At 41.9% G+C, this 72,089-nt stretch overlaps 2 protein-coding genes across 2 annotated transcripts; both read left to right on the top strand.

Moving 5' to 3' along the window:
• Positions 1-10,403: 10,403 nt before the first annotated feature.
• Positions 10,404-14,481, top strand: LOC139651492 (neurogenic differentiation factor 2-like). The gene is made up of 2 exons (XM_071528427.1): positions 10,404-10,528; positions 13,389-14,481. Exons 1-2 carry the CDS (start codon positions 10,404-10,406, stop codon positions 14,479-14,481), a joined length of 1,218 nt encoding a protein of 405 aa, XP_071384528.1.
• A 27,254-nt stretch (positions 14,482-41,735) lies between these two features.
• Positions 41,736-55,260, top strand: LOC139651488 (mediator of RNA polymerase II transcription subunit 1-like). Its single transcript, XM_071528421.1, has 17 exons — positions 41,736-41,835; positions 43,281-43,387; positions 44,868-44,946; positions 45,467-45,521; positions 46,261-46,393; positions 46,943-46,971; positions 47,127-47,198; positions 47,555-47,629; positions 47,824-47,987; positions 48,159-48,270; positions 48,524-48,648; positions 48,882-49,009; positions 49,681-49,882; positions 50,114-50,209; positions 50,415-50,520; positions 50,605-51,328; positions 51,416-55,260. Exons 1-17 carry the CDS (start codon positions 41,739-41,741, stop codon positions 54,527-54,529), a joined length of 5,418 nt encoding a protein of 1,805 aa, XP_071384522.1. The 5' UTR covers positions 41,736-41,738; the 3' UTR covers positions 54,530-55,260.
• The last annotated feature ends 16,829 nt before the right edge of the window (positions 55,261-72,089 follow it).

Genomic DNA, 72,089 nt, shown 5'->3' with positions numbered 1-72,089 from the left:
TACAGCAATGTTCACTCTGGTTCTGGAGCGGGCTTTGTCATTGTGGACTTTGTTGGCCTTTCTAGGCTTCACTGCGGTTCGGTCTTCCATGGTTGTGCACATGAACCTGAAAGAAGTTCTGAAGTACTGAAGGTATTGTAACACCCTCCTGCTTTGGCTCTGTCTGGACAGGGTGTTTGTTTTTTCCAGAAGATCCAACAATCCTTTTAAAATTGTTAAAAAAATGTGTGAAGGAGTATCCCATATAAATTCTGTGTTTCTTTAGACACCAGAGGAGTTCACCTGTGAGACGGGAATTGAGTCCATAGAGAGCAGGTCTTACATGTTGAATGTTCGATCTTCACTGAGTGAATTGCTACGCGTAGGTGGTCCCTGTTTTCTTGTATAAAAAAGATTTCCTTCCTTCCTTCCTTTCATTTGGCACTTGACAAGTGTAGTGGGTGTTGCGTATTGATGGTGTCTGATATCAAACAATTTAGAAATAGTTCAATAGAATTTAAAGAATGGGGCACCAGATAACGGACAAATCAACTAGTCTCATTTGAAGGAATGAATTCCGAGCTTGCTTGAATTTAAACCCAGACAATAAACACAAGAGAGAACTTCATGTGAAATAATATGTTTATTTCTACTAAAGCACACTCAATAAACAGTGAAATCAATAAAGGCATATGAGGTAGATACAAGTGAAATGTGGTGAATGAGTAACATGAATAAATGCGTTTATAATAGTAATGAGGTAATCAACACACAATGGTATAAATTGGACGCTGGAGGATATGACCCAGCTAAGAAGTGGGACCAAAGGCAATAATACCTGAACACTGAACAAGCTGAATAATCAATAACGGAGGTATATCTGATTATGCACAGACTTGCAGAGCGCTGAGTTACGAATCATAGGGAGACACTAAGTGGATGAAGTGGAGTGTCATGTAATGGAATAACTATGTGTAGTGCATGCGTGATGCCCAGCGGACAATGATCATACATACGCCACAACCGGGGACTGGAGGAGGAGGAGGCACGCAGAGTCTGGGAGGCTGTGAAGAATCTCAGCTCAACGGGCCTGGTAGGTGATGAAGATCCAACGAAGATTCTGGGTTGAACTCGGCAGGGTCACAGCGGGGCAGAGCAGGCTGCACACTCGGCGAGTTGGTGGCGTGTGGGTCTCTCAAGGCTGACCCACTCGAGGTTCTGGACGAATGACGTGCTGGTCTCTCAAGGCTCTCGCCGACCAGCGGATCCGATGATTGTCAGATTTGCGTTTTAGCTGAATAGCGATGTCTTAGCAGACGCAGGACACACACGCTTAATAGGCGTTTGTGTGTGTGTTTGTCAGGCAGATGCGGCAGACTCACTTCACCAGTTGGAGGGTGAAGTAGGTTCTTCTTCTTGGCTCGTAGAGCTGACGTTGAGTCGAATCTCGGAGACAAAGTCTCAGAGACAAAGTTTAAGGCAAAGTTGTGTAGATTCACTGTAACGTGTTCATGACCACGTAGGCGTGAAATCCGCGTTGGGCTTGTGTGCATGTGGTTTTGTTGTGATGTGTGAGGGGGCGTGTGTGTGGGTTAGTGTGTGTAGTGTTACAGCGGGAAAAATCTCATTTCATATGCATAAAACTTAGGTTTTGTCTCCCAGCTCTATGCAATATACTTTACCGTCATAACATTAACCTGATTGCATTCAGCACACATTACTGAGTATTTTAATATCAAACATGGCCATCTAAGTCCCATGTAAAGATGCACAACACGAATACCAGGAATAACTATCATATAAAACATCACAGTTACACACAAAATTACAGACATACATTAAAGTCCATCACAATGTGATATCCAAATTTTCATTAGTCTGTATCACAGATTTCTTCTTATTTTGGCAACATTCCAATGGGTGTCATTACAGACTCTCTGGAGCCTAGGGGCTTATCAGAGACAGGCTGTGTTGGTGTTTTATGGTTGTTTACTGAGTCTGTTTCTTGGTACCATCCATGAAGAGTGAAAATGGAGTGATTTACCAAGAGGTCAGTGACCTCCTTTACGATCCAACCACATTCCTGATCTGTTATCAGGGAAGAGATTCACACAGGATGCGAGGCCCTTCCAGATGTGTGATGATGATGATGATGATGAAGGTGCATCCACTACACAAGTCTTGTAATATTTGCTATGATTACAAATTAGATAGATCAATAGACAGATAGATAATAGCACTAATTAATAGTGTTTATTTGCTCTGTTTCCATGAGCTGTGAAGTGAATTTGACTGAACTGTCATTGACTTTGTTTCTAAATCCAGCTCTACCCAAACGGGGGAGTTGAGAGTCAGGATGCGTGCGCATTCATAGGCCTCATGGAATGGATGATGGAGGTTGACGCTGAGCAGAGAGCCACGCCCGACGACGCTCTGGAGCATCCCTTCCTCACCATGAGCCACCTGGAGGACTCCTACGCCACCAGCTCTTAGTAAGTGTGTGTGTCTGTGTGTGTGTCTGTGTGTGTGTCTGTGTGTGTGTAGGTGTTAACGCTGTTAACAGACAAAGCAAATGTTTGGACAGGTGTTTGATTGATGGATAGAGGGAAGGATGATAGGATTGATCGATTGATGTTTTGATTGATGGATTCATTGATTGATTGTCATACTTCTTGCAGTGTCCAAGCCTCCTTCCTGGCCATGAAGGCTTTCTCCCATGGCAGCACATCAGCCACTACTGAATCAGTCACTATTGTCCTGGTTGACAAGACATCCACCACCTCTGTCCCGGTTGATATGACTTCCACGAACATTGACCCGGTTGACAAGGCGTCTCCCTCCTCCGTCCCGGTCGATATGACTTCCACAATCACTGACCCCGTTGACAAGGTGTCTACCTCCTCTGTCCCGGTCGATATGACTTCCACGAACACTAACCCGGTTGACAAGGTGTCTACCTCCTCTGTCCCGGTTGATGTGACTTCCACAATCACTGATCCGGTTGACAAGGCATCTAGTACCTCTGTCCTGGTTCACAAGACTACTACTACGACTACTATGATGACTGCCACTGTCCACTGTGCCACTTCCGCTCCCTCTGACCCAGCTGATGGGGCTTCCACTCCCTCTGACCCGGCTGGCGGGACTTCCACTCTCTCTGACCCAGCTGGCAGGGCTTCCACTCACTCTGACCCGGCTGGCGAGGCTTCCACTCTCTCTGACCCGGCTGACGGGGATTCTACTCTCTCTGACCCGGCTGCTGAGGCTTCGACCGCTATCCCCACTGAGGTCAAGAAAAAAAGTAAGATACAAAGCAAGTCCAAATTTGATCCGTACTGGTGTATTATTTCTGATTCATATTATATTTCCTACTGTTGAGCGAAGGGTGATCATGTTACTAAACTTCACTGCAACAAATACTAACAAGCACACCCACATTTAGGATACATCTATTACAAAACAGAAGTGGTGTTAAAAATACTATTCTTTTGATCAAACAGATTTGATCAAACTCTCACTTAGGTGAAGGGATGACAACATTGGGAAACACTTTAAAGCAGAAATTGACCTTTACCTATGCTTGCAATGCAAAGTTTTCCTCCCACGTGGCACCTTGAGAAGCCCATCATGTCGAGCCATTTCCAATGTTTTCTAAATTTCCAACCAAACGTAGCCACTGTTTCTCATTATTCCATTATTATTAACATCAAAAAATCAAGGTTCAGGTCCAGGAGGCGCCACCCTGCCAGCCAAGTGACAGCATATTTTCAGCCTGTATAAAGTTCATTAAACCAACATTAAAGTCAGAGACTGATTGAAACTGAGACTGAGAAGGATGATACTGTGAGATGTGATGGAAAAGATCCAGATGCCAAGACAGGTGAGGCTGAGTGAACCACATGAGGAACCAGGTGTGGTAAACTGGTCTTGCTGAAAGGAACTAAGGCAGTCTGAGAGATAGAGATGAGAAACATATCGACTTCATAGATACAACAGAGGAGAGGCCCACTGACCACACAGCAAGCCAGAAGGGAGAAAATATATTCAACCTGAATGGAAAAGACTATCTACTGATATTGGACCAGCATTCAAACTACAGTTCACTATGTTATCAGACATAAGAACAAAGCAGGTGATCAAATTCACTAAACTGATTATCCAGACATGGTATGCATAAGACAGTGATATCTGCTGATGGCATTCAGCTGAGGAGTATCGAGCCTTCTCAGAGAAATATGAGTTCGCACAAATGTAACTTCAAGCCCTGAGTTCCCACAGTCACATGATGCACTGGAAAGAGGGAACAAACAGTAAAAAGCTGCTGAAAGTCCTGGAATATCATGGAATTTAGAGAGGAGTATTCCAGACAGGGCAAGTCAGGGAATTTATTCAATTATCTGGGAAAGTTTTAGTTGTTAACATCACAATTTTAATAATATTTAATCTAATAATGGTTACATACCATTAATGTAATAACCTTTTTCCTGTGAATGTATTAATTATGACATTATTGAGTTTTTACTACATTAACAGGAGGGTTGACATTTTTTGAAAAGTAAGATGTTTACAATAATCACTAAAGATCTCTTCTATACATATCCATCTCTTTTTAGATGTAATACCATAGTTAAAGCACCCGCATATTTAATGCAGTGAATTAATACTCAGCTTGAATATAGAGGTCAAAGCCATTTTGCTCGCTGCTCGGTCCTTTTCCACATGCCACTCTCTTTTGGCTCTGCACATGACTAACAGCATAATGCTGAAATACTTCTAGTACCAAATCAAGACAAGAGACATTATTCCATATCAATGCAATTGACAGGTTGCTAACATCCCAAAATCTCACAAACAAACCCACACAGCCAACAATTAAAGTCCTCAATTTCATCTTCAGTAACATTGGATTATAAATTGAACTATCTCTATATTCAAGATTCACGAGTCAGATTCATGAATAACTGATAAAGAAATCCAGCAGGACTCACAGCATATACTAAATGGTGTAATGCTACTGAAATGTCCCTTTTGTCCATTTGCTTTCAGCCCCATCACAGTTTCTGATAAGGAGCTGAAAGACTGGGTGCATAAACACTGAACTAGCCCTCAGGTTGATATTTGGATATTTGAATGTGTTTTTTATTACCAAGTGTTTCAAAATAAGTGGTCTAATTTAAAGAAAGAAATACCGAGTGTTTCTCAAAGTAGGGCAGGAAATTTTGCAAAAACTTCAAAAGCAGTGATTCCTCTCTCCAATGGCTGCAGATACATACATCATATTTATGGGTATGTAAATATATCAAGAGAATGTTCGGTGGGAAATACATTGCCATGGCAACAGTTACTTTTCACAGTGTTGAGTGTTGGTAACTCAGTAACCATAGTGTGTATATATGTGTCAGTGTGTGTGTGTGTGTGTGTGTGTGTGTGTGTGTGAGTGTGAGAGAGTGCACGTGAGAGTGAGCTGGAGAGAGAAAACAGAGCTGATACCATGTGGGTGTGTATGAGAGTGTGAATTTGTATGCAAATATATGTAACAGAGTGATAGACAGAGAGAGAAGAGAAGAGAAGAGAAGAGAAGAGAAGGGGGAGAGTGAGTATGATCATAAGTAGATAAACACTAGGGTTTGACTGATATTGGCCTTTTATTAAATATCTGATATTGGCTATTCATGCGCTCCACTGCTGATATGATGGAGATTTATTCATTTAATTGTTCAACAGTGTTTTGTTATGAATTAATTTTTCATTTAAAGGCAGTAATCTATCCCAGAGTTTCACTGCAGTTGAATATGTGCAGTGGGTCATCCTGCCTTAAAGAGCTGCAAACCCACCTAAAATAATTTAATTAGTCTGGGTTTCAGTGGAGAGTTTTAGTGTCCCTTGATGGTCTAAATGCTTTTCCACGCTGCCAAGAATAACGCTCAGGTGGGAAGCTCTAAATACTTGTATTTTTTGGCATGAATTTATTTTGTTTTATTAAATATTAAATACTGGCATAAAATATAATCTATCCGCAGCAGCAATACACAAATATCATTATCAGTAGCAGGGGAAACAGGGAAATGGGAGTGGTGTGCGTGTGCATGTGTGTGTGTGTGTGTGTGTGTGTGTGTGTGTGTGTGTGTGTGTGTGACAGCAATATACAACAGAGGAGGAAAGGAGGCAAAGCAGGAAGAGAGACACAAAGACAGATAGACAGTGTATGAAAGGGAGAGAGACAGAGACAGGCAGTCACAGCACAACAGACAGGAGGTGGGAGAGAGAGAGAAAGGGGTTGGAGATAGATAGATAGATAGATAGATAGAGAGAGAGAGAGAGAGAGAGAGAGAGAGAGAGAGAGAGAGAGAGAGAGAGAGAGAGAGAGAGAGAGCGAGCTATGAACAGTTTGCTGCTGTGGGAATAATCCAGTAAAACTCATGGGAGGGGCAAAGTCTCTCTGCTGCATTCCACTGGGACTGTGAGTGTTTCACTAATTATCAGTGACCATTCTGACTGATCATTTTCCTCTCAGATCTCATAGAATTGGATTGGAAAAAGATAAGCAGGGTGACTTTGTGAGCTCAAGGGTCCACCCTGTACTGAAGTGTCCTTGAGCAAGGCAGTGGATCTCTGCTGCTGCTGCTGACGGGATGCAGACAAAAGACCTTCTGATTTGGAAATATAAAGACAGTCCATCTGTGGCTCAGTTCAGTTTTAGTTCCACTAATGCCATTGAAATATGGACATATGGGCTGTTTGTGAGCATTTATAATGTTATAAACTGTGCCTGGCACAAATTGGATATGAAGAATTAGCACCAACTAGTGTTTAAAAAGGAGGAAACATTCCATAGTATTCTGATGACAAAAATATTGTAATTTGTTAGTTATTTATATGAGTATCAGTACTGATACTTTTGCAAAACACAGTAAGTGATTGTTTATTGGATTACTAAATTTGCAGGGTAAAAGTAAAGTTTTGATTGCAAGAATGTAGACAAAATACAGCAATAATAAAACAATATCGTAGATGATTGAGATAATACTATTCAAATTACTAAAACAAGGTAGGTAGATGGTAGGTAGACAGCCCTTATAAAAAACACAGGTAGCTGGTTCCAAAAACTCTTGTGATGATGGACTCAACATTCCAACATCATCATCATCACAAAATCATCTTCAGTGTTAGACCAGCAAGTGTTAAGCAAACTAACAGTTTCATGAGCACAAACCCAAGGACAATATACTGTATGTTAAACATTACACAATAAAAATCTTGTTCCAAATCCTGCTGACAAGAATTACATCAGTGTTTTCAGCCAGTTGTGCACTATCTTTTTATTACCAGTAGATGTCACCCACATATTATTTGAGAAAGCACTGCATTACATGAGAATCCCTGCTCAACCACATTTGCCACTTGAATGATAACCTACACAGAACAGTGTCAAATGTAAAAAGAAATTCTATAGAGAAAAAAATAAATAAAAAATAAAACCCCCACCCAAACTCAAGCAGTATGACAAGAAATTATTTCTTTCACTCTTGTGAGCTGCCTCAAAATTCACTCTGGTTTCTACATCAGACTTTCCTCAAATCACTTCACCTGATGGAATTGAAAGGGGAATATCTTTGCAGACAATTTTTATAAAACATAGCTATTAGCTAACAAGACGTCAAATATTTCTTGACGTCTTGTTACTCTGAAGTGACAGGAAGTTGGGACAGAGCTTACAGTGACAAAGGAAGTATTTACAGTATGTAAACCCTCTGCCACCTATGTGTGTGTGTTTTTAAATTTTGAATCAAACTTTTACTTGATCATCATATAACTTACCATATCAATAAAATAGTATCTTATATACAGTAGCCTATCATGTAAATATATTAGAAGTCACATGATGATGAAATATTACTTTGCTTCAAATAGCACTTGCCACTGTAAATAAAAGGCAGGCTTATTTATTTTATGATTAGGTGCCTTGTTTTACTCTGGCTGCAAAACTTAAAATAATGGTTTACAGAAATGTTCATCTCGCTGCTATAATGGTTCGTCAAAAAGGAGTTGTTAAAAAAAAAATAAGGCTGTTGGGGCTTATTGTTCAGGTGCACCATGCACTCTTATGAGTTTAAATCCACCTTACCACTTCTGTTGCATATGAGACTATAAAAATATGCTTCATACCATGCAAAAGGAGGTTAAATATGCATAAGGGACTACAGTAGGACAAAGACCACAAGATTATCAAATCACTATAGTATCTTCTCACATAAATTTCTGTCCTTTGAGACTTCATACTAAAGCATATTACTGTTTGTTTTCATGAAGTTTCATGAAGAGTTACATATCAATAAAGATCAATAAGTCAGTCTAGGCTCAATTGAACAATACAATAAATCAAACCCTCTGCTTAGGCTGAAAAACATGGAGAACTCAGGGTGGTCAAGATCTGCCCTCACTACATTATAACCAAGGCTCTTTTTTTAAAACCTAAATTGTTAAAGCTCCTTTGTTATCAATTATTGGTAGAAACTGTAAGTAATTGAACATCCACGGTTGCTGGTGGATTCAAAATCTCACCATGTATTTTATATTCTCAACAGCCCATGTATTGTTTTTGGAATAGATCAAAACAATTACCAACCACAGAAAAGAAATTACCAGCATTTACCTGGTCAGTAAGCCTAGTATTCATTTCATATCCTGAGCATGGAGAAAGATTCACCCTGTGTGTTACTAGATTATATCACACTATGCATGGTGGTTCATAATGTAAAACAAAATGATTAAGAAAACCCCACAGGTACAAAACAAACTGATTCAATCATTCTTCTGTTAGCTAATGGGAAACAGAGATGTGTACGGCTTCATTCCTCAAAGTAAATTGTGGAAAAAGTGGATTATTGGTCATTAGAAATGTATGTCAATTTGTTGTGTGTATTTTAGTAATGAAGAATGTTTAGCATTGCTTAGATTAAATATCACATGAAATGGGAAATGGGATCTTATCTTATCCTCTTATTATTCTTATTCTAATCTTATTACAGTACATCTGTGAAACACTAAATACCTGATATATCTACTAAGAGAAATGTCATTATAGCAGCCTGTGGCTCAAAGACTAAAGAGTGAACCTCTGGAAATGTAATCAGAGCTTCTGAATTTGAAAATTGAGTGTGAACTTTTTGATTAAAAGATCAAATTAGTCAGACATTGAATGACCGGTTTGTACCATTTGACCATTGTTTGCATCTGTGTCCCTCAGGATGATAACACAGTTAACCATGTTGTGTTGTGACCCTGTCTATGTCTTTATCAATACAGGACAGGAATGGACAGCCATTACAAGAAATACTGCAATCCTGTCATGCAAGCAAGTCTTTTTATTGTTCAGTGAAAACAGAGAAAGGTGCCCACACACACAGTGAGCAGGGCAGTGGCCAATAGACTGTAGGCTAATCCACCAGCATTATGGTGATGATAAGCTTTCAGTAGCTCTTTTGCAGAATTATCATTCTCTCTCTAACTGTATTTCTCCTTCACTATCTCATTCTTTCAGTTTCTTTCTTTCTCATCCTCTCTCTCCCTCTTTGGCTCTTCTGGTCTTGCCCCATCTTCTCTGTCTTCTGTCCCCTTTCTGCAATCTGTGTCTGTGCCACCTTTGGCACCAGCCCGCCCACTGGCACCTGTGCCAAGCCTGGCAACCCAAACCAGCTCTAGATGCTCTGCTTAGCCCAGTTCAATTGACTCGTTTAGGCAATTGCACCCTGACTCTGATCTTTATGGTAGGCCCTTATTTATCCCAGGCCTTTGTGTCCGTCTGAATATAATAGTTTTAAGATGATAGTTTTCACCTATCTCATGAAACAGGCAAATTCACTGTGATTGGAATCGTATCTGCTATTAACTGTGGACTAACCCTAAATGACTATAGGGGCTTATAGCTAGTGTGTCCGAGCTACTCAAAAGTGAGTTTATAGTGATTGTATTTTATTTTATTTTTTTTGTTTGTTTGTTTTTGGTTTTTTTAATGTCCGGTAGTATCACTATAATATTCCATTAATACCCTATAGGGGCTTACAATGGGTCTTGTGATACTCAATAGTGAGTTCATATTGACCTTATGGTATTTTTTTTTATGTACGATAATCATATAATTATATTGCTACCATAATCACATAATAATAATCCTATTACATTCCTAATATTCCTATAGGTACTTCTAGTTTTGCTGTGATATTTGAATAGAATCCCTCTAAAAATTATTATAGGATTACTATAGTTCTTTATCGTAAGGGGATTGGTGTCTTAAACCTCCTATATGAGATTAACCCCCTTTTTTCCAAGAGACGTAAGAGGAGCGGTTTGCCTCCGATGCGTTTTTTTTTTGTTTTTTTTGCCATTCTCTCCTTATTCCATTTTCTCTCTCAGCTCAGTGACAGATGGCGAGTCCCTCTCCCCCAGGGGAAGCCAGTCTCTGTGAATGCGGCCGCATGTCAATCACCGGCTCTCATGTGATGGCTCTTGCCAATGACGTGCCAGCCATATGGGCCTGGCATCAGAGCTGGTATGTAACCCACCCAGTCCTGCCTCTGAGATGCCACACGGGCTCCCTCCACGCGTTTGGGCTGGGGATAGCAGCGCCCAGAAAGAGCAGGGTGGTAGGATATAGTGCTGTAATAGTAGTGTAGTGCCTCGCCTGCAGACGCATCCGTGCGGGGCTTGTGGATGTGATGCCCACCCGGAGAGAGATGGTGTAAACAAACCCGCTTTGCCCCGTCACTGAGCTCCAGCACGGAGGTAGGTTGCACATTTACAATCAAGGGTATCAATTATGGATCTGGATTCAAACGTTTTTCTTTCTTTCTCATGCCTATTGCATTGCCAGGGAGGGAATAGAATGGCAGTAACCTACACTGATATGTTATTTGTCTCCACTCTCTTAGAATAAGGGGTTCTTCTTCCTCCGCTCTCTTATCTTTTCTCTGCGTCGCATCTGATCAGATAGGCTTTTAATCCCCGTTTCCAGCTCTTTATCCCGGGTCTCATTGAGGAGATTGATCCATCTACCTAGGCCTATTTAATTTGACAGATTAACTTTCAATAAATTATCAAATCGTGATTGATTTCAAAGATTTATTGTGCATTTTTCTATTCATAATATGCATTTATTTAACGAATCATTTGGCGTTGTTTATTTGTTTATTTCAGAGATGGGCATGGGAGGTAAGGTCAAACTGTAGAATTATTTTTCTTTTTTTTTTTTTTTAGAATAGAATACCTGTGTGTGTGTGTGTGTGTGTGTGTGTGTGTGTGTGTGAGTGTGTGTGTGTGTTTGTGTGTGTGTGTGTTTGTGTGTGTGTGTGTGTGTGTGTGTGTGTGTGTTTGAGCGCGCGCCTCAGAGCACTGTGGGGGTAGAATTCTCCATAGAGTTACATAGGCTAATTGACAAGGTATTGGTTGGCATTAATTACATTGTGCTTACAAGATTAGAAAAAATACGCCCTTGGACTCCACACGCACAGCTGAGCTACTACAACCAAAATCTATCAAGCTTTTTTTTGGAGAGGGGGTTATAGCTTTTTGTATTTTTTATATATTATTCTATTACATAACTTGTCTATCTAGACCAAGTTGGTTGATGTATTGTCAATAGCATGAATAGCATAAAAAAACAAAACAAAACAAAACAAAACAGATAGGCTTATATTTTCAATAAATAGGCTACTTCACAGTATTGATTCTGGCCACAAACAAATAAACCTGAATCCCACTTAAAATTAACCGCTCAAACAAATTATGTTTTTCAAATATTTCCTTGTCTATTCTAGCCTGGCCTAATGTCCGTTTGAATATGGAGAGCCGTAAAGCCACACGCAGTATTTGAGGAACCCACCAAATCTCCGAAATATAAAATTTTGAAAACAAAGAACAGACTAAAACAGACGTTACTAAAGAAAAAATCTATTTAATCTATTTTATTTTGGCCATGCACTAAAGGGATGCCAACATATGCCACGGACTGAACCGTAAAATTCTAGTTAGGAATAGGCCGGTGACAGATGACGGGTTTTGGGGTGGAGATGATCTGACGGAGAGGTTCCTAAAATGTGGCTCTGGGACCTGGCAGGGGTCCTTCAGGGGGCTCCAGGTGGTCAGCAGCAAAATGGGGTTAAATTTCATCATTATTTCACTTAATTAGTACAATGAGACGCATGCATAAGGATGGCTGTTTTGGATCACTCTCCCCAATGTTATAGACAAATAGCATTTCATTCTGTACTAGCCTACTCTAAAAATCTTCTCAGATGGGGTCCTTTGGATAAAATCGTATCAAATTAGGGTCAAATGCGTATATATTCAGGGGTCTTTGAAATGAAAAAGTTTGGGAACCCCTTGTCCAGGTAAGTGCGGCCTGGCTGTGCTGGAATGCCTCCAGGTTATTAATTTATAGTGGGAGGAGGGAGAGGCGACCCGCAACCTAATGCGCCCCCTGGGACCTGCTGCTGAGGCGGGCCAGCACAGCTCCCTGCACCGGCCTGCTGGAGGGGACAGGCCGGGCCACATGTGGAGGCCGAGGGGTGGCCAAGTCTGTTGCTTTTTGGAATTAAAATGTCTCCTTTTGGCGAAATTATTAGACATTATTCACCCTATACTGTCTTACATGTAGGCTAGTGCGGTAGTAGTAAATAAACAGGTGAGAAAACTACGACCTCCAGCCGGTAATCAATAGGGTATAGGGCAAGGTGATTATAATCTTAACAAAAATCAATTATATTTCAGAAAAGCATTAATTTATGTTTTTAAATGCCCAATCTTCATATTGGCCTATCTTACATCAGCTTGATATTATTATGAATTTAAGTGATGTTGATTCATGTCAGTCTAAAAAACTGAGTTTAGAGTGACAAAATGTTCATTTTTAAACCCTGAATATTTCTTAACACGGCTTGGATCTCGTTTGCTAATAAACGTTATCAACTGGATGAATTTGGCCTATAGGTTTGTGGACCAGCCTTCCTTTAAGATGTTGTCAAACGAGAAGAAATAGATAACATGTATAGGACAACCCTTACGAAAAAGAACTTGTAATTCTATTATATTGTACTATTCTATTCTATTGTCCTTTATAGGCCTACATGCCTATCACTGCAAAACATCCTATAGTGATGCCATAGGGGCTAAAAAACGATTACGTCACTATAAACTCACTAATGAGCACCACGGACACACTAGAAGTTCCTATATGAATATTTTCGGAATAATGTAGTGATTTTTCGTTAGGAACGGGGCATACAGCCTTATAATAACAACTCATATAGCAGGTTCTGTAGCTTTGACAGCGCATCTTTGGGTTCACACAATAGCCTCGTGCACAGAGGGCCACACCAACAGTCCAGCTCAAGTGTTGCCTGTCTCTCTTTCAGGTTGCTTGCCACCATGTTGAGCCGTCTGTTCAGCGAGGTGCTGCCGGACGTCCAGAGGCTCGCGGCTGGTTGGGTGGACGACAGTGAGAGCGAGGACTGTAAGGCCAAGGAGGACGAGCACGAGCCCTGTCACCTTGGGGATGACGACCTGGACGATAATGATGTGCGAGAAGGTAGCAGTCGGGCCGAGTCCGAAATGGCGGGCGACGACGATGAAGATGAGGAGGTCGAGGAAGAGGAATGCGGGGATGAGAACGGTGGAGACAAACCCAAGAAGCGCGGCCCAAAGAAACGCCAGATGACAGCGGCGCGCATGGAGCGCTCCAAGGTGCGCCGGCAGAAGGCCAACGCGCGGGAGCGCACGCGCATGCACGACTTGAACTCTGCGCTCGACAACCTGCGCAAAGTGGTGCCATGCTACTCCAAAACCCAGAAACTCTCCAAGATAGAGACTCTGAGACTTGCCAAGAATTACATCTGGGCCCTTGGAGAGATTTTACGCAACGGGAAACGTCCGGACGTCGTGTCCTACGTGCAGACGTTGTGTAAAGGCCTGTCCCAGCCCACTACCAACCTGGTGGCTGGCTGTCTGCAGCTCAACACCAGGAACTTCCTGACCGAACAGTGTCCGGACGGAGGCCGCTTCCATGTGCCCAGCTCTCCTTTCTCTGTCCATCCTTACTCCTACCAGTGTTCTCGCCTCGCCAGTCCTCACTATCAGCCCGGCTCCGGTGCGCTCAATTTGCGGGGCCACTCCTACGGCTCTGGGTACGAGGCTGTGTACCCGCCAGGCGGGACGTCCCCTGATTACAGCAGCCCGGACTACGAGGGCCAGCACAGCCCGCCCGGCTGCCTCAACGGCGGCCTGTCCGGGAGGCAGCAGGAGTCCTCCGAGACAGACAGGAACTATCATTACTCTATGCATTACTCCGGACTGACCACGTCCCGGCCCTCCCACAGCATACCCTTTGGTCCCTCGGGAGCGCGCAGTGGTGCTGCGCATTCCGAAAACATTCCGCCGTTCCATGACGTGCACTTGCACCATGATAGGGCGCCCCCGTATGAGGATCTCAATGCTTTTTTCCACAACTGAGCCCCTCAAATGGTCAAACGAGGCGTGTAGACCCTATAATGACAATCCTATTGTAATATTACCCTATTGGTTAGGGAAACAAGGAGAGTTTCTGAAGGATGTGAGATGAAGTGGCAGAAAAGTCCTCTGATTACCCTCTGTATTACTGATGTCATCCCTATAATATTGTACATTCTATCAAAGTGTGTCCCAATCCAGTATTTCCCATCAAATCCTGTATGCAGAATATGAGTGCAATTGACATGAACTATGTATAGGCATACATGAAACATGTTATGAAACAAACAACAAAAATAAAAACGTATTTTATAATTGTCTGATATGATCGAGCAAATCATCTTGTGAACATGAGGAGGAACATCCAGTCTCGGGCTATGTGGGTAGGCCTAAAGCATTTCCTCTATCGCTGTCATTAAATGATCGCAGCCTGACGTTGGCGATTCTTTTGTTCAAAATAGATACACAGAAATGGTGATATGAAATATTATCAGCTTATCTTTTTTTTTCTTCTCCCTTGCCTGGGCAATTTTGTCACCTAATTTGTCGCCGCTGTAAGACAGCCTCAATATGGATAGTGTTTTTCTTTGCGACAATTCAAATGTTTTGAGTTATTTTAGCTTTTCTCTTTTCAAAGTGAACATTAGTGCATTTCAGAAGGATATGTCCAATAACAACTTTGCTAATTGGTTACATCAACGTGATAAATCGGATGTAAAATTTCGCTTGTATTAATTATATAGGCTATCTAATTATATATCTAACTTTCACACTGTAAAATTCAGATCCTGTCTATGCATAGAGGCAGCAAGTGATGAGACTTGATTTATCTTGATTTCCGTTTTGCAAATAGATCATTTATACGCTTTGTTAAAATAATAGAAACAAAATATAGAGTAAAATCTAAAAAGACAACAACAAAACAAAACTTGAAGCCTGGCTATTAAAAAGTGTCATCTCCTGCTATGGATGGTTAGGGGCCCATGACACCATGCAGCTAGGCTAACGCTATAGCCTATAAAATGTAGCACATTATTAACATAGATTGTATTTAGGATATAAAGTAGGAGCTCTGGTCTATCACACAAGGTTTTATAAATGAAATTGAGCAATGGGTAATTGGCCCACAGCATCAAGAAAAATGTCTTGTCTCAGTCAGGCCACAATATCACATTATGGTGACAAAAAACAACAACAATTTAAATGGGATATACAGAGAAAAGCAGCTACAGGTCAATTAATACAACTGGCATCGGTGGGTTCTATTAAATGCCTATATTCCCATATAAAGATAAATTTGTGATCAGAGGAGACAGCAGGGAAGAAGGTTAAAAATGGGCATGATAACCTTTTAATTTGATCAAAATAATTTCACAAACCCTATAGTTCATATTGTCAAACAAACAAGCTTTGAAATCTGTTCAGATAATATCACCGTGCAATAGTTTAAAAAAAAAAAAAAATTGTCAGAGGTACCACAGTGCACATCAAAAGTGGTTACAATATTAAAATGTCAAATAGGATAGTATTTTAGTCTGTATTTCCATCCAGTTCCATCCATCTGGCTTATGAGTGCAGTTTCGTGGGACTTTGCAAACTTTAAGTGGCCTTGACTGGGCTCACGAGACATAAGGCCTATACACTGTACAGCCCAATATGTCCTAATTCCTTTGGTGTTTCAATCTTTTCTCTTTTCTTCGAGATCCTGTTGACCCTGTTGTCAAATCTTGAGACACCCATCATTCAGCTAAAGATATTGCTCTGCAAACTGGAAATACTATGGGATTAATTAGACATTCCTCATAGCGGGGATTGGCAATGTTACACTGTTAAAATTAAGTGTTTTGAAATCCCACAGTGGCAGGTGAGCAGCCCCTTAAGGTAGTCTATGTTTATATTGCTTATTTTAATAGAAAACAATCAATGACTGATGTTCTTGAGACCTGGTGCATTGACGCACTAAACAAAACACATGATATCAAAGAAGACCAGCACACTGAATGCTTTCAAACTTTGATTTCAAAACCTTTTGATTTGTGTACCATATCTTAGTCTGCAGACACAGTACATGCCCAGTATAGACACACACATAACATTAGAAGTAATCCAAGGCCAGTTTATTGATTGTTATACAATGGATCAGCTGGAGACTGAACTTACAAGCGTTCACTCTCTCTATGGTTGTAGTATTAGAAGGATTGAATTCAAAGTATTGGTTCAATAGAGCAAACAGACAGAAAAAGCACCAAGTTCTTCTTGTTGGACATACAGCTCATTTAAAGCATTTTGAGATGATATTATTTAGTTTGGTCTTCAGTGGACCTGACAGAGAGCAGCGTGGTTCATATTCAAACCTGAAAGCACATTTCCCAGGTTCCACAGGCTTTTCAGGTGAGTGTATTTGTCCAGCTTCTGGTTAAGTAATATAATTATCCTGTTGTGAAGTTATACCATTTACACATTTCCAAAATATCATAATTAAACTTAATTGCTTTAGATTAAGAAATTTGATTAAATGGACGAATGTTGCTCAGCAAACCTTGTTTGTTTTAGTTCCACCCAAAATGATTTTCCAAACCCTGCTTTGCAAAAACCCAAATTTTGACTCGACCTGCTGGTTTGACAGGTCAGAGAAAATGATTAAAAGGTGTTAAAAATTGCATTTAGAGAAGTAACTATATTTGGGATTTCAAGCAAACAGGTTTTAAAACACAATCCTGGTATTTCAAACCACTCTCATATTTTCTTTGAATGGTTGACAATTTGAGTTTATGTAGGCTAGGTTACTTATTGGTTATTTCCAAAATCAATAGTGGGAGCAGGCACCATGTTTGGACCGCTGCCCTGGGCCCCATATGCTGTTGCGGGCATCCAAGGGAAATCAGCATCGGGCACCGCAGGGTGGAATCTGGCCCAACAAACACTGACCTAGGCAAAAAGGAATATAATAAATGTAAGCATATTCTACAGGGTACGACAACAAGTTACATTGCAAAATACGTTCATTTATAATATTCAGAATTATTTTCACGTTTTGAGTTGATTTAATTTAGCCAATTTAGCCTACAAGGCCCATTTGACTCATTGCATCAAAGAAAGAGCTGGGCAGGTGCAGAAGCAGGTGAATCAATGGACCGTTGGTTTCAAATGAAGAAGCACCAGGATGGCATAATGGTCACACAAGCACACACACAAGCACACACACACACACACACACACACACACACACACACACACACACACACACACACACACACACACACACACACTTCTCACCACAGATTTTTGGATATAGCAGTAAAAACGGATATAGACCACCAACAATAACAACAGAAGGAGGAAATAGGACTATAAATGGCTATTAAGCAGTGATGTATTGGGGAAAAATGCAGATATATTTTCAGAATTTATGCTTTTTTATTTTTCTTAAAATACCATATCCTCATATAACTTACATCAGTTACTTACGTACTACTTGCTGATGTAAAGCCTATGAATTTATGCCAGAAAAATTTAGGTCAGCCTAAAAATGTGGGCAAACAATTCTGCAAAAAAAAAAAAAAAAAGAGTTTAGGTGAGTTTACTCTCCACTCCATCCCTGCTACTAAAACTACAGACATTTATATAACATGGTTAGTTGTGAGTCTGGGGCTTAGAGGTGTGGCTGAGTCAAACACAACCTGCCTGTTGGTCTGAATGAATTTGAGAGAAGCAGAACACAGTCGGGAAGAAACAATAAATGACAGAATATTATAGTAGCCTACTTTCTAAAAAGCTAAATTCAACGAAATTAATCTTTTGGAGACAATAATGAAGACCGGTCAGCTATTTAGCCCACAGTCTACTAAGAAAGGCATTTTCATTGGTCTGGGCCACAGGTAGCACACGACCCCGAGAATGAAACAGATTAACGGAATTTCAGTCTTGAAAAGTTCAATATTGATATCGCTCTTATCTTTAGCTCAACCAAAGCGACTCGTCAGATATATTATTTTATCCATTATCTTCCGAATGAGAAGCCCGGACATCATACAACGAGCAAACCAGGAGTTCAGCACCGTATGACTCTATCGAAACTCTGTTTATGGGAAATAGAGAGAAAAAAAAATGCAGCTTTCCCAAACAAAACATCACTGTAATATTCCTAGAGACACTTGTTTAAATTGTAGGCTACTCAATAGCGAATGTATGGTAAACATAGGAGGCAAGTTTTTTTTATTTTTTATTTCCAATAGCCTATAAGTAGGCTATCACCATAGTAGGGTATTTAGATAACATAGGATATTATCTATAATTTAGTTTAGTTTTGATGAGATATTTCTGTAGCATCCTTCTAAAACATGTAATAGGATTACATGAGCTGTTTTTCGGGAGGGTCAGTACAGGTGAAGGTCGGGCCACGGAGGGCGAAGCGAGAGACAGAGTTGTGCTTTAATTTGCTCCACTCCCCTCTCAGTTATGGTGTAGATGTTTTTTAGGCAGGAGGGGCGGCGGTTGGCATAGGATTTGATGACTGAGACCCGTGCCAAGTCGCTAAATGTCTGAGCACCAGTAAAGCCAGAGACCAGTAAGCCCACCATCACCATCCCGATGCCAGCTGCGACACGTGGCAGCCAGGCGGCCCCTGCCAAAGTGGCCCTTGTGGGAGGGCCCCAGTATTTCTTTCCTAATTCACTCAGCATCTGTTCATTATTCTCCACCGTTAAAGGAGGCTGTCCGCGCGCGGTCCTGAACAAAAAGCGACCTTTTTATGGTCACGCACTTTTGCAGGAACTGCAGAGAGGCCGACGCTTGAAACTAAGCGGACATTTCTGGAAGGTTGAAAAGGTCTTTCTCCCCCCTCAGTTAGTCGCAAGCAGACCATGTGGTTTTACCTGTGGGCCTATCCTCATTTCGTTTCATATAATAAGTAGGATTAATTCAATTTAAGGGCGACTATTATTAGGCTATTATTATTAGGCTATTATTATTATTATTAATGTTATTATTATTATCATTATCATTATTATTAATATTATTATTATTAATATTATGATTAGACCATTATCAACATTTGAAGTGAAATTAGTCCTTATAAGAATCGAATACCTATCGAGTCTTATGAGAAAGCCTTCATTAAAAACCTTTGTGCCGATTCAGTTCGGACATTTGGACATTTCTACTGTTTGAACTGTTTATAGCCCAGCGGGCTTTCTTTGGAAAGTAAGAAAAACATTATCCAGGTCGGGTTCAAGTGCCATTATCTGAGCTGGACTTCGGGATAGCAGAGCTAAAAGTGCGATGATACTATTATCATAATGCATTGGTTATGCTATCCAAATATCTATGACAAATGGACTTAACTCACTTAACTAAAGGCCATAAAATCAATTAATTGGGAACCTATTCAAGCGTAATTGTTAAAATGAATGTTTATAAAATACCATGCAATTACTGTAATTAAATAATCCAGGATAGAGCCCAACTTAGCCTCTTTACTAATCGTCAACTGATCCCCTAAAATGGCAACACCGCATTGAAAATACAACATAAAGTAGGCCTAGGCCTACACGAATGTCCATCTGGAGAGTTTTAGTCCCATTTATCAGATTAGGCAAACATTTATCGGATTCATTATTTTGGAATTAATCTCTCCAATAAAAAAAATCATGGGAATAATCAGTTTCATAATACTAATCATAATATAGATCATTTTGTTGTGCATCAGATCTCGAGTGTCCATGGAAAGTGACAGAGATGGGAAGCGAAACTCTGCTCGTGAAGTGGTAAAATATTAAAAACAGCAATTTAAATATTAAAAGGTGAGTGGCAAAGTCCCACTGTAAGGCCATGATCACTCATCCAAGGTTCCCTGTGGGTGCCGGGCCACACACACGCGCACATACACACACACACACACACACACACAGAGAGAGAGAGAGAGAGAGAGAGAGAGAGAGAGAGAGAGAGAGAGAGAGAGAATGACAGCTAGAGAGCTTAGTTATGTATGTGTAAGTATGTATAAGGATGATGTATGTTGTTGTGTTTGTGTGTGTGTGTGTGTGTGTGTGTGTGTGAGTGAGTGAGTGAGAGAGAGAGACAGAGAGAGAGAGAGAGAGAGAGAGAGAGAGAGAGAGCTCTATTATGTATTGCAGCATTATATTTTTTTGACACTTGCTCGCCTTTCCCACACACCAGTTGAAGAGAGAGCTCAAAAAAACGCAAAACACCACTTAACATGGGTTTGTCTGGCCACACACTGAGCTGAATCCCAGAGTGTTTGGTAGAGAGTCACCTCCACCGCAGTGGGCATCGGGTGCCACTGCCTCGCGCTCACCCATCCCGCACCCTCCCATCATCAGCACCCTGCCAGCCCGAGCGCCACGCCCAGCTCTCTGAAAGGGACGAAGCTGGCATAGAGTGAAATTCCACTGCATCTGTGGAACAATGGTAGTATGTGTGTGTGTGTGTGTGTGTGTGTGTGTGTGTGTGTGAGAGGGAGAGAGAGAGAGAGAGACAGAGACAGAGATTTTCAAACAGTCAAACGGTTACGACGAAAATGGCTAAGAGGTTCTGTGTCTGTGTGTGTGTGTGTGTGTGTGTGTGTGTGGTATGTGTGTGTGTGTGTGTGTATGTGATTCAACTCCCTGAATGCCCATCCATGCTTGTGGCTAAGTGTGTGTGTGTGTGTGTGTGGTACGACAAAAAAAAAAAAAAAAAACCTGCAGGAGGTGTGAGCGTATCGGAGCACATTGTGATATTTTGGTCAAGTCTACGCTCTCACAAAACAACAATAATACACACACACACACACACACACACACACATACACAGAAACCCTCGTCCAACACAAAACCACACCAGCAGCCCTTCCACTTGCTCACTTGCCATTGAGTATAAAACGCATACAGAGAGCCCACATGACTGGAGGATTTGTCATGTTTGATGTGTGTGTTTACCCTAAGTGTGTGTAGTGCACAACGGTCTGCGTTGTGCATGGGAGGGTATAGAGGTTGTTGCCACTCTGCACAGATGGTGGGAGTGTTTTTTTTTTTTTTTGGAAGAGGAGGAGGAGGAGGAGGAGGGAGGGAGGGGGGGGTGCGAGCGAGGAGAGGAGGGGGGGAGAGGAAAGGGAAGGAGAGGAGAGGAGAGGAGAGGAGGAGGAGGAGGGTTGCGCCTCTCTGATGCTGCCATGCCACGGTCACGCGGGCAGCAGTAATTGGCCTCCATATTGAGGGGTTTTGCGGTGCTGTGGGGTGGGCAAACTCCCAGCTGGACCTGTCAGATGGTATTCAATCCAGCTCATTGCCCTCGCTCCTCTGCTCCTTTCTCCTCTCTTCCCTCTTTCTCTCCGTCTCTCTCTCTCCGTCTCTGGCGTGTTTTTCTTGTTCTTGTTGTTCCCGTCCCTTTCTTTCCGTCTTTACTGTTTCTGTCTCATCCCACACATGAACTTCACTCTCTCTCTCTCTCTCTCACACACACACACTCACACGTTCTTATCCAGTATCCTCCATCGAACACACATGACTTTATCACACACGCACCACTTATTTGGTCTATTTTTTTTTCCACACACACACACACACATATACTGTATACACACAGTTCTTTCACCTCCCAGCATATCACTTTCTTTCTCACCATTCTCCTCTCTTTACTTTCTTGTGTCTAGTTTTTCTCTGGCTCTCTCGCTAACACACATGGTCACTTCTATCCAACACGTTCAACTTCTAAAAGTACATCACACCCTCGCCTAGCTCCTCTATCTCTGGTCACCCACATACACACACACTCTCTTTACACACGATCACATACACATGCAAAGACAACGGATAACACACACCTCACCAAATTGGTTCTCCCAACAACTCCCACCCCTGCGATCTTCTCTCCTTCTATATTGTCTGTCATCTTAGAGTAGGCTTTGACTGATCATTCACCAAGACATCCTTCAGTCCAATTTTTTTCTTGCTTTTTTTCACAAATGGTGCAGTTTTTGGCAGAGACCTCTTGCCAGATACTGGTGCAGGTCAAGTTGGAGGTTCTGAAAGACAGCTGGTCAATAAAAGACGCCCCAAAGCTAATTTCCTCTCCCGATCCCCCTTTGCCTCAAGATCGTTCCATTTAGTTATTTAATCTGTAATAAGACGGACTGATACTAAGTGAAAGAACATTATTTCTCCAGAGGGAGGAAGCCAGGGCCGCATTACAGAAGAAAAATCCTAACTGGGTTTCCCGAGGTGTGAGACAATGAGATTTCACAGCAGGGACGTTTCTGTGATGCAGCCATCAACTTACATGCTTTCCCCTCAATGAAACACTGTGTCCTGTCTATAGCACTAATACTGAATATTTGCCATATATTTGGTGGTTTTACAATGTAAAGTTGGGGAGTTCACTGCCAGGTGTGAGCGTGGTATCATGAGATGGATGGTAGTATGGACTGGTCCATTGCCACTCAGCTTTAAGTGAAGCCCAGCAGTGGCAGCTTTGAGATTAGACAAGTGAACTGGTGACCAGCAGGTCGATGGTTCAGATCCCCAACCCAAGTAGGAAAATCTGTGAAAGTGAATGAGTAACATTTCCCCCTCCCTCATCAACTAGCATCAAGGTGCCTTTGAGCAAGGCACATAACTCACACTGTTGTTCGCTGAGCTGCTAAATCTCCAACGGTACAAACCTGTGGCTGTGCCATGTGAGGCTAAGGTGTTGATGTGTGTAACTGTATGAATAAAAAGCAGGGCATTGCTGAAAATGAATATGCATGCTCAGCAAACCCTCCCAAGATTGATAAAGGTAATCAGCTAATCAGCTAATCATCAGAACATGATTGCCACTTGTTTGCTTGTTGCTACTTTACATACCACAGCTAGTATTATCAAGATATGGCTAATTCATCATAATGCAAGTGTTGCTATTACCAGCCATAATATCTCATAATGCCCTGTATCAATACCCAGGCTAAATTATAGCCATGATAGGCAAGGTTGCAATTTGTCTCAAAAAGAGACAGAACATGTTAGGTGCTTCACATAGTTCATACACTTTCACAACACATTGCAATGTAACATAGCTGTGGACCTTAACACTGTAAAACACTGTATATTTTAGTGAAACTTAGTGACCCATATTTGGTTCAAATTACAGTTTTTACAATAACTTGGGCCCAATTTTCACAGCAGAGTTTCAATATGCAAAGCTATTAATGCAAAGAGCCAAAGTGACTTGCCAAAATCTTCCCTTTAGACCCAAAATGCTGTGCTCAGATACAAAGTGCACCACTCTAAATCACAAGCTCTCTTAACCGAATTCACCCTCATGTACAGTCAGCAGAATGTTCCAGTTCTTATTACTGGACATGCAGTTCACTAAAACAATTCAACATGTATTATCAATCATGTCTTGTTTCTTCCAGTGACATTACCTTGGTTAGTAGCACTGCAACACAACTGCTAATTATTTCACAAAGCTGTAGTTTTTTTTTGGTTACTCTTACTAGTTTAATGTATTATGCACACCTCACAGTATTGTGCTGCTAGATAAATTGTCATCTTCAGGGATTACAGTAAATTCCAGTATAGTATTCAAAATATCGAATGTTTTGGTGTCTTTACAGGACATAAACAGTCTTATTTTACATATCTTTCTTGGATCATGATGGACACAGTTGCATTTGCCAATATGTGTCGATGCAAACAAGTTCTCTCTCTCTCTCTCTCTCTCTCTCTCTCTATCTATCTATCTATCTATCTATCTGTCAGTATATATGAACTTTATAAAAAAAAATACATGATCAGAATATCAAAGGGAATGCTCTGTGTACATAATTTCAAAAAGATAACGACAGCTGAGCTTGAAAACCTCTCGTTCATTGCTATTTGGATAGTCAAAATATTAGGAACTGAGCATTGCTTACTCTGTTTTGATGAGAATTATTTTTGTTTGGCAGCATGATTTGAATAATGACCAGTTTATTTTAAGATGCAGCAAGGACTAAAATTCAACCAGGAAAAAATCCAATGTTCTGATGCATGATGTACCACCTCATTTGATACAGTTATTTTTATTTTGCATGCTATATGTGATTTTGAGCCCAAAATTAGGAGTACAGAATTTTGCATGAAGAGTTTTGCACTTTCAAACTCTGTTCTGAAAATTGAGTCAAAGCCATCATAAAAAAAAAAAATCAATCAGCAATTGACCCATCTCCAAAATGACTCACATTATAACACGACGTTTTCGCAGACAGCCCTAGAAAAACAGAGTGATGTTACAGAAAAGTGTGGGATGCCAATGAAAATAGCTTGTATGGGTATTGGATGTACTGTAAAAACAGGCGAATGTGTATAGGCTGCGTTTCAGCCTTCAGCATTTAATCATATTGCTAAATTTGACATCAATGTACATAACATCATTTTGTACAAAACATTTATGCCTCAATAAATAAATAGAAGAATGGTCTAACACCAGATAAAGAACATGAAGCACATTGTGAATTAACATCATGTTCTGACCAGTTCTGATCAAAGACTACATTAATTGAGCAAACAAGTGTAGTATATGCACAAAAAAGCGTAATACACACATGGCCAAACACACACATAGAGGTCAGACTCACACAAAGTCAAAACCAATGGGTGGCTACAAAGTCAGGGCCAGCATCTAAAGAGATGTGAGAGAGAGAGAGACAGTGAGAGAGAGAGAGAGAGAGAGAGAGAGAGAGAGAGAGAGAGAGAGAGAGAGAGAGCTTATTCGCGTATATGCAGTAGTACTGTATTGTATGTTGGTGTATGTGTGTGTGTATGTGTGTGTGTGTGTGTTGTGAGCATCTGCATGTGTGCGAGGGACACTGTGGTTGTGTTTATATGTGTGAGAGAGTGTTTAAATTCAGTGACAGCTGTTCATTAGTCCATTACAACCCCACACTGCTGATTCCTCAAAGCAGCAGACAGCAGCAGAAAGAGAGACTGGCGGTGGCACACACACTGGCAGCGCCGCCTGCTTGGGGAATGGCAGGGATTCTGCAGAAAGGACAAGGGAAATTCAATAGATGGAAAACCACAGTCGATTATTTATGTTACATCAGTCTAATTTAATTCATACCAATGACAATTATGAGCCTATTTATTATCAAGACCAAAGGTTGAATTCTATGCTACATATCTATGTTGGGGAAAATAATGCTGGTCAGTATTTAAAAAATTCAACTGATTATATCCTCTAAATGCTGCTCTTTTGTACGTAAAAGTATTATTTTTTTTTAGCCAAATAACTTCAAGTGATATTCTAAGAGTGCCTTTTTAAATTTTTTATTTTTTTTTACTTTAGTGAAAAGTGATCATTGCTGTGGTGTTTTTGCACTGCACTTAAAAGAGATCACCTGTCAATCAAATAGTGTGGCCAGTGTGACCTCGGATTTTGAGTTTCTGTAGGTATCACTCTTTTCTTTGTCTGTTCAGCCATGGTGGCTATCACTGCTCATGTTAAATACCCAGGTCTTCTTCTATTTATTCCAAACATACTTTTGTTATTGTTGCTGGAAATGTTAAATGCATCACTTCTTGTGTACCGGGTATTTAGAAGAGAAAATGTAAAAGCTTTCATGAGCTATTGAATCACTATTGTGTTATCAATCAAGGATAAAGAGTAGCAAAATTGACATTTATTTATAAGAAAATGTCACAGATTTGTAAGACTTTTAATAATATTCTGTAATACTTTTTACATTTGTGTTGGTAATCGTTTACGAATAGGTGACAATTTTATCGAAGGCTAGATATCTCCTGTCAAGGCCCCACAAATAGTTTCAGTTCTCATACACTATGTAATGTCTACAGTGATAATATGGTCTATTTGCTGTGTATAATGTACATCTGGGGGGCTTTCTGCCATGTGTGAGCGGGGCATTGCAAGAACATATGGACGGTGGCCAGCATGGGTCTATTTCACTAAGCTTTAAATGAAATCCATACACCTGGCAGATACCTGTCCTACCTGCTACAAGACCCGCACAGGAGTTTCTGAGGTACTTGCGCTGGAGTATTTCAATTTTAAGGAATGGTATACTTTCACTACATTAAAACTTTTTTTAAATTTCATTTTGAAGTAAATACCCTGCACCTTTTAGTTGCAGTATGCAGTTAATTTGATGGAAAAGGTTCAGCATAGAAAACATGTCATAAAATAAAAAAAACCTTTAATTTTCAAACCAGCTAACATAAAGTGAAAACAATCAGAGCAAGAGATGATTAGAGTTGATGCAGAAATGAACAACAGAGGAAACAATAGAGAGAGACAGCCATGCGCTCTTGTATCCTTTCTCCATATTTCATCCCTTCAACTTCTCTATTCATTTCCTATGAGGACCAGAGTGAGAAAATTTGCCTGGGAGTCAATGCATAAAGACAGAATACCTGTAAACAAAGTAGTTGCAGTGCAATACATGCTGAAAGTGCATTTTTGAGGTACTTTACTTACATTTTAGGGAACCTAATATTTGACTCTATATTTGAAAAGAACTGAAATTGAATGAAGTTTCAAAAGCTATAACCGCAGCAGTCATTATCAGGTTGTAATGGAGAAACAACCAAAGCGTTGGATTTATTTAGAATTGGAATGGAGCCCTGCAGACAAATGTGTGTTTGCACTGGGATAAGCCTTGCAACTGCTAAATGGCAGAATTAAAGAGAAGTTGCATGATGTGTGAATTATTCATTCCAAAACTCTGTAAAGTAAAAAAAATATCTATCATGCTTTCATAAACGCAATGTTAACTCTTTAGTTAGTGATGAATAATACAAAGTTTATTTTCAATATACAACCAGTAATTTTTAAAATGGTGGAAATCTCATTTTATAATTTTTTATTTTTTTTGGTTTTCGGTTAATCAGAATGCTTCATATGGCTCCTTATGAACATAATCTCAAGTTTCTTATAGCAAAAATCACACTCCAATCATCCTTTCAGTCATTTCCCACGGATCAAATCCCATCCTCTTCCTCTTTCTCTCTCTCTCTCCTCACACACACTTCCTCTCTCTCTGTCGTTCATGCCCCTTCTTCTTCTTGTGTATCTCTCTCTCCCCCTGGTGCTCCTTCTTGCTCTCCCTTCCTCTTCATGTCTGCCTCTCCATCTCCCTCCACCCCTCCTTGGGTGCTGAGAGGAAGTAAACAAAGTGGAGTGTGTGTCCCGATGCCAGGCTTGAGATGAGGTATTGACACAGCAGCCCGCGCCTGCTTTCTCAGATTAAAAGAGATTATCAGAAGGGGAATGAAGAGACGAGCTCTCACTCTGCATCACTGTATGGGGGAATGGAGGGGTCATCCGATGAATTGAGGTGAGACTTGAGGGTCGCACAGAGCGTGATGGCATTGAACACATGCTCATGCATATGCACACATGCACATGTGTGTGTAGACACACAGAAACACACAGAAACACAGACAGCTCTGTTATCACTTCAGTTACCGGTCATGGAAGTAGCACAATTGCTTTAGATCTAACAAAAAAACATAGAACTGAAAGAACGAAGCCTGTAAATTTGTGGAACATGGTTTAATTATGGCATCTAATGGTTTGTGTCATGAAATACGACATGAATGTCACCTCGGGGCAGCTTCTTGGTCAGAGCATGGTCGCCATTTCTTCAGACCAACAACCCATGTTTACCAACAAACAAAACCACTCAGTTCAAACTCTTCAGATGAAAAGAAAAAAGAAAAGATTGAATCACTTGTGGATATTTCAACTCCAAGAACCGAGCTTGAATCCAAGGGTTTACATAAGCCGTGCCAGCTATAGAAACAGAGGTCCAAGGTTTTTCTGAGAGAATTTTAATGGTGATTTTGAAACGGCACTATAATTTTAGTCTTGTCCAGCACCAGAAACAAATATGGACGAGTGTAAAAAGCTTCTTTTGAAAAATAAAGATTTTAAAGGTGCTAATTCTGCTTCTTCAGCAACGTTTTGGATTCTGTTTGTGCAAATCTATCTATCTATCTGATCTATAATCACTTATCTATGGAAGTGGATAAAAAAACATAGGTGCCCTAGTAGCCGTGGACACAGTTCGACGGTGACAGGGAATCAAAAGTCAAAACCAGTCAGCTAATGGGTAGCTGTGACAGTCGAACATCAGAGCGAATGGAGAAGTGCATCAGTTTCCACCAGGATGAATAAATCAACACATTCCCCTGAATTAATCTCTCTCAAGTTGAAATTTTATTACCGATGCGCTCGGACATCTCCATGGTAACAGGAATTCCATTGCCATTCCCATGTGGATTAGCAACCAGCAACTACGGACTGACAGTGTGACATGTATTGACTGTGCACGCTTCCACTGATACGAGCGTGCACCACACACTTACCCACACACACACACACACACACGGAGACACACAGAGACACACACACTCTGCAAATTCCCATCCTCCACCTAAAAATACAGAATATTTTGGTCACATTTGAGAAGAAAATGTCAGATCAGTTCTACACAAAATACAGTTCTAATGACTGACAACACATGTTTTGTACAGCGTAGTGTTTGTGCATTCGCAGGTACACACACACTCACACACTCGCACACACAGACGCACACACAAACAGTCCACTTTGAGTCTGGCTGTTTTCTTGGTCTTTCCAGTTGGCGGCGGCCAGACGCGGCAGAGTTGGCACAGCCAGAGTCGGAGTGCCAGGGGGAATGGAGCGCCACATGGCACGTTCATGGCAGGGCCAGCTGGGGGGGAAGGAGACGGCGAGGGGCTGGGTGGGAGGGGTGGGGGGGGGGGGGAGGGGGGAGCTTTCGCATCTTAAATTCCACAACATCTGTTCAATAGGCAGCACCATATATACCACCGAAGCTGGTGTGTTTACAGGCAGCCACTTTAATTGGGGGGTTGGTGTGTGTGTGTGTGTGCGTTTGTGTGTGCGTCTGTGCATGCATAGGTGTGAAAGACGAGGGGAGGGAAAGGGGGGAGTGATGGGGAGGGGTGTGGCTGCAGGATATTGAGGGTAAGTTTCAATTTTGCTACCCTTGGCTCAGCAGCTTTCAGTGCATGAAATACAGCCTTGGTCAAAAAAGCACAAAATCAAACGAGTGCTATTAAATTCCCTTCACATATGGCCGTTTTGCTCTAGGCTGATTTATGGCGTCTGACATGAACATCACAATTGGTAGTTCGACACAACAACTGGGTTATGAGTAATTTCAGCACTATCTATCTACGTGTAGTCTTTATGCGTTTGAACTGGCTGTGTAGCGGTGCGTGGGGATGCAGCACTCTTTTCTCCACTGCTGAGGAAATGTTAGAGACGCTCACACACACACACACACACACACACACACACAGAGCGAGCAGAAAGGCTTCTCACCTCAGCAAATGAACGAATGAGGTCCGAGTACGGTTCTTCCATGTGCACGTGCACGTACTGTACATGCATGTAAATACAGACACACACGTACACACACACACCTAGTCCCCCTCCTCGTCATGCCTGCTGGCACTATGGGGAAAAGTACCCCCCCACCCCCATTTATCTGCCCCCACTCCAACCCCCCCCCTCCATGGCAGCCGACGTCCCTCGCAGCGTGGCGTACCATCTGTTGCCCCCCCCCCTCCCCCCCGCCTCCCCCTCCACCCCCCCCCCCCCCCCCCACACACACACACACACACACACACACACACACACCACCACCCCTCTCCCCAAACCTCCTCCGCCTTTCTGCGCCATCCTACCCATAAGCCACCTCTCTAGGCCGGCTCTGGGCGCCACCAAACAGGAGGCTTTAGCGCAGATCACTTCACCACCAATACCCCCGCCAGCACAGGGACACACACATGCACACACACACACTCGCACACAGACATGCAGTGTTTATGAAATTATACACACTTAAATATAACACCTCAATGTGTTATCATTCACAAATACAATTCACTATTGTGCATGTGTATTGTACATTAAGTAAGTTCAGGACAGTGACAGGATGGGAACACAATACACACACACCACCGCAGTGTTTGAAACACAGAGATCTGTGGCCCCTTCAGTTTGAATCTGACCGATCGACAACAATACACTACAAACAAAAATGACACTGCAAGCCACAATACAGCAGGACGAATGCATACAGCAGGAGAGAATGCATAGGGTCTGCTGATCGCTCTCATGAATGTTTAATCTGCGAGGCTCTAATAGGGATGAACTCTGTAAAAGCCCCTCCAACACCTTGGGGCTAAAAGTGAAGCCATGCCAAAAGCCTAATTAAATGTTTTTTAAACCTTTCCCCTTGGAGAGGACACAGAGTGGTTCAGTCTAAAGTGTGCCTGAGCCACATTAAGGTGGGTTTATGTGTACCTAACTAACTTTGTAAGGACAGTTTATAGAACCAGGGTGGTATGTCTTGCCTCTTGAAAAAAAAAAAGAATATACCTGTATACTTGTTTTTAACTCCCTCAGTATAGTTTATTTAATGCAAAACACTGTGCATGTTCTTCATCAGGCATACATTCTCTGCAATTTCCATTCCATTTCATTTAGACTATGTGCCTCTAAAATTGCCCTTTGAAACCAACAAAATTAACAAAATGGACATTGGTCCCATGGGCCTGTTAATACCTAGATTGTTTTAGGTAAAGCCTTTGTAAAAGACTGACCAATTATTTTTGTGTTTTTTGGCTATAATTTATTACTTTTTCCTTTAAAAAAGGAAGGAAAAGGTTTTTAATCATTTGTTATATCATACCGTCCTTTATCGATATTCAAACTTAGATAAGAAAAATAACTCTAGTCCAAAATAAAACTGATATAAAGAGCTTAGAAAAGAATTCACCTATGTTTTCTCACCACTGATATTCTCACCACCATGGATTTAGTTATGGATTAATTCCACTAAACTTAAATGACATAAAATTTCAAATCAAGGACAAATTTTAACTTTTACAGTATTTCAGCTATAAATCTACCCCAGTTGTAGTCAACTGTAATAACAGCCTTCAAAACTAACAACTGAAAGGCTTCATCTGAACATTGAGACCTGCCACTTTGTTATAATTTCTAGATTGTCATTTCCTGAACTGCATTTGCCAGAGAGGCTGAGGTCCCCAGAAAGATGCTGGCAACCAGGATTGGGGTCATTCCAGTTGAATTCAACTGATTAAAGCGCTGAATTAAAATTTATACGCTGCATTGACCAAATTAAAAAGTGGACTGACTCCTGACCTTAGTGACCAGCCCTGCCTAATTCTGACACACAGTTGTGAAAAGACATTAGGGGCCAGCATGAAGCAGGTGTAAGGCTGATAGAATGTGTGTGTGTGTTAGGGTCCGATATTGGCCTTTTGTCATCCACCTCCGATAAAGTTTTCACCCTGACCACAGCTACATAAAAACAGTCTATAAAAACAATTAAATCTTATTTTCTTTATCTATTGATTTAAATGTTCAATGATGGGGTTTTTTTTGTAAATTACCTTTTCATTTAAAGGCAGAATGTATCCTAGAGTTTTTTTTTTGTATCCTAGAGTTTCCTCTGCCATTGGATAGGTGGGGTTGGTCATCCTGCCTTCAAGAACTGCCAACACACCTAAAATAATTTCATTAGCATGGATTTCATTGTTAGTGTCCCATGGTGTAAATGGTTTCAGAGTTTTTTTCCACCCTCACAAGAATAAACATCTGGGGGAAACACTGAATACTTGCAATGTTTTGGCATGAAAATAGGTCAAATTTAAAGATATTTAATATCGGCAGGAAATATCGGCTAATGGCAACTTCAGTCTAGATATAATGGTATTGGCTTAAAACCCATATTGTGTGAGTGTGTGTGTATGTGTGTGTGTGTGTGTGTGTGTGTGTGTGTGTGTGGTGATGGAAGGAGGGAGGGAGGGAGACAACTGGACAGTGTGCACCTAAACAGAGGAAGATGGATAGACAGGGAAAGGGCCACTGCTGTTTGTCCATTCATCTCAGGTGCACATGGAAGAGCTCAACAATGACAGCTCATCCATCAGCCACAGGGGGTTCTACTGAGCCTGCTGGAACAGGACCAAAAACCATCTCTATCCATCACGCATCACACTTCTCTTCTCTTCTCTTCTCTTCTCTTCTCTTCTCTTCTCTTCTCTTCTCTTCTCTTCTCTTCTCTTCTCTTCTCTTCTCTTCTTTTCTCCTGTCTTATTTTTTGTGTCCACGTGCTTTGTTTGCCAGTACTGTCTTTTTCTAGATAGTTTTTTTCACTGGTCTTGCTGGTCTTGCTAGTTTGTGTGTGCGTGTGTGTGTGTGTGTGTGTGTGTGTGTGTGGTGCTGACAAGTGGCCAAAGCTCAGGTCTGGCACATGGGAGAAAAAAGAAGGGAGGGAGACAGAGGGGAAATGGAAAGAGGGCAAAAAACTAGAGATGGACATACAGAGATATACACAAAGAACGGCTGCACGCAGAGGAATGAGAAAGACAGTGACTGAAGGAATAGAGTTTAGCGGGTGGAGGACGAAGGAGTGAGAGAAAAAGGAGAATGACAATGAGAGTGCATGGAGAATATGTGCTAGTATGTGTGTGCATGAAAGAGAGAGAGGGAAAGAGAGAGAGAGAGCAAGGTAAGTAGCGACACAGCAGCTGTCGACCTAATTCCTTCCTAACACAGTGCTTGTGCTCTGATTAAGAAAGCGATCTGGCCTTTAATTTCCTCCTGACACCGGCTAATGCTCTGTATCTCAATCGCCTTCCCCAGCTCTTCCTCTCACCACCGCCACATGACACCCCGCACTCAGCCAATCAGAACGGCCGAGGCTGACCTGCCCGGGGCTGGGCCTGACGCTCCTGGGAAGAGTTAAAGAGACACGTCGCCCAAAAAAAAAAAAGAAAAGAAAAAAACACAGATTTGATTATCTCGCACATATTTTCAAAACTTTCTTTGTACAAAAAACTAACAAGGAACAACTGTGTTCGGTTAAACACATATTGACAGCTATTGAGTAAGAAATTATCCTCCAAATGACATCAACTGGTCAATACTGAACTGTAGGCATGGCCTTATGCCTTAGTAACGGATAATGTTGTAGACAATAGAGTTAGAATGAAAACAAATATGGGGGCATAGATTACACATAAGGAAAGGATAAAATAGTATTAGTGTCAATTGTCGATGCAATGCTCCTTTTAGCTTTACAGCATCAGAGTAATAATCACACAGAGGGGGGGTAATCTAGCTATACTTTCTATAAATGGTGGTTTAGGTTATTTGTATTATAAATTAGTTACATCAAGTGTGTGTTTGTTGTAGTATTCCCAACTGGAATAGACAGCCAATCAGATTTCTGTAATAATGTAATGAGGTAATTGAATTTGACGTTGTCCTTACATATTGGGAATGGCAGAATAAACAATCTGCAAGTGTGGCATTGTCTGAGAATTGAATGTATTAGACACTAATATACCAGTGACAATACAGTAAACATAACATGGTAACAGACTAATAGAAAGAAACACTTGGATGGATTGGGATTTCCTTCAATCTGCTGAATGTGTGCTGGAAGTGATGTGCTGGGATCCACTGCGCTCCAAAAATGAAGCTGAAAAGTGCAGCTACCTTTTCTGGATCCAACAGACAGCATGTGGTGTTTACAACACAAAGCAAAGGTGCTGAGGACAAATCATATGAAGTTTGAGGCGTATGTGATGTCTAAAGCTAATCCGATCTTTACTAGGTACAAGTTTCAGGAAATTATGCTGAGTGTAAGTGAACCATTTGAACAGTTCCTGACCAATGTCAAGTTGCTGGTCAAGGACTGTAATTATACACATAGTAATAAAGTGGTGACTGAGCCACTGACGTCTGCCATAGGGCTTTTCACAGGATATGGAGTTAACCGAGTGGAAAATGCAAAGGAACGTCAAATGCAGGTCTATTGAGCTTTAATTCACTGCACATAAACCCAGCCTGCTCCAGGTGTGACCGCCTGCCCGGATTTGGACTCGTATTGAGACTTGTATTACTTGTCAAAGAACAGGATGAAAACACCCACATTATGGAGGAGTTCTCTAATGTTTTTCAATGCATTGACCAGCCAGGAGAATGCAACATACAGTACATCAGGACTTCATGGGCTGCAGTCTGCCTGCCACAATGGATCCCGTATGGAACATTACCCACAACACAGCATTGCAACAAATGAGGGACCTCATTGTCCAGGAGCCTGATCAAGTGCTCAAATACTGTACTTCGAATCTGATGTTTTCATCATTGCATGTATGGTCATCATTTAGTAGTAGAGTCTAACCATAGAAGTTATCCTCCATAAACCCCTTGCAGCAACCCTGAGGTGACTGCAGCACATGATACTGCAGCTGCAAAAGTATAGCATCAGCTTCACGCATCACCCAGGCAAAGACATCTCGGTAGCAGACACATTGTCCAGAAAGTCCACAACTTACCATGACAACACTCTGAGAGAGGCCATGGATATCCAAGTGCACACTCTGATCAGCAACTTCCCAGGAAGTGACAGCAAACTCAAATAGATTTGAGAAGCCACAGCTGAGGATGAACAACTCACCACACTACACAAGCTCACAGAAATAAACTCTTCAAATAGAGTTTGAAGGTGAGAAAATCCTTGGACCACACACTCAGAGAGGAAGTGCTTAAACACTTGGATACATGAACATGGATATTAAGGAAAAAAAACAGAGAGCTAGAAACATACTATTTTGGACTAGTATGGGGAAACAGACTGAAACCATAATAAACAAATGTGACACAACTCAAATACAAAAAATGAATGAACTCTTACCCAATCCTGAGATCAAATAGTCATATGTACAGATTGTTATGTAATGGGGAATGTTACATTGTAGCTATAGGATGCTACAGCTGAGACTTATAGATTGAGAAGGCACACAGTCGGGACATAAATTCCTTGAAAACAAGGAATAGCTCAGCCTCTAATCAGAGATAACAGACCTTGTTACAGTTCCTGTGAAAGACTGTCAAAGACTTAGCTCAAGTGTAGGATTTGAACCATTTCACTCCCAGCCCTCATCATCCAAAGAGCACCGGCCTGGCTGAAAGAACAGTCCAGATAGTAAAGAGGTGGAGAGAGCAATCACGATAGTGATAGCAATACTGAGAGCAGCAGAGCACGTTTTTCCGGTTGAGAAGAAGTGAGAGTTACTCCCCATACACAAAATGCAACAAGTCTTGTGGCTGCATTGCATTGTGGACTATTGTGACTACTGGACAAATTGGTCTATGATGGATTTGATGGATGTATGGATGTATGATTGCTGTCACTGCAAAATGAAGTCTAGAAAGAAGTCCTCGTTCCTTGATTCTGAGAGACTGACACCAATCCGTGACATATACCATTGATGCAAATGGTTGACAATTGTTTGTATATTGTGCTGGAAATATCTCAACATCACATCACATCATCTGTGTTTGGTCAGCTATCCCCGGGAATCAGAAGAACACCACCAAACAACAAAATCAGCCCAGAAATGCAAGGTACATACATCATCAATAGCTGTTTTAGTGTTTTAGGGTGGATTTTTCCCTTTAAATCCATTCTTCCCACCACAGGTAAACAACTCCAACCTGAGGTAGTATGTCAAATCTGTTCATTTCAGAAAAAAACAGTGCCAGCACAGTACAGTACAGCCGCACTGCTAGACCACTGACAACACTGTGGAGACCCAGTTGACTTTCAGCTGCACAGCCGTTAGATAGAGTCAGACAGACAGGTGAGATTGAGCATCTCAGTTTGCGTTCTTGTGTCCTCCATGACATTTTTGACATAATATGTAACGACTGAAGGTAAAATTCCAAAATAAAAGAACGCTGAGGACAGATAAGGATCCCGGAAATTTTCTTGCAAGGATGCATCAGATGGTGACTTGGCTGACAAGACCAAATGGGAGGTCCCAAGATTCATTGCAACAACACATCACATCCAAACAACGCTATAGTCTATATCAGTGGTTCTCAATCCTGCTCTTTAGTACCCAGAGTGCTGCTTGTTTTCTACCCTACCAGGTAGTTCATTGCATTCACCACCTAAAGGGTGGAGGACAGGGCTAGGCAAACCTGGACCATGGAGGGCAGAGAGTATGCAGGTTTTCATTCATTAATACAAACTCTACACCAGGTAGTTCCTCCTCTGGTTGAAGCTGTGCTTAGTGAAATGAGCTGTTGTAGTTTGTGGTTGGAATGAAACCCTGCAGACTCTAAGCCCTCTATGGTACATGGTTGCCCATCCCTGCGTAGGCGTATCGCTGCCATAAGGAACATTTGAATATTTTACATAGAGATGCTTTGAAGAAATTGCAAAGAAAAAAAAAGAAAAAGGAAAATTTGGAAAGAAATATGGAAAAGAATGTCAAAAGACACAATGTAAAAGGAAGAATAGAAAATACATGGAAAATGCAGTTCATACGTTCTAAACATATCATTGCTAGTTCAAGCAGTGATGAGATGAGTGATGAGATGAGCGATGAGACGACAGATGCCAGTATGGTTAATACATATCTGCATGTCACCATGAAAAGAGTTAAGACTGCTATGATTATGTAGTAATAAAGAGAGTAAGACAACAGTCTGAGTTAATTTAGAAAAGAATATTGTACTGGTTGACAAAAGCAAAAGTAAAAGTATTGTATGGAGACTCAGCTAAAGAAGAGAGATGTAGTATTCTGAACTGGAACAGACAGCCAATCAGATTTCTGCAATGTTAACATAATGAGGACACTGAATTGGACGTTTTTCCTTATGTATTGGCAGAATAAATGATCAGCCAGTACACTGAAGTACAATAATTTATTATACTATCACATGAATACAAGAGTAACAATAGGGCTACAGTAAACATAACGTGCATGTGTGTATCTGTGTGTGTGTGTATGCGTGTGTGTGTGCATTCAGCTGAGGTGGTGGAGTGTGTGTGAGAGAGGTGGCGTTGCTAGGAGCACCAGGTTGTGTGCAGACAGTGGTAACAGAGTAGAGGCGGCAGCAGCAGCCTGGCAGTGGAGAAGAAAGGAGTGGAGCAATGCCAAGAAGATTCCCCCGAGAGATGGTAGGAAGGAAAGAAAGAGACAGACAGACATAGAGAGATAGAGAGAGAAACATGGAGAGGCTACATTGATATGATCATGTGTTTTCCACTGAACAAAACCAGAACAATTTACCAATACACAGCATCTGATGAGCTGATGTAAAAAAAACAGGTTGAGTGTTTGTGCAGAAACCTGACTTGAGCTGTGAGGAAAGAGAATATTATGGGATAGATGGGAAGGAAATGGTGATGATGGGAGAGCAGGAGGGAGAAGATGGCTTTGACTGGGAGCTGTAGGGGGGGAGAGAGAGAGCGAGAGAGAAAGAGAGAGAGAGAGATTCCCGTGTCAATCTGTTGGGGCTCATGTGTCCCGTCCCTCCTAATGTCACCCATCCGTCCATCCGTCAGATATAAACCGGTATTTCCAACCGGTCCGCGCGCGTCACTTCCTCACCTCCGCGCGTTATCCCGCCGCGCTTCACTCCCGTTTTGTTTTTGTTGTCTCTCTCTTTTTTTTTTTGTTATTGTTATTTCTCTCTTCTCTCTTCCTCCTGTGCGTTTCCTTCCCTTATTTTGTCTTTAAACGGGGAGTCGTGTGAACGGGGTATGCAAATGAGATGGTTATTACCCCACTGCTCATCAAGCCGCGCAGAGGAGACATTAATAGGCTGATGAATATGCATGCGAATTTGTTAATTAAGTTAATTATTCTGCTGAAAATGCATTCGTCTTCCAAGGACATCTTCCCCAGGATTTCAACCTGCTCCACTCATTAGTCATGCGATATTTCATACACAGAGTGAGAGAGGGAGAGAGAGAGAGAGAGAGAGAGAGAGAGAGAGAGAGAGAGAGAGAGAGAGAGAGAAGGCGGGTGGGAGAGGGAGGCAGACAGTGGGAGGGGGAGAGAAGAGACAATGCTGTTTTTTGGAAGGGGGGGGGTCATAAACAGTTGGGGCTGTAAAAGTATGGGGTAAAAATAATGTATTTTAATGTCATCAGTAGTCACAATGGGATGCACAGTAACTACTCATAATAGCAAACCACATCCTGGTTTCCAAATATAACACATTATTCCCAAAAAGTCATAGCTGGAGCTCATACTTCCAGAGTTCTCTTGCATCTTTTTTTGTGGTTGCTTCTACCTCACTGGTTACTTCTCCCTAATTGCTTATTAAAACCCTCTTAAATGAACTTTTTGTGCCAACTTTCCAACACATTAATTAATTGTTGTAGCCAATTAAGTGCCGTTGTGCAAATGAGCCTCATCACAAATGGTCCTATAGGGCCGACCCCTCCTTTCTCTCTCCCTCTCCCTCTGTCTCTTGCTCTTCCCTCCCTCTTCCACCCTCCCAGCTAGTCTTCCCAGCTGCCCTTGCACTTCAAGGCACTTGGTGCCAGAGAAGCAGAAACTGTGTCCTGATAATGCTGCACTGTTTTCTGGACCGTTTCCAGCCTTCAGGCCCACTGATCTCAAACTTGTATGATAGGTGAAAGCAAAGAGCTTTGTCTATCCTTTTGTTCAGCACATTTGTATGACAGCCGGCTTAATAAAAATGCTTGTAAACCACCATCAGACCGTAGTAAATTTGTTGTTTTTCATTGTCTCGTTGATATCTCTGATAGCCACGCATCAAATATCTTTATTAACATCTATCATGTAAAACGAGAGTTTACCAAGAGAGATGGTGAAAAAAATTGAGAGTAGTCTACTTCAAAGCACTCAGTGAGGTTGCCAAGCTGTTCACACATCTCTGTCTCCTGTGGTCAAACCAAAAATATGCAGAGGAAATGAGATACATGTGTTTATACAGCTACTACATACTCATCTCCATCAATTGCATAAAAATTTACAAATATAAGAAATGTAGGCTACATTACAATGCAACTTAAAGCAGAAGTGAAATAGAAATGTATTGCTTTACACACTATAACAATGCCTTCAAATAATCCATATTATAGAACAAAAAATAATAATATCAAATAAAATACAATTAAATGTGCTAATGTGGCTTGTTAACAATTTTGTCACAAGACTACCCTTTTATGCAAATACTTGAAGTGACAATCCACCTAACAGAATTAATATAGGCTAATATAGAGATATTGGACAGTTCAGCCTTGATTTGTGGACATGAACAAGTATTTCCTAAATCTAGAAACAACAGCACCAACAATGTCTTGATGATGATATCAAGAGGGGGAGACAGACTTTATGGACAATGTGACCGTATCCAGGGTGATTTTTATTGGGAGCCATGACATTTTTCAGTCTATATATTTTTCAGCTCTTCACCCAAAAATGAAATAAATAAATTTGGATCCAAACAAACATTCTTTCAGCCCACAAAGTCAGTCTCCAGTGTTAATAGTGCAGCTTTATGTTTTGTATCTTGATAACCTCACAGATTACAGCCTACATTTTTGGGAGTGAGTTCCTTTCTAGGGAAGATTTCATGAAATTATACATTATATCTTCAATATGTCATTTTATTTTTCATATTCTACACATCATTGTACGAAAAATATGCAACGATGCGTATTTCAAGATAGCGTTTTCTTTACCTCACTTCTGGCCCTGCCCACTGCACTGTATGCCATTCGGACATGGCAGTGATACACGCACTAGGAGGATTAGGGAAGGTTTAGCAACTGTGCCAGCCTTACTCCCTGTGCCACCCCTTCCCTCGGCACAGAGGGGGGTCCCGCTTGGCATGGCAAGGTGAACTAGCCCCTGATTGATGGGCATGGTTTCAGCCCACTACTGTGCTCCCCAAGGCCCGGGCCTCCCTTTCCTTTCTCCTACTGCTGTCTTGGCAGCGGTGCCCACCTCTTCTTCCATGCCAGGCAGCCAGCTAAAGCTCCTGGTGGGCACATCAATTACATAGCGGCACCTCCCCTCTTTTCTCATGTCTATCTGTGGGTCTGTCTACTGTCTCAGACGATGCCAATCTGGTCCCTCTCCATCTCCATTGCTGTCTAGCCATCTCCTCTGTGTGTGTGTGTGTGTGTGTGTGTGTGTGTGTGTGTGTGTGTGTTTGTGTGTGCATATGAGTGTATACTCATGTTCACAAATATATCTTTGCATATGCACAAATGCACATGTATTCATGCACACACTTCTGCTCCCTCTCTTACGCAGGTCATAATGGTTGGTGGGAAAATCCTCCCCAGAGAGCACTCATCGCCGCAGGCTCAGCTGTCCAATAGGCTCAGGTGTGTGTATGTGCGTGTGTGTGTGTGTGTGCAGTGTGTGTGTGCATGTGTGTGTGTGCATGTATGTGTGTGTGTTTGCCGGTGCATGCACATAGCTGCCTTTGCTGTTTGAGATTTTTTGGCACCTCGATAGCATTATGTTTCCATGCAGCCACTGTTTATTTGCCTAATGATCAATGTAATTGTTTTATCAATGATGTACAGAGTACAAATTGAAGAAAAAAACAAGCATCCTGTCAAGATACTGCATTGTTCAGCTTTTCAGATCCATTAACATTAGGTGAGGTGCATGAGCATGTAAATTATTTCAACCTTCCTTTGGATTTTGGCGCCTGGTTGCTCTTGGCAAAACATGAATCATTTACTTGCGGCGATCGAACGCCATCTGGAGTATTCATCTGTCCATTGTCTCTTTTTCTCATAATGCACTGGTTACCAATACAAGACATTTCGGGTTTGGTCTTGAAGAGAAGTGGATATAGCCATGTTACCCCTACAGTTATGTCGATCAGTATATAAATTAAATTCTTTTTGAAATTAGGCTATATGTGAAACATGCAAGGTGGCAGAGCAAAAACGTGTCCTTATTTAGGCTACTCTATCCATACGAGTGTCTCTTTAAATCAGTGTCAGCCCAGATTGTTCACATAGGCTAAATAGTTATATCTTACAACCCAAATCAGGCAGGCTGGCCCTATGCGCACTATAATTACATATGCAATATTTGAAGCCACATAACCGCGTATAACCCGGTGTTCTACCGTATTTGGTGACCCATCAGATTCTGTGACCTGCAGTGTTGGTTAGGTTGGTTAGGTTTAGGAATGAGGAGTGAGATGGTTGGGGTTAGAGTGAGAAGGTTAGAGTGAGAACATCAGGGCAGGTCACAGAATCTGATGGGTCACCAAAGTCGGTGTAACACACCGACACCGGCAACAGCGCTTTGCGCGAAGGATAGTCTACGGAAGCCCGGAGAGCCAGGCGGAGAAAAGCAAAAATGGCGGCGGCGTCTGGGGTTTCTATGCAGAGCAGTAGCCCAGCAAGAGAACTTACCATCTCGGTTCAGCAAGGAGGGAGCCAAAGTCATGGAGATCGGGCCAAAACCGAAGAGGTAACAGGTAAGAACCTCAGCTATGCGACTTGATTTTTTTGTAAATTCGTTTTGTTATTGTAATGGCCAGGCTCGTCAAGTCAAGACAGGCTAACGAAGCTAACACTTAGCTATCCGGCTATGTAGCTTAGCTAACGTTAGTTAACCAAAGCTAACGTTAATGTAAGTCTTTGTTTCGTCTAGTTTTGAAATGCAAATGGGATGTTACTGTAAATACACATCTCTTTGGATAACTTACTAAGCGTAACGTGTGAAACTTTAGCTCGCACAGCACAAGTTGTTGGCAATTGGCAGTTTGTTGTTGTGGTTAGGTAGCTACCTGTTAGTGAGCAAATAGCTAACATCTAGCTAACATTAGTTGTGCTGCTCAGAATTAACAAAGTCTCTGAAAGTGATCCTTTGCCACTACGCATTTGAAGTTGGGCATATAGACTTAGGTATTGTTGTCCAAGTAAGCAAGCTAAAGTTGGACCACCGCGCCTATATGGGCTAACAAATAGGCTACGCTGCAGATGTGTGGTGATGACGGAGAGACAGGGAAAAAACGTCTCTGTTTCCTTGTCAAGAGATTCTTTTTGACCTGATTGACACCGTCGCTTGTTGCTCAGATGTATAATGTTAGTTTTGGGATGTGGTGTGACTTGATTGGATAACTGCTTTATGTTTTTGTTGCATTTTAATCTTGACAAGTGCAGATAATCTGGCAGTACTATCCAAAGTGTAGAGAATGGCCTATATCGCTCCACTTAAAGCATGTTTTGTTGTTATAGTGATTATGTAGAGATATTTTAGAATTAGTTAAGGAAACGTTGCACAGCCAAATCTTATAGGCAATTTAGTTAAACAGCTTTGCCAGTAATAATAAATTATTTTTTTCATAATGGTTTTGATGATGATCCTAGTAGCCTATAGGAGGGGTGTATGCTCTGCCAGCTTTAAAAAGTTTAAGGGTTTTCGTTTACATTGCTCGCATTTTAAGCATTTAGCTGACACTCTTATCCAGAGTGATTTACAATGAGTGCAATAATAGAATAAGTTTTAATTCTTAACCACCAAAATGACAAGCAACCAAAGACATTACTGAATCCCATTCAGCAGCTAAATGCAAAGGTAAATATTTTGCATGACATGCTGGCGTTGTCATTTTCATTTAGGTGTACAGATGGCTGCCTTTGAGTTGAATATGCAGGGAAAACTGAATTTAGCCCCAGTAAGCTCATCTCACACCAAGATTTTCCAAGGGCATTCAACTTTGCTGCTACATTAGTTGAAATGTTGTTGCACGTTATCTAGAGATAAATGTGTTTCCTAAAAAGCAAATGGATGGAGAAGGTATTGGTGTTATGAGGCTAGGAAGATCTTTAAATAACATTTGTGGCAATAAGTGGATTAGACTTAAAATTAGACAATTTTTTGCTTTTGTCTAATGTAAAGTGTGTCTTATGTTTTCAGAAGCAGAGAAGCAGAGTCGCATGGCTGTTCTGCTGGAGAAGCTCCATGCCAAGCACAATGCTTCACGGCCTTGGCAGGAGACCTGCAAGGTGGTGCGTCAGGCCATGGTAAGACAAAGACCTCTCCCTCTCTGACAGAGAAGAGTCTGTTCGAATTCACAAAGCAGTATTTTAAGCCTATAACAAGGTTCAACTGTAAGGACTGTCTGATTGCGTGGAACCAGTAAGACATGGACTTGGAACAGGTGATTGGTCAGTCACTGTCCCACTCCCCTCTCTGTTGTGCTTTTTCTGACCAATCAGATTGTATCCCCCCTCAGACTTAAGGGTAATTTATGCTTCTGCATCAAACCGTTAACCTCCCGCAGAGGCTGCTGCCATAGCTTACGTGCACCTCTCCAAAACTGTAACTCCACGTAGGGTGATGCAAGACCGCAAGAACAGTGATTGGCTCACTTCGTATTTCCTCCTACCTGTATCCGGTTGATAGCTAAGACAACATGGAGAAGTTCAAAGAGACAGTCTCTGAGGAGGGCTGCAAATATTTTGATTTTTAGGACACCTCATCCCAAAGTTATAATGTTTACCAGATGTCACTGAATTTGTGGTGAGAAATATCCCAGAACATGAGCTTCAGAGAATAAAAACACTACTAGTTCTTCTGTTATTACTTCAATGTTAACAAAGCACGTCACTGCCGTCTAGTGTTTTGGTGGTCTGCGCACACAATCACTGATGCATCGCACTGATGTAAGCACCTGCGTCGTAGCTACGGCAGCAATTCGAAGCAGAAGTATAATTTAGCCTTTAGTCAGAGAGTTGTGTGGAGTGGACATGGCAGCAAGTAAGACAAAGCTACAAGTAAAAGGCTTTTTCTTTCCTCATGGAAGCAACAGTTTCCTCACATTGAAAATGATGAATATGTTCTGTACCTTTTGTAGATGATTTCTGAGTAAGGTGGATCAAGCTGGCACATTTTTAAAGGCACTGATAATTACAGAGAACACACACTCAATACCCATGATGAGCCAGTAGCGCCTAGGTTGTATGTTGGCAAAGGCTACTTGACAAACCCTTATCAGGTCCCATTAGTGTCCTGGCAAGATGGATGAGAGCCTCACCAGCCTCATGAATTTCCACTTCTTTCCACTTATTTTTATTTTTTCCTGTTACAGCTGGTTACATTTACAGAAAAGCTTCTATTAGTTGGTTCTAGTGGCTCCATGAATATAATGCAGTGCGACAAGGGCCAATTTATACCTTAGAATTTTACAGAGCTGTTAAAAAATTCAAATTTATTCAGTCAATTATTTATGTTTTTGTTGTTTATGTTTTGGTCATTTTGCTGCTGTATATTATGACCTGTCAGTATCCTAAATTTATAGCAATAAATGACTTAAATGTATGAATGAAGTGGTTATTATCATATTTGCCCTGCTGGGCCGGGGAAAATATACTAAGAGCAAGTACAACTGTGACCTACTGGTCCGATCAGGCAAGTGGAAAAAATTCTTAACATTGAACCCTGCTGATAGTGCATTTCCTCAACTATCCTCTTACTCCCTATTTTCTTCACAATGTGTCCCAGGAGAAACGCGGTGTGATGAATGCTGCAGGCCACCAGCTCCTGCTCACCTGCCTGGAAACCCTGCAGAGAGCGCTGAAAGGTGAGACTGCCAACTCGCAGGACAGAGGCACAAGGGAGAGCAGGGTGCAGATGGAGCATCCCACGCTGACTACATTAAAAGGATGCCTTGACATTTTCCATTACAGCGTGTTATTTTCCATCACTAAGCAAATTGGGGGGGGAAATAAACTGTATTGGGACTTAAATTTACTGCTCAGCATTCCAGTCAGCATTCGAGTCAACATTCCTTACTCACACTACTGAGTAGGTATTAAAGCTGTTGGTTTTATTGAAAAATGCCAATGGCACTGACAAGCTTTGTTTGGGACTGACTAAAAATCAAAGTGTCAAGGTGTTCCTTTTGACATACTGTGGAGATTTCAGACAGATTGTTAATTTAAGGCAGCACACATCACTTGAAATATTTCTTTGCTTTTGAATGGCAGGCATGTTGTTTCTATGGAGTGTAGTAGAACTGGGCCACATATTAATCGCTGTCAGAGTCCAATTACATGTTGTTGTTTTTTTGTTTCCTCTTCTTGTCTGCCTCGCCTGTTCAGTGTCATCTCTGCCCTCCATGACAGATCGTCTAGAGTCCATCGCTCGACAAAACTTGTGAGTTCTCTCCCCTCTGCTCATATGTGCTCTCATCCTCTCTCTGGCTCTCTCCCCAGTATATCTCTGATTCAGAATCTAAACCTAGATTAGAGTAGAGAAAGTAGTGATTTGTATTTTTCTGGTGGAAGATGATAGGTTTTCTCTAAATTCATCTAAGAATAGGGGCAAAAGATATTCCATAATGTGGTTCCTGCACTGTTGAGTAGGCTGTTTTAAGCTAGGAGTGTCAGCTGTCCTATTTGCCTATTCATTGGTGTTCAAAGGGTGAGGTCAGAAATTGGGCAAGTCTAAGTGCAAGTGCTGTGTCGGTGTAGTCTAATACCCTTGTCACACACAGATCAGGGAATGTTATTTTATGCTGATCCTGATCTGTGTAGGAGTCAATTCACACTGAAGCCTTGTACATGGGAATTTCCTATGAGCTGTCAGGTTTTAACTATGCTATTTTCCATTAAGTATTTATCCAATGTGTACTCAACCAACATGGAAAACAGTTAAACATCTTGGCATTTTCAGTATACTGATGCTGAAGAAAATTTGCCAATTAACCATTTTTAAATGCACCCTATTGAAACAGGATCGTGATCAGCAGATATTAACACAACACAGAACTGATACAGGGAAAATGAATGTGATTTCTCTTTCCCTCTCTCTCTCTCTCTCTCTCTCTCTCTCTCTTTCTCTCTCTGTCTCTCTCTGTCTGTCTGTCTGTTTGTGTTCTTCTTGTCTGTGCCAGGCTGGGCTCCCACCTCAGTCCATCAGGGACAGAGTGCTATATCACGTCTGACATGTTCTATGTGGAGGTGCAGCTGGACACCGCTGGCCAGCTAGTGGACGTCAAGGTGGCTCATCATGGAGAAAACCCTGCGGTCAGTATAACTTCCATATGGCTCCACAACTTTGGGACATTTGGCCAGATTAAAAATGCTTGCATGTAGCCCACAAATAGCATTATCTGTATACCAATGAAAGGATTTCAGTTACGCTTGGAACAATTTGACATTTGTTCTTGACCGTGAGAGGGAATTATATGTCCTTAAAGGGTTGAACTTGATGATGCCTCCTACACCAAGTGGTAGTGATTTTTTTTTTTTTTTTTTAAATACAGGCATCTGATTTGTCTATTGGCTCTGAAGTGGCCATTTTGGATGCCATTGAATACATTTATTGTCAACTATACATGTAATTTTGTAACTCTAAATTGTTCCCCAAGAGTAGCTGAGTTCTTCTCATTCCTAGGTTCTTATTGATTCATGCACCTTGGTGGAGCAGCAAGGTTGCTAGAGATTTTTTGTTGACCCCCTCATAAACATGTTGAAACCCTGTATTGTCCTTGAATTTCTGCTGTTTCTTTTACAACCGTATTTGTTGCCATCAAAATGTTCTGTTTCATTCTTTTCTTAATTTGTTGGTCACAGAGCTGTCCTGAGCTGATTCAGCACCTAAGGTGAGAGAAAACTGCACACACTATTCTACGATCCCATATAATGTATGGTATGGAATACAGTATAGGGTTTCAGTGGAATGATTCAGACACCTGTGCAAAATACTTTCATTTATGTGACAGCTGTCTAAACCGCCTCTCTTCCTGCTTCTCATCAGGGAGAAGAACTTTGAAGAGTTCTCCAAACATCTGAAGGGACTGGTCAACCTGTACAAGCTCCCTGGAGACAAGTAAGTAGGCTACAAGGATGTCAGTTTGATGGCAGCCTGAAATCAGTTGTCAGTGAGAAGATTTCCTCAACACTAAGATATGATAAAATTCACATCAGAAATTACATATATCTCAGTTACTTAGATGTAGAGTTCTCCAAATGTGAATATATTTTCATAAAGTAATAGATTGAATTTGTACTTGGCTATAAGGCTGTAGTTAAAGTTTAGTGTTTGAAATCCGAATTGGCAGTGAAAAGGTGATATCAGTGCATCCATAGAAGGCTGCACAGTGGACTAATGTCTCTTTTAGAATCTTGTTGTTTTTGTGCCAGTTATATCTAATCTCACTATCTCACTACATTTCTGTGTTCCAGTAAGCTGAAAACCAAGATGTACCTAGCACTGCAGTCTCTGGAGCTTGATCTAACCAAGATGATGCACATGTTTAGGTCAGTTCACAAAACTCATTCAATTCAATACTGTTTTATATTATATCTCTTCATATAGAATGAGTTGAATGAGCCCTGCTGTGAGGTGTATACCCCCCACTTCTGACTCCTCCACCACCTCCAACTTACCATATATGCCAAATAGGCTAGTCCTGTCATCCATTATTTTGTTTTGGTTGGTATGTGTTTTTTAGGTTAGCAACCAATGCTAATACTGTGGAGACCATTCTTCACGGGAGCGTGGGCCTGCTGACAGCCAGGAGTGGCGGCCATCTTGTTTCTCTTCAGTGTTACGTGTCCCCATATGACATATTTGAGGAGGGAACGGGCTCACAGCTCAACTTAACAGACACAAATGGTGAGTGCATGAAGCAAGTGGGTGAACTATGTGTACATAATAAAGATCAGAATGCTCAGTTACACCAGGCACCAACCAAATGATTTCCTAAAAATTATAAACCCTCATAATGCCTGTATGTCCCCCCTCCCTATTCTTTCTCTATTTCTCACCTTGACATGGTCTTTGCAGTGCCTCGCTCACTGGGTGTCGGTGTGTCTGTGACAGTCGAAGGAACCACCTCGGTCTACAAGCTCCCCATTGCTCCGCTCATCACTGGATCCCACCCGGTGGACAACAAGGGGTAAGACAGCCTACGTCACTCCTCACAAGAAGGAAGAAAAGTGAAAATATATTTACATTATAAGCACTTAGCTGATGGTTTTACAATGAGTGCAATAGTAGAATATCCTTAAATTGCCAGATCACTAAAATTACTAGACTTTATTAAATTGTACTGTTATATGAAAGTATACTGGGGTTTTTTTACCAGGATAATTTCCAGAGGCTTTATATAAGGACAGACTGCTGATGTTTTTATGCTCTGTGTGTTTCAGGACACCCTCCTTTTCCTCAGTGACCAACTCCAACTGTGTGGACCTGCCTGCTTGTTTTTTCCTCAAGATGAACCGCCCCATGCCCTTCTCACTCTCTTTTATTCAGAGGCTGGGCAGTGCTACTGGTGGGTTTCAATGACTTCAGTAATTGAAGCAGTTAGTTAGACAGAGAACCATACGATTATTATTATTTATTTTTTTTAGATAGGTGATGTTTTCTAATCTCATGAAAGTATTGTATTTTCAAGTTTTAAAGATGTGCTTAAAGATGGTAGAGGCTGTGTACTGTAACATTCACACTTGGCGGTGGCGGCGATTTGTTTGTGTGTGTTACCTCTTTCCACTTTTTCTCCCCTAGGGATCCCAGTGTTTGAGAGCTCCCCCAGCTTGTCTCCTCTCTACCAGCTCATCGTCCACAGCCAACTTCAGCTCCTGGAGGAGGGGAGCCCCCCGCCCCAGCCCTCACACAACATGCACTTCTACTCTGTGAGTAGATGCACATAATGCCTGCATGTCCTCGCATAACATTTATATTTAATATTAATACAATATGAATATACTGTAAATTTCTTCTCTCCTCTTAACTCTTATTCTGTTTCTTTTTCTAGTACTTAAATCTTACATAATTGTTCTATGGTCACAGGAACATTGTAAGGGCTGTTTGGGTTGTTTGTACTTTTGGTGAGCTAGGAATTTAAACTTAATCTATTTTGCACTCATTGTAAGTAAATGTAAGGTTATTAATAATTATTATCCTTTTACCATTATTATTATAATTTCACTCCAGGAATACTTTCACGACAGGGTAGACTGCCTTTCTTGTCGTTCATACCATTTTTGTTTCACCAAATCTTCCTCATCCACATGTTTGTGAAACAGGCTGAAAATTAGTGAAAGGTCATTTCTTGTTGTCATTCTGCAAAAGAAATTTTGGATGGTACTGCTTTGATAATGAAAGACTTTTACATAGGCCATATACTGTATATGCCCTATGAATTAAATTGGACTGTAATTTTCATTGCCTGTAGTTTGTAAATGGAAATCTTTTGGTCTTCTCACTCAATCACACTTAAACAGTTTATCCTATCTGAGCCCACGTTGGTCATTGTTTGTGTGCAGAAAACCAGACTTAATGCACCTTTTCTCTGCTCTCTTAGTTGTTGCCAGACCAGCAGCACTGTTACTTCCTGAACGGTGATGCCCCGGTGCAGGACGGTCGCTCCCTCCAAGGGGCCCTGGTGTCCAAGATCCCTTTCCGCCACCCGGCCCAGGTGCCAGCCCTGCTTGATATCATCCGGCACCAGGCAGCCTACAACACCCTGATTGGCAGTTGTGTGAAACGCACCTCCATCAAAGAAGGTGAGTAGCAGACCACTGATTTATTTGGTAGAATTAATCAGTTGTTAGTTGATTGATCTCGTCCCACTCAAACAACATGGACTTGTTGATTTTTGTTTATTCCAAACCCACTCAGCACAGAAGTGTCTCAGATGATCACTGAGTTTTAATTCTGACTTTGGTGTTGAATATATAGTTTTGTGTATTAAAGTGAAATTGACCATTGTTGTGTCTTTGCTATTGTTCCCTTAGACAGTGCAGGCCTACTGCAGTTTGAGGTATGCCCGCTTACAGACTCCAGCTTCAGCGTCTCCTTCCAGCACCCTGTCAACGAGTCATTAGTCTGTGGTGAGCACACACTTCTGCAAGCTCCCATTACTCCAGCTATCATCTAGCACTTGTAGTTTTTAATTGAAAATATTGTTACTCTATTACTTTTTAGTGATTTCACAGTGTGAAACATACAGAAATCTGCATCGACGTAACCGTTTGTATATTGCTGTCAGTCCGATGCTAACCTGAGTCCACTATCCTTTCTAACCTGCTCCTCCAGTGGTAATGGAGGTGATCGACTCCAGACAGGTGGCCTGCAAGCTATATAAGGGACTGTCAGATGCTCTGATCTGCACTGATGATTTCATCACCAAAGTGGTCCAGAGGTGAGTTTATTTCTGCTTAATGGATAAATGTGGACGTTATGTTTTCCATTAACATTGTAGGTAATCATTCCCTCCATTCCTCAGATGCATGTCCATCCCTGTGACCATGCGGGCCATCCGGAGAAAAGCGGAGACCATCCAGGCAGACACGCCGGCCCTCTCGCTCATTGCAGAGACAGTGGAGATCATGGTGAAGAATAACCTGCCACCTTCTGGTAGTCCCAGCTACACCATGGCCCCAGGTGATGGAACCAACCCTATGGGCCTGCCTGGGCTCACAGGGGGCAACACACCTACTGGAGGAGGGCCCCAAGGGGGGCCCAATTTTACAGGTCCCATCACCTCTTTGTTCGGGATAAACCGTGGTCAAGCCCAAGGAGGAGATTGCGTAACCCAAGGCGGGGTGACTGGGCAGCAACAGATGCAACAACAACATCAGCAACAACAGCAAGGTCAAAGCCACTCTGACGATTACAGCAAAGTCACCCAAAATCCCATCCTAACCAGTCTGTTACAGATAACTGGAAGTGTAGGTTCCAGTCCCAGTTCCCAGAACGCACCACCACAACCCCACCAAACCCCACCCCCAACTTCCTCCCCTGCCAGCAACACCAAGAATCATCCCATGTTGATGAACTTGTTGAAAGACAACCCCACTCAAGATTTTGCTGCACTGTATGGTTCCAGTCCATTAGAGAGGCAGAATTCGTCATCTGGCTCCCCACGTACAGAGGGTATGGGTGGGACCTGCCCTGGAAGTGGTACAAAAGGGAAGAAAAAACGCCCACGGGGGACAGAAAAGGGTGGCGTGATGCCCGGTGCTGCTGGTGGTAGTGGAGGTGGTGGGATAGGAATGAAAACACAGCAGTCTTCCATGCAGCAACACCACCACCAGCACCAAGCCACGCACGAGGATGATTTCCACCGCGAACTCTTCTCTATGGATGTCGACGCCTCCCAAAATCCTATCTTTGATGTCAATCTGCCCGGAGATGGCTTAGACACGCCTCATAGCATCACCCCAGCACCTAGCCAATGTGGGACCCCGCCCTCAGGCCCCGGTGTGCCTTATCATTCACAATCTCATGTCCAGTCACAGCAACAGCAGCAGGCTCCTCTACCGCCTCGGATGGTTCGCCTCTCTAGCTCTGATAGCATCGGAGCGGATATCACGGAAATCTTGTCAGATTTGCCCGAGCAGACGGGTAAAGGTAGCAGTGGAGGCCACGGGCAGCACCACATGGGCAGTGGTGGGGAGGATGGAGGCCCCCTAGGTACCCCCATCCGTGACTCCTCCAGCTCGGGCCAGGGCAGTGCAGTGTTTGACTCAGCAGACATTTTCAATACCAACAGCAATGAGAATCCCTTCACAGACGCCGCCGACCTGATTGCTGAGGCAGCTGCCACCGCCGCCACACCCACCAGCGATTCTTCCTCCACCAACTTTTTCACCGATGCTGCTGACTTCAATCCTGATCTGCTAACCTCAGGCCATGGCTTCTCCCAGGGCTACTTTGATGACAGCTCGCCAAGTGCTGACGGAGACATGGACCTGGTCAAGGGTTTTGGTGGGAGCAGCCAGCAGAACACCCCATCAGGAACACCTCAGAATCCCACACCGCATGGGCAGAGCACCCCAGAACCCTCGCTGAAAGACCCTTTTGACATGGGGATAGTTTTCGGAGGCAGCAGTGGCGGGGGAAAGCCGCTTTTGGGGCAAGCTCCTGATTTGGGGGATGCACACTCATCCCACGGAGGGGGTGGACAGAGCCCTCTCATGATGGGCCTGGGAGGGACAGGCAGTGACTTTAAAAGTGCAGAGGCCAAAGTGAAACAGCAACAGCAGGGGCTCATGAGGCCGAAGGATGAGAATGGGGGCAGTGGAGGGAGCAGCTCAGGGATGGGAATGGGTGGCAGCAGCTCGACAGAGGGCAAACAAGTAAAACGCAGCAGGACCCCATCTAGTGAGGGAAAGTCCAAAGAAAAGCCCCCCAAACGCAAGAAGCTGGACCCTGATGGGAAGTCTCCCTCTCACAGCTCAGGGGGACGCCCGTACACCCCACCTAGTGGTGGCTCGGGCTCTGGAGGAAGCATGAGTGGAGGGGGCTCCAAGTCTCCTGGTAGTTCAGGACGCTCGCAAACTCCTCCCGGTGGTGCGACCCCTCCCATTCCCAAAATTACAATTCAGATCCCAAAAGGGACCCTATCTGGGGGGAAAACCTCATCCCATGGGGGGTACACCTCCAGTAGTTCAGCCACTAGCAGCACAGGGGGGACAGGGGGAACCAGCAGCAGCAAAAGCCACCATTCTCACTCCTCCTCTTCTTCTGGGAAGATCAAGACCAAGGAAGGCTCCATGACACAGGGCAACAGCTCCAAGCCAGGCAGTGTGGGAGTAGGGGTTGGGGGTGGACCATCTCAGTCTAAAGGTTCCTCTCAGGGAATGGGTGTTGGCAAACCAGGGTCTTCCCCCATCACCAAACATGGACTGTCTGGACCAGGAGGCAGTGGTGGTGGAATTGGAAGTGGTAATAAAATCAAGCCTCAGGGGGGCAAGCCACCTGGGTCACTTATGAATCCCAGCATCAAGCCCAACATCTCCCCTTCTCACTCCCGCTCTGGTAGCTCTGGTGACAAGTTGTCCTCCCCTATGAAAATGCAGCAGTCCCAGGTTCCAGGAACCCCTCCCTCCTCCAAGGCTAAATCCCCTATGGGCTCAGGAGGTGGCAGTTCGGGAGGGTCCAAGTCTTCTTCTGGCGGGGGGATGGGCTCCCAGAAGCCAATGGGTAGCAGTTCCTCTGGTTCTGCATCATCCTCCTCATCCTCCAGCTCCTCCTCTTCCTCTGGTTCCATGGCCTTTTCAGGAGGCTCCCAGTCTCAGTACGGTGGTGGTGGAGGAGGAAGTGGAGGAGGAGGGGGGTCAGGAGGAGGAAGTGGAGGTGGTGGTGGAGGGGGAGGAGGAGGAAGTGGCGGCGGAGGGGGAAGTGGTGGTGGTGGAGGGGCTAGTCAGAACAATGCAAACAACCCCAACGCCAAAGGCAAGTCTCCCAGCCGGAATAAGAAACCCTCTCTTACAGCAGTCATAGATAAGCTGAAGAGCGTAGGAGGAGTGGGGGAGGATGGTTGTGAGGTCGGGCCACCAGTAGGGGGACCTGGTGGCGGTGGGTCCGGTCCTGGTGCCGGTCCTGGAAATGTACCTAGCAGTGGACCCCCTAACATGGGCCCTTCCAAGCATGCCATGTCCTCCCAAAGTGGGGAGTATAAGCGGGAGAAGTCTGATAAAGAGGCCAAAGCCAAAGTGTCCGTTTCAGGGGGCAACAGTGGGGATAAGAAGCTGATGGACCCAAAAACGGGAGGGGTGAGCGGGACTGGTCTGGCTAAAATCATCATCAGCAAACCAGATGGCGGCTCACCCAGCATCAAGGCCAAAGTGACCCACCAGAAAGCTGGGGAAGGGTCTGGCGAGTCCATGCGTCCCCAGCTTTCCAGCCTCAAAGCATCCCCCCTCTTCAGCGGCTCTACCCCCAAACATGACCGCTCCTCCCCTAGTCATAGCCGCTCGCCAGGATATACCCCGCTCAACCACGACAGCGAGAGCGAGTCGGGCAGCAGCTCGGTAGCCGAGAAGTCCCACCAGAACAGTCCCAGCTCAGACGACGATCAGACCATGCGCCCCTTGCCCCCCCAGGACTACATGAGCTCCATCCCCCTCAGCTCGGGGGAGAAGCACAAGAAACACAAGAAGGAGAAAAAGAAGCAGAAAGAGAGGGAGCGGGAGAGGGACAGAGACAGAGAGCGGGACAGGGAGAAAGAAAAAAAGAAGTCGTCTATGTCCATGGGTCCATCCTCGCATCCCATGAAAGCGGACAGTTGGTCACGGTCACCCATCTCAGCCTCTGATTCATCTCTGTCCATGCTGGGCTCAGAGCGGCCATCCCGGCCTAGTCCGGTGTATATGCGAAATGAAGACGATGACCTCATGGACTCAGCCCTCACCGGCAACCTTTAATTATTTTTTAAGAGAGACAACATTTGAATTTTACTCTTTTTTTCGACAGCTTTTGCATGGCATTTAACATAGAAATGTGACTCTTAATATTTATTCAATTCAAGCCAACAATTGGAACTGGATAAATAATAGGATATTGTGGCTTTCTGAATGATTGGTGACCTGTTCAAGCTATTTTTTAAAATGTCATATTTTACTGCTCATCAGTATCAGTGCATATTACTATTACTTAAGTTCGATGCTAGTTTTATATACAAGTGGGTGCTACATTAGCCACATTGATGTCTTGATCCACCCCAGAATACCGATTTCCTTAAGTTTCATTGAGGATTCAAACAGTATATTTTCAGAGGTAAAGACATTTATTTTTGTCTTGCTGTGATATCAGAAGGTCTTTATTGTTGCTAATTTCATATTCTTTTTGCATTTAATACAGATACCATTTGCTGTTTTTGATCTGTCATTGTCATCGACTGAAAATCTACAATAATGCCACTATATGTTTTCAAAATAACTATGGAAACTGTTTTAAAAAAGTATTGTAAAGCAAGAAATGTACAGTGTTTAATTGCCTTGTTTTTCAGATGACTGGGAATTTTTAGATTTTGATACATTTTAAATTGTTGATGTGCAAATTAGTGTAGGTAAAGACTGCTACAGATTATGATGCTGAGGAACATTGAAGAAAAGAGACATGTACTGGTAATTTTTTTTTACTGTAGAGGTTTTTGAAGCTTGAAATAAACATTTCACTGCTGGACAATTGTCTTCACATTTCTGTATTTAGGCAAACTTGATTCTTTGATTAAGCCTTTTTCAGGCAAGATGAGAGAGCAGTCAGCAGTGTACTGTATCTGCAGTTGTAATCCATAGATTAGCAAAGAGATTACAAAATAAAGTAAGGGTATTCACCTGAGAATACATCTATACTGCAAATACACACTACATTTAATTTTACTTTACTTCACAAGGTGCTAATGAGTTTTTGGGAGCAAATACTCTGAGAAGGCGTATCAATATTGGCTCAGCTGCTTGAATAAACTTTGAAAGAGTAGCTGGAGCTGCTTGAAAGTGTTTGTTCACTCTCATCCCTTTTCTATAGTGTAAAAAACCATGTTAAACATCAATTATGCAACTTTTGGGAGTTTGAGTAGATGAGAAAAGTAGGACAGTACTTAGGTAAGAACAGTAATGGCCAACTGACTTTGGCTCCATTACTGTTTCTTAGAGCTGCTGTCAGAGATGAGCAGAAATGCATTCAAATCATGTTATATATCATGTTGCAATTGACATGTCTTGTAACAAGTGTCACATTACAAAACAGTAGTGGGAAAGGATGTATTTGTGTAACATAGATGTGTGTTGGCACCGCAACCCAAACCGGGATAAGCAGCTAGGAAATGGGTGGATGGATGGATGGTGTGTGTGACAGAATGTGTGTTTGTCCTAATGGGCTTGAGAAGTTGTTAGAAAAGCAGTGGAAGCCACAGCCTGTCTTACTATCTCTGTACCTTCCAGCCTGGTTTCTGTTTGTCCATTGAGCATGTTTTGCCTGCCTGTTTCTGTCTATATGCATCACACGCATATATGACTTCATTAATTGGCGGGGATAGCTGCTGATTAGTGTAATAAATTACTCTCTATTCCAGACGAGGCTATTTACCATCAGCTAATGAATAGGACCAAAGATGTTTAATAAATAGTGTAAATATATGGACTAAATATATGGAGAGAAAAGGCTATTTACTAATTGGCTAATGAATAAGGGAGGAGTGTGTGCTGCCATGAAAGTGCTGTATGTGTGGCTTAAAAACTACCACTACACTTGCGTGTGCTGTGACTGGAGCTGTCTTAGTTATTGTCCTATTTTATGATCTTTTTTTTTTTATTGATTATTGATTGATAATAGAGGCTTTAGTAGAGTATACACAGGGATACACAGGTAACAAAAAGTTAGAGGACAAATAGTCTTTTTGGGGAGATAATTGTTAGATGCAAGCAGGTCTTTATCCTATTTTGCACCATAAAAGATGGTTTTCCGAATCCTTTTGTATTTCTGTTAGCTATTTTCCTTCCCTCTGTTATGTACAATAGTGGTATATGAAGCAGTTAAATATAAGTTCATGGGTAGTTATTATGCTAAAGTGTAATTATCACACACATCAATATTCAGTAACACAGACAATAAAATATGACACTGGACAAGCAATCAACAAAATAAAATTAAGATGAAATTGTGGAGACAAAATGAGCCAGTGGAATATATACAAAGTGATATATAATAATAGCTTGAGGAATACTATTACTCCTCCTACTACTAAAAATAGTAGCTGCATTTGCATAGAACCTTTCTTCCTTTTCATTTGTATAGGAAGTGTTTTACCGTAACTAAAGATGAAATCTAGCTAATTTCAAGGGTTTGCATGAGGTTGTGTAACAGTCAGTAGCTCAATATCTGAGCTACAGAGCTTTAACCACAGATGGCAGCAGTGCACCAGGTTGCTCTTTATCATGGATAGCAAAATAACATGGTGCTTGGAGAAGGGTTACACACTCCCAGAGGTAATGCTTAGAGGTTAAAAGAATTTTCACGCCTTTATTCACAGTTATTATACATGAAGAAATGTGAAATAAGGTGGCAATTAGGAAGGAAGGGACAGAAAAAAGCAAACAGACAAAAATCCATAAAACTAATTAGGATGGTCACAACAAATTTGTAATGGAAAAGGTCTTTGTCATGGATGAAAATTAATTAAAAATTATTTCAAATGTTCAGTGCTGCAGTAAGCGGACCCTTTTGAACAATATTTCATCACCACCAGGGATTCTCTGTTCAGTAAGACCAAGATAAATAAGAAATAATAATGCTTTACAGGGTAATGGGTGTTCCTTTTCCTGCATGAGAAGACGCATTTGAGGCTCAGAAGTGGAGATCAATTGTGAGCAAATGTATTATACTCTTGGGCAGACAGAAAAGAAAGCTAGCAGGACATTCTAACCTTTGTCTCCCGAGTGGCAACATTTGAAACCATACGAGGCTCTGAGGCACACACTTGATCTTTTGACCCACGGCCACATTGTTCTCCAGCTCTGCTGACTGGGCTGTTTTTCCCCTGAAGCACTGCTAAACTGCTTGGCTGACACAAATGAATGGAGTCCCTTTACACTAAAAAAAATCTCTATCATGGAGTCAGTCCCTTCTTAGAAACATTACACTCAAATGGCACAAGCTTGTCCTTAGCCATGTGCGTGTTTAAAGGCAACAGTTGACAGGTTACTTAAGGAGGCTGTCAGTAGTTGAAGGGTTGTTGGCTGAATCCCTAGAGTCGACAGTGCAGCTGAAGAGCCACTGAGCAAGGTCACCTAATCCTTTGTATGTGTGTACCAACTTGCTCCAAGGATGGACAATGGAAAGTGGCAGTATCAGCTAAATACTGTAATACAACACTGCAGGAGGTTGCTTGAAAGTAGTCATTGTCATTGTGGTTGAATCTGTCCTTGGGAAAACATTTCGTTCATACACTGAATGTACAAAACAATAGGGACATCTTCCTGATATTGAGTTCCAGCCCATTTTGCCCATCTCAAATTTCTCAAAGCTTAAAAATCCTTGTCTGCTACTCTTCATACATCTCCTCCTTTGTGATTGGTAGAGATTTAATAAGGGAAATCCATAAAGGATAATGGCTTTTACCTGGATTCACCTCATCAGTGTACTTCTGTTTTGTACATTCAGTGTACATACGTAACCTACTACTGCATCTTCAGTCCTCTTCATCCTCAATCATTCTTCCTCCTTCACAGAGGTTATAATAAACAGCATGCATGCCACAAGACTGTGATTTTATGTACATGTTAGTTTTCTGCCAGGGTAGAAGTAGGTATGTTATCCTATACCGAGGTCAATGAGACCATGACCGGGTGAAATTTGCCTCAGGGCCTTTCTGGCACAGTCCAATCACAAAATGATGCATGGAAAGGGTGAAACACAGCAACTCTGCAATTAAATTCCAGATTTAATCAATAATTTACGTGTGGCTTTGAATTTGTCAGCTTGAGTCAGCCAAAGTCAGTAGAAAGCTATTACCTGAAAAGACCTTGAGTCCAGTGTTTCTGACTGTTATGCTATCATAGGGAGCTGTAATAAACTATGGTAGTAAAACTCTAATAATAAAGAGACAGTTTTGAATAGAGAGATTCAGTCACACCTAATTGTTTTCATGGATTGTTTTCATTTTTCTTTCATCTTGTTTGAGCACAAACTTTCTCCTTATTGTTCTATAATAGCCATATTTTATAGTCTGTGTTGATCTGGCTTTTTCTCTCTCTCTCTCACACACACACACACACACACACACACATTCAGATGCTACAGAGCCGTCGCCACTCCATTACAATCAAGGTACTAATTTCCGCCAGTATTTCTAACCAATCTGTCAAATTCCATGGAGATAAAAAAGAAAGCCTTTGATTGCACCCTCCTCTCCTCCTTTCTCATTTCTCCTTTCTATAGCTCCTCGACTCTCTTTTCCTTGTCAACCTTTCCAAACTGCTGATCCGCTCTTTTCTTCAGCACAGCTAATTTCTCTATTGTCGACCCCTGCCACTCAAAATTTCTGCCTGGCTTGACACTCAGTCTTACTCCTTGGAATGCATCCATGTTATTCCTTCTTCTTTTATCCTCTGCTTACTCTATCATAGCTTCTCAAACTCAAGCTTGAGACCCACTGCAGGTATGGCAATGTCACTGAACTGTCCCTCATCTGGTTGGCTGAAAGAGATACATTTTCTACTTTTGAATAATTTCCTCTATCTAAAGTATGGCATGTTCCCAAGACAAAAATAATTTCAAACCCTGCCATTTTCAAACCCTGTTTTCTTTACAGAGCACTCTGTGTCCAAATTTCTTCTTTTCCAACGTTTGTTTTACTGTTTCATCCAAGTTTAGCTACTTTTTCTTCTACTCCCTCCCTATCTCCCTCTTTAAACTCGCACACAGAGCTTGACATTAACAGGAGCCACCACCTGCCAAATGCTGGGGAATCATTGCAGTAGCTGGTCATCCATTTTAATTTGGCATGTGTCAAGCTTGTCTTCAGTCACTCTTTTCTGTTCAAAAATCTTCTTTGGCAGCAAAGTAATTATGTTGGCAAATACTCAGGACCAGTTGATTCTCCTTACTCCCATCATGTTGTGCTCATAGCCTCCATTTTTATTGTCATGCCATCATCAATGTAAATGTCCCCCTCCTTTTCATCAGGTCCCCCCTTTCTGCTCGTCTGTTCCACTTTCCCTAACTGCCAATCCCTCCAATCTTACTCTCTCTCTCTCTCTCTCTCTCTCTCTCTCTCTCTCTCTCTCTCTCTCTCTCTCTCTCTCTCTCTCTCTCTCCCTCTCTCTCTCTCTCTCTCTCTCTCTCTCTTCTGGTTTTGCTGTCTCTCCTTCCATTGCCACCTCAGCTGTATCCTTGGCGCTCTCTCTCTCTCCACTGACAGCTCCAGTTTTGCTCTAGGGGTTTGTGTTGATCTCCTTCTCTGTCTACCAGAGCTCTCATAGACCTCCCTGTGTTTCTGTCTTCTTTCTCTCACTCTCTGTAACTGTCTCCCTCTCTCTCTCTCTCTCTCTCTCTCTCTCTCTCTCTCTCTTTCTCTCTCTCTCTCAGTCTTTCTTTCTCCACATAGTATTTTAGTGTTGCCATCATGTCGCTCAGCTGCTCCAGAGTGGAAGGGGAGGCTGATTGCCTGTCAGCCAACAGACTAAACTTAGCACCACATTATAATCATATTGAAGACACAATGTGGCTGAAGGTATGAGATGATGGCGGCTAGAGAGAGATTCCCACTTTGGGATTAACAACAAATCTCATATAGAGTGGGAAGGGAAGAGCTAGAGAGCCATATGGGGTCTTGCAAAGTTCAACAAGGGGTTGTAGAGGAGGCACAGAGGCTCGAATACTATGATGACATCATGGGTCAAACATGGGACATTCATGTCAACAGGGCTAAAGGTACAAATCGGTGACATAGACAAGACACAGTAGCTACAATGAACAGCATTTGTGCTCATCTGTTCCACAAGCTATCTCACTTTTGTGTGCAGAGATGTCTGTCTGATCACCATTCCAACACATCTAGACTGGAATCATTAAAGTATTTTCATGTTACAGCCTTACTATATTTCAGGCATGTGAGACATGAGAGCTGCATGGTAGCGCATCTTTGTAGACAGCGAGTTGAGTTCAGCAAATTGCAATTCCCCCCTTCAGCATATAAGGAAGAGCTACAGTTCATGGCTGTTGATGAGCTGGATGGCATGGAAATAACCTCCCAGCTTATCCTGTAGATAAGGAGGCACGGGGAGGCAGTCATTTGCCAGTTAGTTAAGCTTTATAGCTGCACACAGTCGGCTTTGGGAGGCGAAGGAGGATGGGGGAGTGGAGGGGGGTGAAAAGAAGAGGAAGTAAGAAGAAAGGGAAAGGAAGGAGGGAGGAGAAGAGAGTCTAGATGTATTTTCAGCCTGAGAGTGCTGCATCCTTAACTAAGGATATTATTACAGCTAGAGTGAGCCACAGGCAAACTCCAGCTTATACACTGTGGGGTACGGCAGCGGCTTACAGCATGGAGGCAGTTGAACATTTTATCAGTCTTCGCTGTAAGGTTGCAGATTGAGTTTCAAAGTTGATAACATTTTCTTGTTTCTTGTTATTTATTTGAAACTGTGGCCATGTCATGGATGTAATGGTGTCACTATGGCACTAAGTAGTGTTTTTCTGTGTATTGGAATGTAGATCAGAACATCAAACACTGAATAAATTTCATCCCTACCTGAATGGACTGAGATTACATTTGAATTGAGCCCGATTTTCCATTATAGACCACGTACAACCTTATATCAAGGCTGGGAAGTTCTTGCTACCCAAATTGTGGATCAGATTGTAGATGTTAATTGTAGATTGTCATTCCTCAAAGGGATAGAAATCAAGTTCTTGTGAACTCTGCTATGGTTTTCAATACTTTTTTTTCTTTCAAAATAACACTGCGATAATATTACATTCTTTCTGTTTTGATTGGGCAAAACCAAGCAGCAGGGTTTCGTGCTCATGACATTAAGTTATATTGTGGAAAAGGTATATTATCTTGCGGTTATGCAGATCTTTTCAAAGTGCTGCGCTGAGGCAAAATTCCTAACCATATCAAACTCTGGAGTTATGCTGAGGCAGACTGAAGTGACTGGCTGTAAAACTCTAATGCTTGTGAAACATCAGCAAAACTAAAGGAAGGGAAGGTACACCGAAGTTCATGGTTATGTTGTGTCAACACTAAGCATTCCACCGAAGCTTTCTTCTTATATGTACATTTGGGAACAAAACTGGGTCATAGTCATCATCAATATTTAATATGCATTTAGAAGATCAAAACCACCGCAAGAGTTGGTCAGAATGTACCCAAAACATATAACATGAATGCAAAAGACAGTACTGTCTGTGCACTTGTATGCATGTGTGTGACTGTTACTGTAATATATGGACTGTGGATGCATGGGTGGTTTTTCATTTCAGCACCATGGAGAGTTCCACACCACACCACCCAGTGTGCCCGTCAGCTCCCATAGGCCACAGTATGAAGGCAACTGCTAAAATAAAGGAAACACAGACACATGCTGCATGCATGCCAAGACATTCTTGGTGGCCCCCCAAGATTCATCCAACTCACAGACACACTGTGAAAGCAGCCCACATTTATTAAATTCGTAGATGAAGATGAACTCAGAAAATTGTTCTCTCTTAACTCATTAATATAGATTAGTAGTTTTTTTTTTTTTACTTTGTCTTTGTCTTACCATCTAAACCACTGTGTTTATTTTGGCAAACAACAGTTGCGGTTAGCAAGGCTGCAAACATCATGCGCCATTATGAAACTAAACGTGCTTGGTTCCATTTGGTTTTCCCGCAAGAAGAGGAAAGATTGCAGCTTGAAACCTTGTTAAGAAGCATCAACAATCATTCTGTCAGTGGCTGCATTTATGACTATTGTGAAAAACATGTCACCGCTGTGAGATGTCAGTGGTATTACTGTTGATTGTGGGTGACAATAACATTCAAAACCAAAAGAAAATGTGTCATAAGTGCATTTTATCCACTGGCTCCTTGCCTCCTCTCGTTTTCCATAAGTGGCCCTGGGCTGATTTGAGCTATTTGAGCTTCCCTGGCATAGATTCTTCTGAAAGGGTGCAGCATGAGAAAATCCATCGTTTGGTGCTTTGTTTGTTTTTGATCACTAAGCAGGAAATTCATTTGTTCATCTGTCCCCCTTTTTGGGCAGGTCAGAGCACAGAGCCACAGAGCAGCACCTCCGAAGCTGGTAGGGATTCAGTGTCTTGCTTCAAGGAAACATTAGACATTCACATCAGTACATTCAGACAGGAATAGTAGTCAAACTACCTGAGACAGCGCTCCAGCATTTTCCAAGTGTTTCCATAAGTGTCGGACTGCGATCAGGTGATTGACACAGCCATGACACATGGTTGACACTGTTTTCATGCTTATTAAACTGTTTATTGACAACTCTGTGTCCTGTGGATGGGATCGATGCAGTACTTGAAGAAACCACTCTCATTAGGATAAATTACTTCACAGGGAGGCAATCACTAAGCCTGTCTTTGTCTTTATTTATTGACCACCATCCCTTAGGGGTTAAAGGGTGTGTGTGTGTGTGTGTGAAAGATCATGATTTGATGTATTTTTTTGTGACTACAGGATTAAAATGTGAGGTGTACGAAGTTTTTGGTCCGAAATTACATTATTCAATTGACACTTGACATTTAAAAGCATCCCAAATTACACTTATTTAATGTCCAGAGCAAAATATAGCATTTCATGTCAGGTCAAAAGATACATTTCCTCAGCTGTAGAAATGCTGTTTCCCTCCACCAGACGCACCATCCATTCCCAAATGTAATTGTGGAAAATAGTTTAAATTGAAGGACTATCTTTAGGCCTGTGGGAGAACAAGTATGTGTGCTAGAGTGGGTGATTTGGCCTGCATCCTCCACTTGTTTCTCCTCTCTGTAGCTGTATTTCTGCATGACGATACGTCTGTGAGGCTATCTCTAGCGCTCATTAAAAATAAAGGCAAGTCTATTGTCCCTGTAATCCCTATGGGGCCGGGGTGTGAGTCAGCGAACGGCAGTGCCAACCCCTTTTGGCATGTTGAACACAAACCTCAATGTCATTTTGGCCACCCGCCCGTCCTCTCTGCCTCTCTTCCTCTCTCTTTCTGTCACTCTCTCTTTCCATCTCTCCCTCTCTCTCACAGAATCACTGTCGCTGACAATCCATCTCCTCCTGTTTTCCCTGCGTTTCCAGGCTCTGTCTCTTTCTCTCATCTCTCTCTCTGAATAACCCTAATGAAATATTACTCTAATATTCCTATGGGGACTTGTAGTGTGACTGTGGTATTCTATCTAACTTTATTGTTCTTTATGGGATGGTATCTCCTAAGATATCACTATATTAGTCCTGTATTATTCCTGTGGGGACTTATAGTTTTGCTGTGATATCGGTGATATCTGTGATATAGTATCCTAAAATGTATAATGCTAAAATGTATTCTAGCATTGGTGTATTTCTTTTTCTCTGGTGGATAACTCTGTCCGGTGTGCATGCAAACACTGTCAGGATATTTAATAATACATGTATGATTTTATAATAAATTATATGATGTTATGTCATCTAATTTTATCTCATCTCACCTTATCTTGTTTCATTGTGTCTTGTCTCATTTGGCCTTCTGTTTCTCACACTGTTTCTTTCTCACTTGCCAACAAACACAGATGTACACAATTTGTCTCACCCATACACACCCATAAGATTTTTTCCTTACAAAGCATATCACACATGTTCATGCAAACACATGCACAAGCAAACAAATGTGAAGAGGGCTGCATGGCGTGTTTGAGCAATATGTGAACATTCCAGTGCGGCCTATAAAGTAACCCTCTTCGTAATTGTCTCTCCAGCAGAAGGTCGCATGGGGCGTCTCGCTGCTAAAATCTCTCCAGGTATAAATGGAGTTTCCTAATATTTCACCCAGCATGAGAGGGAGCGGTTGTGGATGTGGAAACCATCTGACCAAAGATATGAAAGGAAACATATGAACTCGCATTCAATTAGATATTGCCTCGTTCAATATAAATAAATGTTATTTTGGACTCATGCATGCTCACAGCATTGAGAGCACATGCCCTTTCTCTCACTCGCGCGCACACACACACACACAAACACACACACACATGTTTGTCTTATTATGACTTCCATTGACTACATTCCCTCTCTAACCTTAACCTTTACCCTAACCTAAACCTTATCCTAATTCTAACTTTAACCCTAAACCCCAGTCCAGATCCTAAACCCCTGAAGAAGTGGAATGTCTCCACTCCAAAGATCTAAAACTCAAACTGGCTCTCACAAGTAGAGAAATACAAGAACACACATGCGCACACATTGGCAAGTAGAATCACACACTCATAGCTTTTTACAAAACTATGACAAGCACAGCCATATGTTCAGACTCCCACCCACACACACACACACACACACCTACACACCCCCAAACACATGCACATGCACACACCGTCGTAAGACACCGACAATCTGTGAGCCGCCGCCGCTGGGCACAACAGATCTGCCTCTGGAGCTAAATATAGCCGACTGTCACATTTGTTGAGCAAACATATTTCTGCTCTGGCTCTGCAACCGTATCTGGCTTTCATTCTGTCTCTCTATCTGTGTCTCTTTCTCTTTGTCTGTCTCTTTCTGTCTGTCCTTTTCTGTCTGTGTCTCTCCATCTCTCTCTATCTCCCTGTTTCTGTTTTTGTTTCTCCCACTCTCTCTCTCTTTCTCTGTCTCTGCCTGTGTTTCCGTCTGTCTCTCTCCGTCTCTCTGTCTCAGTTCAGTTTAATTCAGTTCACATATGCTTTGCTGGCAGGACTCAAAAGCTACAACCTGTAGTGTTTTGGAGCAGAGACTATAGGGCTAAAGACAAGACAGTGTCTGTGTCACAGTAACCTACATTTAGACTATTCTGTGTTTAATAACATTACTGTATTGGCATACACCCACACCACAATCTTTTTCAGGTACCTCTCTCTTTCTAGCCCAGTTGTTGTTATATATTTAGCCATTATTTGTGCACAGCCAGTTCTCTAAAGGACCTCCATGACAGCACCAGATGTAGCTGCTAAGAGATTTGTGACGCAACTGCAAAGCTTCTATAGGGAGATGTTGTTTGTTGACTAAATTTGAGCATGTTTTTTCAGAATCTCTGTCATGCAGTACCACGTTCTTTCAGATTTTGGTAAGCATGTTTTTCTGTGTCTGTCTAATTTCTCCATGGCTACACTGCGGTCACAGAGCTGTACCTGTAAGGATCCATCTTGCTTAGTATGTGCGACAGCACAGAGAGACTCTGACAATTTATATTCTTGTTTTAGGGCCAAGTAACATTGCAATTCACTTGTTGTTTTGGTTTAATTGTGTGCCAGTGTTTCAAATAAGATGCTTTACAGAACTTAAGTTGGTGATTTGACTGGTTCGAATATAAGTAGTGCTGCTGGTCTGAGACTAGTTTGTGATGCTGATTTGTTTGAATCCCAAGTCTCAGTAGCTCTTTGGTTATAATGGCTTTTGACATGGAGGGTAATTTTCAAGTGTGACCAGAATTTGAGAAATCTTTATTGCAAATCAGTTTGATTCTGACCTGCATGCATTTGCAAAGCAGAATCAGTGTTTTCCTTTGAAAAAATATATATATTTCTACTCCACTGACTACACCATGTAGTGTAGTCAGTGGAGGGCCCCAGACCTCAACTTTATAGCACAACAGGCTGGATTGCACTATCAAATAATTTATAATTTGTTGACAATATTTTAGTAGGCGCATAACCTAGATATAATAAAATATTATTTTTTATTGTATACATAGTTCTACAAGCTTTGTCTTTGAACCTACCTGACGCTGTTATAATCAGGTTAAGGTCTGGGCTGTGTGTGAAAAAAATGATCAGGTTATGGTAGGTGAAGAACATGGTCTGCTTTTCAATAGAAGGCTGGATGTTTTCTAAGTTTCCTGTAGGGCCCAGCGGCAGATCTCCTCTGGAGACTCTGGACTGACTCTGACAGTAGCAACATGTCTCTGTCTCTCTGTCTCTGTCTATCTCTCTCCCTCACTATCTCTCTTTCTTTCAGTAATCTAGATGCCCTTATGATCTTTGTTCTTACGAAAAAAAATCTTGCAATATTATAGTCCAATCCAAAAGCATCAAGTAGGACTTCTATCTGAATCGGTTGATCCCTACTGAACTGTGCACTGGGAACCCATAAACCGTAAAGGGCTGGCTGCAAAATATGAAATAAATACATTTGAATCATATCAGGATTTTGATCCATATGGACTTTTGACACCTTGAGACCTTTCTCTGTTTGGTCTATCTTTCAGTTTCTTCTCTCATTTTCTTTTGAATCTAACTCTGTCCTCACTTCTTATTTCCCTCTAGCATATTTCTTTTGCAATGGCTCACACCTTTTTTATGTTTCATAATTCATCGCTAACCTGGCAGAAGTGTTTTGACATTATGTATGGTACAGTAGGGACTTGTTTTTCCACATTGTCATTGGATTCTGATACATTTTTCAGTAATGTAACATCTCACATCTTTCTCCCTCTTTCTCTCTTTCTTGTCATGTAAATAGAGAGAAACACACGCACGCACACACACACACACACACACACACACACACACACATGAACGCACACACTTAAACTTCTAAATAAAAACAACATATTCCACCACACCAACATGCAAGCACGCATGCACACACACACACACACACACACACACACACACATGCAGAATAGCGCATTCCAAATCCAACAGAAAGGAAGTGGGCCATGTATTCCGCATGGAGCGGGCTTATGGTGAAAAACACTTCAAAGTGATAAATAAAAAACAAGGCTGTTTCGCACATGAACAAACGTCTGCATGTTACATCATGAAAGAGATTTGTCTCCTATCAGGAATTAGTAGGTTAATGTTTGACCCAGATACAGCAGAAATCTGTGGATGTTCATTACATCAAAGAGTTTAAATTAAGCTTTCTCATTCAAATAGAAAAGGGTTTTTAAAATAATGCATTTTTCCACCTAGTGGGCTTACAGCTCCAAACAATGGAGATTGGCTTGAAGCTTTTGTGCTCTTGAGAAAACAACAAGAACATGTAGTATTTTTTTTTCTCTTTTCCAAGACCTGTGTATTCAGATTCTCACTCATCTTTAAACATATGATGCACTGGGCAACTTATTGAGCAACATTGCGTGGCGTCATTTTTATTTATTTTTTAACCTTTATCCAAGGGCGGTTTGCTGAGCGTGCTCTTTTTCAGCATCACCCTGCTTTCTATTCATACAGCTCATCGGTAGTTGTCAGAGGTGGAAAGTAACTAAGCACATTTACCCAAGTACTCAGTACAATTTTGAGGTACTGGCACTTGAGTATTTCCATTTTGTGAGACTTTATACTTTTACTCCACTACATTTCAGAGGGAAATATGGACTTCACTACATTTATCTGCTGTAGTTACTAGTTACTTAAGGTTTTACATGCAAAACATACAGTAAGTTCATAAAATATGTTGCATTGTTAGAGTTTAAACTCCCCGACAGTATATGGAGTAGTTCAACATACAACATACAAAATACCTCTTACAGATTAATGCATTAATCATTTAATACTCTTTTCTTCAGAATGAGTACTTTAGTTTTTTACTGCTAATACTTATATACTTTTACTTAAGGAAACCTTTGAATGCAGAACTTTTACTTTTAATGAAGTATTTTTCCATTATGGTATTGCTACTTTTACTTAAGTAAAGGATTTGTGTACTTTTTCCACCACTGGTAGTTGTTGAGAGGGGGAAGTGAGTCACTCATTCACTTTCCCTCGTCAGATCCGGTCGGTCCAGGGATTCAAACCAGGAACTCTTCAGCCACAAGCCTGCGTTTCTAACCTTTAGGCTGCTGGCACTTACATGGCAACTAAATGTTACCCAGATAAATTCTATAGTGTATATTTTGCTCTCTGTGTCATATCAGTTCCACTGGCAGCGTGCCTAGATTGCCAGCCGGGCGTGCAGGGCACACGCCCCAGGGCCCTAGACCCCGGGTTCACATGTAGATAAATTGGTAATCTAATTGTCCTGCCCATCTGAGGATGTTGTCTTTTGAAGTTAATGAAAGGATGAATGCGATGACATTTGTATGAGCCAGGTCATTTTGTATCCTGTTCCTCTAGTTTTGGTCTAGATTGAAGCACTTGGACTGTGCTTCAGCATGACAGATATCCAGCAAGCTTGCTATTCAAGGAAAATTACCGACTATAGGCTGCAATGGTTTGTTGAAAGCAGACATTTCTTTTCTAGGTATGATTATGATAATGCTGGATGTGTTTATTGAACATTGAACTTATCTGCACACACACAATCACAAAGATCAAGGCAAACAGTGACAGAGACAGAGAGACCCAAAGGCAATCAAGCATCAGTTCATATGGAATTACAGAAGTGGATCTCAGTAAACATCACAGCTTTTAGACACCCACACTTCCTCCATTATCACAGTTCAAAAGTAGTTCAAATTCGTAGTGAATTGTGATCACATGGTAACCCATCAGGCTGCAGATGAACCAAAAAACAACCAGACTCCGACCAAAACATCCCAAGGAGACACAACAATCTGGCCGCCCTGCGCTGGGAGAAAATGCTGATGTCAGCTTTCTGAATAGACCGCCTGCTGGGAGACGGCTTCTTTTCTACTGAAAACAGATGAGAAACAAAGTTGCCATAGCTGATGAGAGATAAAGAGCAAACAAGAGGGAGTGAGGAGAGTGACGGATTGAGAGAGGAGAAGAGAAGACAGGATATGGAGGATAGAGGGAAACAGAGGGAGAGAGAGAGAGAGAGAGAGAGAGAATAGGGTTATGCTAATTTGAGAGGATGGGGAGGATAGACTGAGGCACATATCAAGTTGCTTGCATTCCTGTGAGTGAGCCAGGATCCTAATCCCCCCTCTCTTGCTCTCTGCAGCTCCACTTTACACACACACATGCACACACACAAACGCTCACACTGTCGCATGTTCCTACAGATGGTGTGCAGTGAATGGTGCAACCTATATGTTGTGTGAGAGTTGTGGAAACGCATGTGAGGCACCATGTGAGGCACCTGGAGCAGCAAGAGAGGGGGGGAAAACTATAGGCACACGAACTAGACATTAGACATTAGCCAGATAGGTTAAAAGGGGTTAACACATCCATATGTGTAGTTAGGGCCATTACATGGCGTCTCACTTCTGTGTTTTACTTTACTCTGTCACTACATTGTAAGTGTTTTGTCCCTTGCTAAATGCAGGGATGTGTTGAAAGTAAAGTATTCACTTTAAAGGATAAGGCCGGTGTTTTTTAATGCATTGCTTACCATCAACAAATTCTATGAAAATAACAAAATCAGCAATGATTTTGTTTTGCCAGTAAATCTCGTCCATGTAGCCGGTGCCCAATGAAGCCATGTCCCAGCAGCCATAGAACTCCATTGTATTAAAAAAACAATTAAAAACACGTCAAAGAGCCATGCCGTTGCTCTGGGCAGCTCTGGCTGCTCCCGGTGCATCATCACGATGCCCCGGGCCAGCCGACTTTTTCCTCGAACAACTTAATAAGCCGACTGTAAACACGTTTGCGATCTCAGGAAAGTAGTTCCGTAGCACCGAAAATAGTCCCTGGCGTAATGAAGCATTTGTTCCCATTTGAATTTGGTTTGGTAATAACTACAACAGCCTGACTTTTCGTGGTAACATTTAGCGATTTTTAAAATTGAAACTATGTCTTTGTGAGCTGTATTTCAAGGTTTTTAGCGTACAATTGGAGCCAATTACTTCTGGGTTGACGGCTAAAAACGGTACGAGGGAAGTCAGAAAGTAACGGGAGTAGAGCAAACGCATTGTTGATTTTGTTATTTTCATAGGATTTGTTGACGGTAAGCAATGCATTAAAAAACACCGGCCTTATCCTTTAAACACTCATTACCTGCAAACAGTCAGCCATGTACACTGCAAAAAATCTTCATCTTAGCAAGTCATTTAGTCTATTATTGAGTCCTAAAATCATAGTTTTCATAAAATAAGTGAAAAAATCTGCTAATGGGGTTAGATAATTTCACTTGTTTTCAATACAAATCAACTTGTTTCAGTAATTTTGTAGAATCAAGTGTAATTTTCTTGATAGTAGTGCAGTGATCTGCCTTATTCTGACTTATTCTGAAGATATTGACACTCATTTCTAGAAAATTCCTGACACAAATGAAACTGCATTGGAAACAAATGGAGTTATCTCACCTCATTGGCAGAAAGATCTGAATGCTAAATATGAGACTAAAGACTTAAGATGGGGTCCAATGGTCAGGAAACTCACTCAACACATAAATGGCCATGTGAGCTTTCAGTTCAAGTGACAAAAAAAAAAAGAAACATCCAAATTTCATGTGGTTTGTGTTTTGTTTCAGGACAGTGGTGACTTTTCAATCTCAAGTTTATTTAAACCAAAAGCAAACTATGGGGAATGCAAAATGGACACATATGATATGTGACATGTGAAAGCAAAGGATATACCATTTGTGGCAACTGAAACTTACTGTGAGTGTACTGTGAGAGCTTTGTTGACAGAAAGATATATATTATATATATTACATACAGTATTGATACCAATGACTGTTGGTTAGGTCTTGGAGTGACTTTATAAAACCTCAGTAGTGTATGATGAAAGTGATTCTTGGTTATGGTTTATGGGACAAGTCCACTCTTGGGTTTGTTATATATCAGTTATGAACAATGACTGTTACTTGAAGATAACTGACCAATATAAGGATAATCCACAGAAGTGTAGCAAATTTTACATTCACTAACAACTTCATTAGTATTGTAATGAGTTGTATCTTTATGCCAGCAATTCTTTCTTTCCTTCTTTCTTTCTTTCTTTCTTTCTTTTAACCTTTAACCTTACTTCAGACAGTAGATCAAGAGTTTTAAAGCTGTTATCTGTCTCTGTCACACACACACACACACACACACACACACACACACACACACAAACACGCGCACACACAAATAGTGAGAGGCCGTTCTGATCAGCCTTTTCATGATTGTATGATTGGATAAGGAGCTCTTTCATCTGCATAATTACCTGCTGTACCACAACAGAATACTGCTTCAGTGGTGGAGAATGGCAGCAGCTTTTAACTGTCAAGCCGCTCAAAGTCAGCCGTGATTGTTTCAAATAACTGCCACTAAAAACTGGGACATGGTGTACACTCTGCCTCGGGGAAAATAATCTGTCTCAACAAAAAAGAAACCTCAGCTCACATATCACTTACGACATTCCCACCATAATGCATTTCAAGAACAAAAAAGCACTGTGACTTTTCAGATTGTAGGCATTGTAAGGCAAATTATAAGAC

The sequence above is a fragment of the Centroberyx affinis genome, unplaced genomic scaffold (genome assembly GCF_046629955.1).
Source record: "Centroberyx affinis isolate AG114_WGS23_722 - 3 ecotype Tasmania unplaced genomic scaffold, CSIRO-AGI_Caff_v1 ptg001673l_1, whole genome shotgun sequence".
Lineage (NCBI taxonomy): Eukaryota > Metazoa > Chordata > Actinopteri > Beryciformes > Berycidae > Centroberyx > Centroberyx affinis.
Note: the sequence above shows the minus strand (reverse complement) of the source record. Positions and strands in the feature narration are given on the sequence as shown.

What these genes read in the sequence shown, in the direction of transcription:
- LOC139651492 (XM_071528427.1), top strand. Translation starts at nt 10,404, where the DNA reads ATGGCGAGTCCCTCTCCCCCAGGGGAAGCCAGTCTCTGTGAATGCGGC. An exon ending in TGGGCCTGGCATCAGAGCTG is followed by an intron (nt 10,529 to 13,388) that starts GTATGTAACCCA and finishes TCTCTCTTTCAG; the next exon opens with GTTGCTTGCCACCATGTTGA.
- LOC139651488 (XM_071528421.1), top strand. Translation starts at nt 41,739, where the DNA reads ATGCAGAGCAGTAGCCCAGCAAGAGAACTTACCATCTCGGTTCAGCAA. An exon ending in CAAAACCGAAGAGGTAACAG is followed by an intron (nt 41,836 to 43,280) that starts GTAAGAACCTCA and finishes TTATGTTTTCAG; the next exon opens with AAGCAGAGAAGCAGAGTCGC. An exon ending in GAGGCTGGGCAGTGCTACTG is followed by an intron (nt 48,649 to 48,881) that starts GTGGGTTTCAAT and finishes TTTCTCCCCTAG; the next exon opens with GGATCCCAGTGTTTGAGAGC.